Genomic DNA, 72089 nt, shown 5'->3' with positions numbered 1-72089 from the left:
CACAAGAAAATCACATTTGCAACTCAGTTTATATAAAATGAATAATCATTCACACCATAGAAGCCACATATTCTGCTCTACTCTGATCCTTGTCTCAGACGTAGTTGCACAGAAAGCAACATTACTGATATAGTGGCAAAAACTATCTGAATCACATCTCTACAACCTCTTCCAAGTCCTTCAAGCCAATAAGTTTTTGTATATGCCTTTTTCTTCAGCTAGTGTCATGTCAGTGTGGCTGCACTGGTCTTAGTAGTTTCTCAAAGTATATTTCTTTTGGATATGAGGATTGCCTTGTGATTTTTAAACTATTTGTGACAAGCAAGATATTTTTTTTGTTGAATAAATCTTCTAAGAATACAATTATTCTTACAAATAGTACAAAATCCTCTTTTACTTCTAATTTCAGTGTTGCTTACCTACATAACCCATGACCAGGAACTGAATTTTAAGCTCCTATAAAGAGAGAGGGATGATGAATTACAAAGTTAACTTCCTATTATTAAACATATTTAAATGCAGAGATGGAGTTTAAATTTACTAGCTAGGGAAATTACAGCACAGCTATAAGCTAATTCTCCTGTATACTACTTTATAGGTTTGGAAAATCGTACAAGATACCAAGGACATTAGTCACATCTGACATTCAGAACAGATGTCTTTTTTGAAAGCTTTATCATTCTGTATATATTGTTGTAGGTGTACAAGGTGTTTGAGAAGCAGCTTGCAGGCAACAGGCCATCCTCTCCTGAGATAACCTGGGAGAAACTGCTATCTAATTGGTGGATGAAACTATTTCTTATTTATTAGTGCCATCTTCTATTACATGTTCTTAAACCTGCATGTCACTGTGTCATAAAGCAAACTGAATTAGTCTGAAAATAAGAGGATTTGTTCACTTCTTCAATTTAATGTTATAATTTTAGATTAAAAGTAGTTTGTTGATGAATAGCTCAAACATCTTCCTAACTTGAATTTTATCAAAAGAAGAGTCTCTCAGGAATTTTTTTTTCTCAATTATAACTGTACCCTCAATTTAACTCTGTTATTTTAAAGTCATACCCCTTTTAAATGAGGGATGAGTCAAATAACAGCAAGGTTGCTTGTTACAGAGAAATCCACTTTAAAAAGATATTGACAAATCAAAGACTTTAAAGGATAAAAAAGTCTTACAAACCATTTAAAGAACATAAACGATGAGAAAATACATTTATTTTCTTAAGAGAAAAAAAAAAATGTTCTTCACAGTTTCCATGTCTGGAAAAAGAGGTTACAGAGGAAACAATGAAGGATTATTTTCCATGTCTCCTGCTGCTAGAAGAAAACAGGAATTGGTTGCATTTGCAGCAAAGACTTATGGTAAATATTAGTAAACTTACTTTTTTCCTTAGCTTTCCTGTGAAGACGTGGTAGAGCAGCTACCTAGAAAGGTGGCAGTACCTGTTTCACAGGATGTGTTTAGGTGACTAACTTAAATATGAATAACCCACAGCACAGTACTAAGACTGTGGGAAGATTTTTAAGAGCAAAAATGCAAGGTGAGTGCAGGGCTACGAGCAAGAGCCCCGTGGATTTTGCTGTGTGCAGAGGAAAACAGCAGATGAACTGACCAGCTGGACCCCATCCCACTGCAGTGCATTTGTGCCAGATGTACCTTAGGAGTGAATTTGGGATTGAGGTCAGGGAGGAAAAAGATTAGTGAGCAAAGCCAAAGTGAGCTGAACAGAGAACAAGATAGGGAGCATCCCAAAGTTGTTTGTCACCTTGAACAAGCCGTAGCAGAATTTACAAGCTAGTTAGGCAATGAACCAACAAATGGGGTCCTAGTGGGATTTTCAGAAGCACTTAGACACAAAGTGTCTAATTTTTCAGCCTAAATTAGAGTCTGAGGTGCTATAAAATCTTGCTTGGTCTATGTGTGTCTATAGTGACAACGATATCTTAAAAATATGATCTCTCAGTAGCCCACTTTTCTCTAAAAGGGAAATAATAGTAATAACAACAGTAGTTGCTCTCTTGCAGGGTGCTCCTGAACACAATTTTGTTAAAAATGGACTCTGGTATTCTCAGGTGCTGTGTTACAAAAGCTATGAAAGCAGCAAAAATGTCACACTCTTTGCTAGTGTTCAGGGTCAAATGTGGGCCCCAAAGCTCAGCGCCAATTCTAGCAAGTCATGGAAGCAGATTAAGTCAATCAAAATGAAAAGGATATTTCAGCAAGAAGACTCAATAGCCACAGCTACTCTTGACCCCAACATATTTAAAACTGAATCTAAAGTGCAGTTCTTGCTATGACCTCTGGTTTTTGCTCTGACCTAAAATCGGGATGGGATTTGGCTTCAGAATATATCTGATTTCAGGTATTTACATGTAGGTGCTTGCACATGAGCTACTGTTGAGTAGTCAGTGGACACCCAGCCAATATTGTCAGTGGAGCCTGAAAGTCTGTCCGGCTCATTCTAAATAGGAAAGCTGCCTAAATTTAGGCACCTACTGCCATCTGAGATGTCTCTGGGCTTCCCAAATGTCCACTACGGGTTGCGAGAAATGCACAATGCTTATGGGAGAGAGCATGCCCCGGACACCCTTGCAGTATCTGAAGAGATGCTGTTCAGATATGTTTAGGCAACTGAATCTCACCCTTATCTTTGGTCAGATGAATACATCTACAGACTGCAGTGACTGTGCTGGTGCCTGAACATCTCTTGACATGAGGAAATCCCCATGTAGACAATGATTTCAAACTCTTACTTTGACATGAAAATCCATCTATAGTCTAGTAGAAGATACAATATCCCACTGCAAAATGAGACTGTCTAACATAATTGTATTTTGGTTAGATTATTACATTATCGTTTCAGCTACAACACTTACTGATCCACAGCTCCGAGCACCATTTAATAAAAGTATACCCTTTCTTTTCAGAAAACAATTCTCAGGCCAGGGAAGAACATTGGTTTCAGTTTGTTTTGACTTCTTTCCCTGTCTGTCAGGAGATAAAATGTCTAGCAACCCTTCTCTAGACTACAACTCTCCAGTGTCCCTCTGGTCAATACAAGCTACTTCTTCTCCATTCCCTGCACATTACCCGCCAATCTCTAGCCTGAGATCACAGTACAAGATAGGCTGAAAAATTGAATGCATTTACTGGTTGTTAGGAATTTGCAAACCTGCAACCTTTATTGAAACTTCTGCCCCTCACAGAAGCAATTAAAATGCCAGATATTTCTGTACAGAAAAAAACAATATACAATTATGGCAAGTATGTATACTTTCCCTTTTGCTCTTCATTATTTTATTTGCTGGCATAATCTGATTGCCGGGGACAGGAAGGAGAAGAGACTTTAACTGAAATAACTGCCATAGAGCACTGGTTAGTGGGTAGCAGAGCACAGGCTTTGTATTCTTAATTTTCTCCTTCCTGACAGAAGTATCTGAAATATCCACTACGTGTGCTTTTTTAGCTCCATGCCTAGACATATATCAAAGGCAGTCTGTGCCATTTCATCCATTCCTGCAGAACTGCAGGAAAACATTTTGGTGCTTAGCAGACTCTTTTGCTCTGAACATCCCTTATTCCCACACTTTGGCCTCTTTTAGTTTCCATAAACATTCCTCTCAGGCAGCAGAAGCAGCAGTCAGCCAGCCTTGGATGTGTGTGCAACTTTTAGAGGCCCTTCCCAGAAAGGTGCTTGGGAAGATAGCCTCTTGTTTGATCCTTTAGTCCTGCTTTTATACTGCAGTGAGTGTTATAATTTGGGATACTTTATTAGTGATTCAGAAAGCACACATTTTTCTTCATTCCTTTTTCTCGATAGCTGTTTTTCTTAGCATTTTTCCAGGCCTGATGTAAAGTCATTCTCAAACAGCCACATTTGTTCCTGCTGGTAATGAAAGATGCACATGCCAAACTGACATACTTGGTGGCAGTTGCTGGTTGATTAACTTGTTTGCTGTAGAACAAGATATTTTTTTTTTGTGCTGAACTTTTGGAATTTCAGGTTTCCCAAAAGAAAGGAAGGAACAGGAAGAAAAGAAGTGGCAGAAAATGACATAGGGACATGTGCAGACTCATATCCTTGTTGCAATTGTCTTCCAACACTTGCTTCTGGTACAAGGAAGGCAGGGTGCCACAGGGGCCAGGAGACACGTGGAGTTTTCATTCCTAGAGTCTAGTGGTGAAAGTGATGGACAGGGGCAGGTACGCCGTGCCAAACACTTTGGTAACTCCAGCAAGAGACACAGGAATGGGGGGCTGTCGGCAGGCACAGCTTGCATACTGGGGGTTGTATGCATGGAGGGCTCTGAAGGTGTTTCTGCATGCGCTGCTTGACACATGACAGAAGCTTGGTCTTGACAAAACACACCTACATAGAGCAGAACTGTCACTCAGTGGCTTATTCCCATGCACACATCCTAGCTCCACAGAAAGGTCCAAATATCTTGCTGAAAATCTTGGCTGAAGATGAAGAGAAGACCAGGCTTGAGGAGTGGGAAGAAGGGACTATTTTGGAGTGTGTTTCAAGTACCTGTTAGCTGTCTGCTTAACAGAGTCTTTAATAAAGTCTTAATTAAGTACTGACTAATGCTTTACTTTTAGGACAACTGTTGTTTTTTGACTGACCCTGAGACAAACATTTGTGTCAGGGGCAGGGCCCAGTCATCAGCCCACAACTAATACTCCGTATGTTGAGATGATAAGAGGAAAGAAGAGTATGGTCAGAGATTTCAGAGTAAGCATCAACTTAAGAGTGGAAGTATTGCTGGATAGTTAGTGCCCCTGTGGAACAGGTAACATCATAGCCTTCTCAAAAGGTCTCAACAAAGAGACTCACTCTGTAAAATTACATTGCAGCCAGTTAGTGTGAACTCACTTGCATTCATCTCTGTCTTTTATTTAATTTAAGTTGCTGAGCCCCTGATTCAGCACTGCAATTGCAGAGCCCTTTTCCTCCTGTGCTCTATATGCAGGCCTTGCCAGAGATATCTCATTTTTCTTGTTGAAACTGCTTGATATGAAAGAGCAAAGCCCATTTAAATAAGAGGACTAGTGGATGATAAATGTGACTTTTAACACCTTCAATCACTTTTCACAAGTATCCGTGGGGACTATGTCAGCCTGCTCTGTTTGTTCAGTTCAATCCAAAGCTTGTACATACGTGAACACTAGTCCCACTTATTTTGGAGAGGACAGGCCTAAATAAATTCCAGTCAGATTACCTGATTTGAAATTTGTTTTAAAGGGAGAAAAAGAGTAGAAGAGATATTACTTTGAAATGTTTCTTTTGAGAATACTAACAGAAAAAAAGAAAATCCAGGTAGGTATGATGCTGTAATGCCAACTGCTATTGCTGATCTTACAGTGTGGAAGGCTTGAATTTTCATGGGCTCATCAGATATAATGACCAGGCCAATATTCTACCTTCTTGCAGGCTTCAGCATTTTGTTTTGGGTACACTCCATCTACTAGCTGATGAGATTGACTTTCAGTTAGTTACCCAAAGACATACAAACCAAAAAAGTATCCGTCAAGCCTGTAGAACCTGTTTGAGGGAAAGGCAATGGAAAATGAAGTACTGCAGGACAACATGCAAGTATCTTTATAGAACAGTCTCCTATATCACTAAATTTTTGGCCATAGAATTTGAAGTTCAGGAAGACACTCTCCAGTAGAGAAGTGATTCATCTCACATGAAACAATTGAGTTAAAGTTAGATGTTCAATCTAAGCTATGCCTGTATCTCCACAAGGTAACTCAGTACACCAGCGAGTACAAGTGCCCTGGGAAGCGGTAGATAATTCTCTGGGATTTCTGAGCACCATTTAGTAGCTTTAGAGGTAACCTGATGACTGTATTTGACCAGATGTTTAAATTCAGGTAGCTAAGTTAGGCAGAAGGAATCCCGTTTCAACAATCCCCATCTTGCTACAACAGTGGAGATCAACTGGCATTTTAATGGTGGCAATTTCTTTAGAACAAGTGCTAGGCTATAGACAGGGTCAAATGTTCAGCTGTTATCCTGTAGTTCTTAGCTTTAATTCCAAAGCCAGGGCATATTTCCAGGCTGTAGATAACACTGTGCGACAATCAATGATAAATTATGACAATTAAATAGCAACTGCCTTAAATAGACTACTAAACTAAAAATATTTGTTAATGTATCAAATGAAGAGCATCTGTCAAAAATATGAGTGGACCATCAATTACACTTCTGCTCCAGTTCCAGCACTACCAGCGAGCCTGTAAGAACCCCAAAGAAGGCAATGCAGTCGCTGATATTGTTCCAGAAATGATTGACCAGTCTTACTGAAAATGTACTCAACATGAGCCGGCAATGCGCCCTTGCGGCCCAGAAGGCCAACCGCATCCTGGGCTGCATCAAGAGGAGCGTGGCCAGCAGGTCAAAGGAGGTGATTCTCCCCCTCTACTCTGCCCTGGTGAGACCCCACCTGGAGTACTGTGTCCAGTTCTGGAGTCCCCAACATAAGAAGGACATGGACCAGATGGAGAAGGTCCAGAGGAGGGTCACAAAGATGATCAGAGGGCTGGAGCACCTTTCCTATGAGGACAGGCTGAGAGAGTTGGAGCTGTTCAGCCTGGAGAAGAGGAGGCTCCGGGGAGACCTGATAGCAGTCTTCCAATACCTCAAGGGGGCCTACAAGAAAGATGGGGAGAGGCTGTTCAGTAGGTCTGTTGTGATAGGACGAGGGGTAATGGTTTTAAAATAGAGGGAGGTAGATTTAGATTGGATATTAGGAAAACATTTTTACAATGCGAGTTGTAGAACACTGGAACAGATTGCCCAAAGAGGTGGTGGATGGCCCATCCCTGGAAATGTTCAAGGCCAGGCTGGACGAGGCTCTGAGCAACCTGATCTAGTTGGGGATGTCCCTGTTTCATGCAGGGGGGTTGGACTAGATGACCTTTGAAGGTCCCTTCCAACCCTAACCATTCTATGATTCTATGATTCTATGATTTTAAAAATAACTTCAGGATAGGAACAATAATCATATCCATTGCCTCAGCAATAACACTTAGGATAGTTGAGAAAGATCCAACATGACGATAAACTCTTAACATTGATTGGAAAGTTTAAATCACAAAGAATTTTCAGTGGAATAAATGAATAATTTTCTATTGAAGGTGGAAAACAAGTTTGCCAGCCTGATGTATATTACACAATTGTTGCCTGTGGAGTAACACCAGGTCGCTCACTATGCTAAGGTCTGTTTGGATGATATTTATTCTCCATACTGAAATTTGACAAAGATTTATTTTTAAGGCTAAGGCCAAGTTTCTAGTCTAATAATCTGTGCTTTCTCTGTCAATATTTATGAATATGATTTAATTCTCCCAACTCTCTTTTCACTAATTAAAACTCCCCAAACTATCCATCTCATACTCATCAAAACCCTTAAAAACTAAAAAGCACGCCTGCAATTATGATGTTGTCTCTTTAAAAATAACAAAGGAAGAGGCTAGGAGATTAATTTGGGGATAGGCCTGCTGTTTATGGTGCATGAATCACTCCTCCTAATGCAAAAATAAAACTTGAAAAAGTTTACCGTTTGACTAGTCCTTTGAAATGAGAAGAGCTGTGGGGAAAGAAAAGAATCATGTGGAACTGCAGTCTTAGTCTTCAAATTTTGTTTGCTTTGGTAACCCAGAGGGTAGTAAAACTGGAGTTGGATTTACTTTCCTGTGCTAAACATGTCTTGGTTAGTGATCTCTGCCACATCTCAGAAGCCTGAACAATAGTTTTCAGGTATCATGAGTCCCAGGAGATATGACAGCTTGTTCTACAGCAACTACTACTTTTAAATCTTGCGTGAGTTGGGATCCCGAAATGCATTATGTAGCGCATGTGCTTCAGGAAGCTTTACAAAGTATGAATCTTAGAAGGCAGAAAAATTGTATGGAAACAGCAGAGAATTCTGACCCATCATTAATTTCTATTAGATTTAGTAAGAGATTCATGGATGTTCAAAAGAAGACAAGATGTATGACACAGAGTAATGAGATGACACAGAATGTAGCATTTAGTCATAATGTTAATTTTACTGGTGAAGTGTTTCATAATCTGTGGTAAACAGGGTTTGTGAAGAAGAAACGGGACATCTAATGATGCTACCTTCAACAAAGTGAGTGAAATCGAAACCTAGGACATTCTTGTTCTTCAAGTATGTTTTAGAAGGTTGTACAGTAGCCTGCAGGGAAAGGGATACAGACAATGAAAAACATACCAGTGAAAAATCAGGAAATGGAAGATGCTCGAAAGTGGCAAATGAAGCACATATATTTAAAGTAATGAGTATTTTATGATTAGAGATTTCACCACAGTCAATTTAATGGCTTTAAAATATTGAAATGCAATGACACTAGGGAGACTAAAAGTATTTGAAATACAAATCTATTGATTATAAACCTAAATGCAGAGGTATTATGCAGTCACTTCAGAGGCAGACAAGGATAGGGAAGAAGTCTTTAAAATGATTGCTTCTTTTCTAAGCACTTAACCAAAATTACAGGAACTTAAGGGTTGTTTCAGTTGTTCAGGATGATTCCTTGATGTTAATTGAGGAAAAAAATGCAGAATCCCTTTTCTTCTGAACACAAGGTGAATGAAACAAGAGACAGCATCTTAGTAAAGTGAGTATACTGCTACAGGTCAAGGCTTGTCCCAAAATCCCCCCTCTCACTTTTCTCAGAGACAGTTTATAGGGCTTGTCCAGATCGTGATTTTATTTTCATTATTCCTCTTTGATATTTGCTGTATTAGATCAGGAAACATTTTACCTTGTATGGTTTCTGCTACACGTTAGTCCACAGGTTTGTGTGTAGAGACCTTTGCTGGTTTTGATTTAACCATACTAGCAAGCTGCAGCCTCCTCTGCACAGACTAAAGCAGAGGAGTACAACATTCACCAATTTGAAATAGGTTTTGCCACCCCATCATGCTACTATAAGCTTGGTACATGACTGACTTTATGTGTCTCATTCCTGCCACCTAGTTTTTTGTTGTTTGGTTTTGGTTTTGGTTTTGGTTTTTTTTCCTCTGTAGAAGTGCATAATTCTCAATCACTGAAAAAAAACGAAAGTGTGAAACTTTCTTGACTGATGGATGAATGATAGACTTCTCAATGGCAAAGGGAAGTTTTCTATTTCATTGTCAAATACCATGAATTTCCAGACTTGCAATATAGTAAATCCAGGATGTGGCAAGTAGAATTTAATTATGTGCTTAGAGGCAAGCACATGGCTTAATGCTTTGCCAAATACAAAGCTATTTGTAGAGTAAAACCTGTTGTGCTTAAGGGAAGGGAATAGACCATTTGTATTCCAAATGTTTGTACAGTTTGAAAAGTGTTATTGCATTAGCCTTGTCAGCATGACTGACTTTGCTGGCTGGTCCTCTCTGTATTGCTTTTGCTGCTGTTTCCAGTCTTTTCATGCCCTACAAGAACTTACTTACAAAGTAAATCTGGCAGTAATTTTATGCCATCATAAGGTTCTGTGCACTTGCTTTAATTCCAAGCAGTTTCTAGGTAACTGTTAAACTTCTCATTTTCTTAACTTACCTGATTAATGTCCATTTGGCCCATCCAGCATCCTATTGACTCTTAGTGCTAAAGTGACAAAAAATAAGCGTGGTTGACGATAACACATGAAAACTGTAATAATGAGGAGTGAATTTCACTTCTGTGTTGCAAACCTTTGTCCAGAAATTATAGTTCTTACTGTAACCAATGTCAAAAGCTCTTTGGCTGTGTCCATAAAGTTGAGCAGATATGCCTCACTGCATTTCCATTGGCTCTGGTCTTAGCTTTGCAACCTGGCACCATTCCAACTGTCTGTGAAGATAAGACCTGAGCGTGACCATGCACCAGCATGTACTAATTTGTCTGGAAGAAAATCTGGATGTATGGGCTGTGAAAAAAATATGGACTTTTCTAGTAAGTCTCTTGCTCTGTATAGCTAAGGTCCATGGCCTTCTTACAAAGTGCACTTCTCCAGTGGTGCAGATGTCCTGACTGAAACCAGTATGAGCCACACTGCTGTCTTCAGTGGGAATATTAGATAAAATTGTATAGACATTTGCCACCTCCACAGGAAAGTCTTAGCACATCAAAGGTATTATATTCATTGTTGCTCCTGCAAAGTGATCAGGAGTTGATAGCTATGAAAGTACAATAAGCTTCTGTGGAAGATCGATGAGCTAATGCCACCTGTGCTAACTTGGTGATGCAGGGTATGAGGAAAACAGAGAGGGCTTGCAGAGCGCTGGAGGTGCATCAATGCTGTGCCTGGGTGAGGGACACTGGTTACATGGGCACAGCATGGGCTGAAACAGCTGTTCTGCTCAGGGTTCTGAAGATGCTACTGTCTTCAGTGTTTCTGTGTGGGTTAGAGAACTCCGTAACTGAAGTGACTAGATCAGGCACAGGTAACAGCCCAGTTGTGAGTGTACTGAAACCTGATCAGGGTATAAAGTCCACCTTGTCTATGCTGAGCTCCTGCAATTGAACTAATGCCAAGTTGGCCCAAGCTGTTTCAGATAGACCTGGCTCTACAAGCTACAGTCATGGCATCATAGACCTGATAGTGTGCCTAGGCTTGAAGATACAGAATAATGTCCTAATACTATTACAATCAAAGAGATATTGCCATTGACTTCTTTGTGACTTCATGGTGGCAAAACTTCATTGTTTCATCCCTGTTGATGCTAATGTAAGTTTTTCCAGATTGCAGCAGAAACAAATACCTAAGAGAAGCTGCCTGTTTACAGCTCTAAGTTAAATTGTCTGGACTGTTTTTTCTTCAGTACTGATTTTCCTGGTGTTCTTTGAATTATGCCAGTCATTTGTAATGTCTTATTGGAATACAATTAGAACTTGTAAGGAAGTAACTTAGAAGTATTTATTTGTTTTCTTTCCCTTTAGAATTTTTTCCAATAAAAGAACCAGCTAACTGTGTTGGGGTTTTTTTGAGGGGGGGGGGGCTATGGTGGCAGCTTCTGCAAGAGGCTGCTAGACGTTTCCTCTTTGCCCAGTGAACTTGGCGTGGGGAGCAGCTGGGACCTCTGCTCCTGCGCGACCACTTGAACCAGCTGCGGTTGTGTCTCACTGAGAGCAGTTCTTCCCGAGACCAGTTTTCCCCACCGCTCCAAGACCTGGCATTGTTCCTCTGTCATGTTTAGGCTGTCCATAAGAACAAGGACACCACCCTCTGGCCTCCAGCCAGGTGGCCGTGTGGGCCTGACCCAGCCCAGCCCGGCCGTAAGAAGTGAAGAGAGGAGATGAGATGTGAAGAGAACCTGAGAGGTGTCTGCATGCCAATTGTGAAGGATTTCTTGTGAGAGGAACGGCTGCAGACGCCAAGGTCATTGAAGAAGGAGGGGGAAGAGTAATGCTGCTCCCGGCCAGAATTCCCCTGCAGCCTGTGGTGATGGACATTGTGAGGCAGGCTGTCCCCCTCAGGAGGTCCACGGAGGAGCAGAGATCCACCTGCAGCCCATGGAGGACCCCACGCCAGGCCGTGGCCTGTGGAGGGCTCCCGCTGGGACAGCCGTTCTGGAGGGACTGCACCCTGTGGAAAAATGACCCATGCAGAGCAGTTCATGAAGCCCATGGGAGGGACCCCACGATGGAGCAGGGGAGGAATGTGAGGAGTTCTTCCCCTGAGGAGGAAGGAGTGGTGTAAAGTGATGTGTGATGAACTGACCATCACCCCCATTCCCTCTTCCCCCCTGTGCCTCTCGGGGTGGGGAAGGAGGTAGAGATAACTGAAATTAAGTTAAGTCTGGGAAGAGGGAGGGATGGCGGGGGGGGGAAGATGTTTTGTTCTCTTTCTCATTATCCTGCTTTGGTTTTAATAATAAATAGTTTTCCCAAAGTGGAGTCTCTTTTGCCTGTAATGGTAACTTTATTGATCTCTCCCTGTCCTTATCTCAAACCTTGAGCCTTTGTTTTTTTCTTTTATTAACTCTCCCTATTCCCTGAAAGGTGGAGGGAGTGAGCAAGAGACTGGATAGCTTGGTCCCAAGTGGGGCTAAACTATGACACTAACCAAAACTTACTACCTGATTCTTCAATAACTAATGTAATCTTAGCGACAACAGGGAGAATTTTTTGATCAGAATTATAGTTTATAAGCATATAAATAGTTTAGTTATATTTTTGCAAAAAAATCCACAGACAACTATTTAATTCCTATGGAAAACAAATGTCTCAGGCACTAATCTTTTATAGACTGTTATATATCTGATATGTATACATATACTAAGACTAGAAAAAAAAAATGGGACTTGTTCACACAGCTTGCTGGTTAGATAACCTGTCCTTGCAAGACAATTTCTTTCAAAAGCTGGGTATTTTCCTTGAAATAAAAATCATGGGGTAATAATCCCTTCTGACTTTTTCAGGGAATACCAAATTACATTGGAAATGTAAATTATTTACATGCAGGGCCAACATTCTATTTGACTACAGGAAGGCTGGAAATGAATGAAATCTCTGTTTATGGTTTTCCTGGTGGTCTGATTTACTTACCTTCTTAACAGGGCTTTGTGTTTTGAAAGTGGAACAAAGAACTAAAAATTCTTGTTCCAAACACGGAGCAACAGAGACTTCATCATTCACATCACTCTGCAATGACTTACGCATGCAGCAGCAGTGTAAGTCAGCAGCTGCATGCGTAGACTCTAAGTCAAAGTGACTGGTAACCTGGGATCTATGAATCACAGCTCTTGACTTTTTCAACTTGAGCTTTAACAACTTGCACTTTCTCTTTTAAAGCACCTTCTGTGCGTGACTACTTTGTGAGATCAACTATTTCTCTTTGTCCTTTGAATAACCATTTTTTTCCTCATGAAAAATTTTCCATTTGAAAGAAGAATATATAATAGTATTCAGCCAAATAAATATTTTTTCCTTTTTTTTCTTTTTTTTAATCTTTTTTGATCAAACATCAGTTGAAGATAGTTACAATGCAAATACTCGGTCTTGTTTCCATCTTTGCAGTCAGAACATTTTTAAAAACAGTTCCAGTTTCAGGGAAACAAGCTCATTTCTGTTTATGTTTCATCTTGACTCTCAAATGAAATGTAAACAAAGTAATATCTTGCTTAGGAAGACATTGAAACCCATATATTAAGCAGTAATGTTCATATTCCACAAGATAATTTCCATTGTCATAGCTAAGATAAATATTTTCTCATGTCAACTTTGATAAGAATAGTAGATAAAATGCCAACAAGCTCAAAAGTATTTTATAATCAAATACCAAACTCAAGTAATTTAATAATCAGATTCCAAATGAACCCATGTTTGAAGCAGTTATTTCCCTCAAGGCTCTGCAGTTGTACTGGTATTTATGCATTATTCTAACATAAAAGAAAGGCTGTTGGGAATAAAGTTCTTGCTTTGTTTTATTGCCCGCACCAGAGTTTAGGCAGTCTGCTATGAATGGTGGTGTTTAGAGGCTTGCAGTTATGATACCTTTCTTGGAGGACTCTGCTAAAGAAGTTACTTCAGCTCTGTGATGGATAAGCTTACTCTTGTCAGATAGCGCTGGAGCTGTCAACATGGCTGTGTAACTAACATCCTGATCATGAAGCCGGAGAGTACAGGGGAAACCAGACTCCCCCAGTACACAGTAGGGTCCCATCACTGCTCCCCACTCTGGCTATTAGCTTTCTCCTACATAAATTCACAGTATCTTTTTCCAAAATATGTTGTTTTTTTTTTTTTTTCTGACAGCAAATCAACTTTTTTCAAGACAGATTCATCCTTCTTTTGGGCAAGTTTCCCCTTCCTTCCTTGGGAAGATTATGGAGCAGTTCATTTTGAGTGTGCTCACCAGGCATCTGCAGCATGGGTTCATGAAAGGCAGGTCCTGCTTGACCAATCTGATCTATAACCAGGTGACCTGCCTAGTGAATGAGGGAAAGGCTGTGGATGTTTGTCTACCTGGAGCTTAGTAAAGCCTTTCACACTGTCTCTCACAGCATTCTCCTAGAGAAGCTGGCAGCTCATGGCTTAGACAGGTGTACTCTTCGCTGGGTAAAAAACTGGCTGGATGGCCTAGTCCAGAGAGTTGCGGTGAATGGAGTTAAATCCAGTTGGTGGCCAGTCAAAAGCGATGTTCCCCAGGACTCACTGCTGAGGCCAGTTCTGTTTAATATCTTTATCAATGATCTGGATGAGGGGATTGAGTGCTCCCTCAGTCAGTTTGCAGATGACACCAAACTGGGCAGGAGTGTCTATCTGCTTGAGTGTAGGAAGGCTCTGCAGAGGGACCTGGACAGGCTTGACCGATGGGCTAAGGTGAACTGCATGAGTTTCAACAAGGCCAAGTGCTGAGTCCTGCTCATGAGTCATGACAACCCCATGCGACACTACAGGCTTGGGGAAGAGTGGCTGGAAAGCTGCCCAGTGGAAAAGAACCTGGGGGTGCTGGTTGACAGTTGGCTGAACATGAGCCAGCATTGTGCCCAGGTGGCCAAGAAGGCCAACAGCATCCTGGCTTGCATGAGGAACAGTGTGGCCAGCAGGAGTAGGGAAGTGATCGTGCCCCTGTGCTCAGCACTGGTGAGGCCACACCTTGAACACTGTGTGCAGTTTTGGGCCCCTCAGTAGAAGAAAGACATTGAGTTGCTGGAGCATGTCCAGAGAAGGGCAATGAGACTGGTGAAGTGTCTGGAGCACAAGTCTTATGAGGAGTGGCTGAGGAAACTGGAATTTTTTAGTCTGGAGGAAGGAAGCTGAAGGGAGATCTTATCGCTCTCTACAACTACCTGAAAGGAGGTTGTAGGAAGGTGAGTGTTGGTCTCTTTTCCCAAGTAACAATTGATAGGATGAGAGGAAATGGCCTCAAGTTGTGTCAGGGGAGGTTGAGATTTGATATTAGGAAGCACTTATTTGCTGAAAGAGTGGTCAGGCACTGGAACAGGCTGCCTGGGGAAGTTGTGGAGTCACCATCCCTAGAGGTGTTCAAAGAATGTGGCACTTCAGGACATGGTTTAGTGGACATGGTGGTGCTGGGTTGGTGGTTGGACTTGATTATCTTAGAGGTCTTTTCCAACCATAATGATTCTATGATTCTATGACTGTAAGTCAGAAATGGCCCTTCTCTACCTGTTGATCAGCACCTTCATTCAGACTGATGTTGTCTTTCTTTCCTTCAGTCCTGATGATGTGGAGGAAGGCTACTGTATTATACTAATGCAATTTGTAAGCAGCTATTTGCAGGACACCAAGATCTGTGCTCAAGGCAATAAGACAGCTGGCAGAAGAGGGGACACATTTTGCCTGCAGGTGGACAGCGTGCCACTGTCAGTGAGGTTATTGGGAATCGCCTGATCCCAGTACACTGAATCCATTTCCAGGACTGTACTGTGAACAAAATCAGCACTATCCTCTCACTGAAGAAAGTGCTTACTTTAGCTAGATTCCTGTCTCCAGTGTCTCCAGTGATCTGAACTATAGGTGTCTGTAGGCTCTGAAATGCAGTGTCTTTTTAACAGATTTCCTATGTGTCTAGCACAATTCCTCCAACAGTTTCCTAAGCTAATTCTGAAGTGAGGTGGTGGGAGGGATGTCTAAGATCTCATAGTCCCATATTGCTTTCTTTTTTTTCATTGCCAAGGTACTGATTCATAGCACTTTGCAGAGACCTGCAAGTGTCACAGCTCTCTATGTCATTGCCTCCAGAATGAGATTTACCCAATTTTGAGTTTCTCTTCTCCTGTATTTCACGCTCATTTGAGAAGAATAAGCCCAAGTTTGATTGAATAATGCCCACTGAATCACAGGATATTTCCTACTTCTAGAAGAATGTGCGTTATACATATTCCTCTTTTTTTGACAATCATCTTGAATTTTTTCTTTTTTTTCTTTTTTTTTTTGTGTTTTAATTGACTGGTAAATGTGAGTGCTGCAAGCCCACAGCAGGGGGTTAGTGTTCTCCCCGTGACAGTATATTTAAAAATAAAGTAACTGTGGCAAACTGGAGATAATCCAACAAAACTTTTGGCTAGTTATTCCTGTCCCTCAAGATGCACAGACTGAATTGTCAGTGAATCTTTGGTTGTATTCTAATAGCTTCCGGTAGATATAATATTTCTTTTTAGCATCACACAGCCTAAATATACATTTTAGGAGCAACTTTTTTTTTCTTTTTTAGTTGTATTTTATTCTGTGCATACCCTAAAATATGTACTTTTAGGATTCCTTTCCTCTAAAATTTTAAGTCCTAATTATTAGAATCTTAAAACCCCAAATAGTTCCTTTGAAGTAGAAAACATATATTGAAATTATCCATGTATTTCTAGATCAGAAAAATTTTAGATTTACTGAGCTGATCATTGTGCAGAAAGATTTACTGGATGTTAATTTAAAAACAGAAGTTGAGATCACAAAGCAAGACTTTCTAAATATTCATTATGGCCTTCTAAATTGCACTCCTTCCATCAAGGTTACACAGTTTATTAAATATTCATAAAACAGAGTACTGAAAAAAATTCTAATTGCAAATAAGTGCAATTGATGTCAATTGCATTATTTATGATTCCATTTGTTAAACTAAGACAATAGAAATTGATAAAAGACATTAAGTGGACCAAAATTTAAGGTAATTTTAGCACAGAATATTTTTCCTCTATGTTTTCTGATGGATAGAACCTCTTGATTCTTACAATAAGTGTCAAAAAGACTGATTATTTCTGTCTGTCTTCATCTTAATGAAATCATCAGAAGCGTATGATATACTGACATTATTATTAAGTTTTAGGTGTTACTAGAAAAAAAAAAAAAAACAACAGCCTTTCCGTCTTTAGGAAGAAGTTCTCAATATCAGACAACAAAGAGTTTATTAAATTGACAAGCAGTGCCTGAGCCCCTGAATTTAAAAATTATGCCACTTGTCTATGTGCTGGAAAGAGAGGGGATCTCCTCCTTGCTGAAGACCAGAGTTACAAAGAAACACGAGTGACCTCAAACTAATGGCAACTTAATGTAATCTGGTAATAACAATGCAGGGAAAAACTGCTCACTTAATTTGGTTAAATCAAATCATGAGCAAAATTGTATATTGATTTATTAACAACAATTAATCAGCAACCAGTGAACTATAGACTTAGGATTATTATTAACAACACAACAGAAAAACAACACTCACAAAGTGTTAATAAACACCTACAGATTTTGAAATTTTCTACTATAACTGATTTTTTAAAAAAGTTTTAATCACACACACACGTCCTCCCACAGGCTGTGTGGGTTTCATGTACATGCACCTCTCTAGGGGGTTCAGTCCCTACTGGCAGCCCGTCTCCTGTGGGAGATGCAGATGCTCCAGTGCTATGAGCGCCCGCGTTGCTCCCTGCCAACCCTGATGCTCACATGGAGGATGAAGCTTCTGTGAAATGGCAACTGTGGGTCCCCGGTCACCATCCCTGAGGTCACACACATGCACCTGTAGGTGCCTGCTCACTGGCCCCGCTGTCTGTTACTGCTGGGTGTGACTCTGTGCAATGTCCCAGAGGAGAATGCTCAGGGTGGCCTGGGCAGGGTGGTGTCACCATGGGATGGCTTCTGGCAGCACCAAAGTGGATGTTGGCTGTTGCTCTGTGCGTGCATTGCTCTCTATCCTGCTGTTACAGATTTTCATGCCTTGGTTGTCCTTTTAAAGTTGACTCCTTTGTTTCTAAAGTGTCTCTGTAGTTCCCCAGTTCCTATTCAATGGGCTTCCTATTTAACATGATCAATTTTGGGCAAATACCTCCTCAGGCAGTTTTGGGTGCTCTGTTCACACCTCCTGTGTACATTCACTCTTCTGTTCCAACAGTTGTGTTAAAAACTATTTTGGATTATGGAGAGGTTAGGCTATGTGACCCGCCCTGAAAAACCCAGAAAAAAAAAAAAAATCAGATGGCCACATGACACCTGAAGTTGATCTGTGATATGTACTTGCTTCTCCTTTCTTCAAGTTGTATATTCCCACACTTCCATTACTCAAAGTGTTGTAAAGCCAACCGTGCAGTGAGCTGTAACCATCTACATGATGAGTCCAGACAATATAAAGAGGCTTGGCTTCCTCTGCTGCCAAGAAAAAGACAGAGGTATCTTCAGAAAGCATAGCCTCTAATCTTGGACCCTTAATATTGATAGGATGAATTACACTATGAGGGTGTCTTTCTATGTCTTAAGATCACGGAGAAATTTCAGAGGAATTATTAAAATTTGAAAGTGTATAATTTTTAGATTAATTGAGTTAGATGTGATGGACCCTGACTTCAGCTAGCCTAAAGTAAGGAGGAATAAATACACATCTGATCAAGAGAATGTAACTGCAAAAATAACAAGTATAGCTGAAAAATCTATTTGTATTAATAATTTAGAATCATAGAATGGATTGGGTTGGAAGGGACCTTTCAGAGTCATCTAGTCCAACCCCCCTGCATGAAACAGGGACATCTCCAATCAGATCAGGTTGCTCAGAGCCCCATCCAACCTGGCCTTGAATGTTTCCAGGCATGGGGCATCCACCATCTCTCTGGGCAATCTGTTCCAGTGTTCTACCACCCTCACTGGAAATTATTTTTTCCTTCTTATGTTGAGAGTCCCAGAGCCGGGCACAGTACTCCAGGTGAAGTTTCATGAGAATGGAATAGAGGGGGAAAATCACCTTCCTCGACCTCCTGGCCATGCTTCTTTTGATGCAGCCCAGGATGTGCTTGGCTTTCTGGGCTGCAAGCACACATTGCTGGCTCATGTTGAGCTTCTCGTCCACCATCATGCCCAAGTCCTTCTCCTCAGGGCTGCTCTCGATCCATTCTCTGCCCAGCCTGTATTTGTGCCTGAGATTTCCCCAGCTCATATGCAGGACCTTGCACTTGGCCTTGTTGGACTTCATGAGATTTGCATGGGCCCACCTCTCCAGTCCTGAAACATATGCAGTATATCTGAGAGATGACTAGCTATCTAATGCTAGACTAAGACCATAGCTTCCACTTCCCTATTCCAGCCAAGAACATGTAAATCTGTAATTAAAATCAATTGCATAATATTTCTTCTTCTTTTGTTACCCTTGAATTCCCATGACTGAAAAGTTTAAGAGTTTCTAATTAAGAAAGATAATATACTCACTGAGACTAATAAGAAGTGCTGCTGAGGGCTGCTACAGAGATAGCACTTGAACTGAAACTCTGAACGAATATTAATTTATCGTACAATATGAAGATTGAACATTTATGTCATGTAGTTTTTTGTTGACTGGTGGAATTACTGAAGAAACTGTGGACATTGTCATGAGTCCTGAGCCTGCTGCAGTTTCTCACACTGAGTGGTAGGCTCTGGACAGAGTACTCCATTTAATACTAGATGTCCTAAGATATAAGGTGACATTTGCCTTTCACCTATGCTAATGAATACAGCCGTGACAAGACCAGACATTAATTACAATGAGGCTACTATATCCCCCTAAGTGAGAAGAGTTTCGTCTGCAAGGTTGAAAAGAGAAATGAATGGACAGTACCTTATAGAATCATAGAATGTTTAGAGTTGAAAGGGACCTTCAAAGGTCATCTAGTCCAACCCCCCTGCAAGGAGCAGGGACATCCCTGACTAGATCAGGTTGCTCAGAGCCTCATCCAACCTGGCCTTGAACGTTTCCAGGGATGGGGCATACACCACCTCTTTGGGCAACCTGTTCCAGTGTTCTACAACTCGCATTGTAAAAATTTTTTTCCTAATATTCAATCTAAATCTACCTCCCTCTATTTTAAAACCATTGCCCCTCGTCCTATCATAACAGGCCCTATGAAACAGCCTCTCCCCATCTTTCTTGTAGGCCCCCTTGAGGTACTGGAAGACCGCTATCAGGTCTCCCTGGAGCCTCCTCTTCTCCAGGCTGAACAGCTCCAACTCTCTCAGCCTGTCCTCATAGGAAAGGTGCTCCAGCCCTCTGATCATCTTTGTGGCCCTCCTCTGGACCTTCTCCATCTGGTCCATGTCCTTCTTGTGTTGGGGGCTCCAGAACTGGACACAGTACTCCAGGTGGGGTCTCACCAGGGCAGAGTAGAGGGGGAGAATCACCTCCCTTGACCTGCTGGCCATGCTCCTCTTGATGCAGCCCAGGATGCGGTTGGCTTTCTGGGCCACAAGAGCATGTTGCCGACTCATGTTGAGCTTCTCATCCACCAGCACTCCCAAGTCCTTCTCCTCAGTGCTGCTCTCAATCCATTCTCCGTCCAGCCTGTATTTGTGCCCGGGATTGCCACGACCCAGGTGCAGGACCTTGCACTTTGCCTGGTTGAACTTCATGAGGTTGACACGGGCCCACCTCTCCAGCCTGTCAAGGTCCCTCTGGATGGCATCCCTCCCTTCCAGCGTGTCGACGGCACCACACAGCTTGGTGTCATCGGCGAACTTACTGAGGGTGCACTCTATCCCACTGTCCATGTTGCCGACAAAGATCTTGAACAGGGCCGGGCCCAACATAGACCCCTGAGGGACGCCACTCGTGACTGGTCTCTGCTTGGATATTGAGCCGTTGACCACCACTGTCTGAGTGCGGCCTTCCAGCCAACTCCTTATCCACCGAGTGGTCCATCTATCAAAGCCATGTCTCTCCAGTTTAGAGAGAAGGATGTTGTGTGGGACAGTGTCAAAAACTTTGCACAGTCCTGGTAGATTATATCCGTTGCTCGTTCCTTGTCCACCGATGCTGTCACCCCGTCATAGAAGGCCACCAAATTGGTCAGGCATGATCTGCCCTTGGTGAAGCCATGTTGGCTGTCACCAACCACCTCCTTGCTCTCCATGTGCCTTAGCATGGTTTCCAGGAGAATCTGCTCCATGACCTTGCTGACCAGCCTGTAATTGCCTGGGTCCTCCTTGTTCCCCTTTTTAAAAATGGGGGTTATGTTCCCTCTCTTCTAGTCATCGGGGACCTCACCAGACCACCACAACTTTTCAAATACAATGGCCAGCGGCTTGGCAACTTCATCCGCCAGTTCTGTCAGGACCCACAGATGGATCTCATCAGGTCGCATGGACTTATGCACCTTCAAGTTCCTCAAATGTTCCCAAACCTGCTCTTCCAGTACAGTGGGTGGTTCTTCATCCTCGCAGTCCCCGCTTGTGCCTTCCACAGCTTGGGTGGTGAGACAAGAACCCTCATCGGTGAAGACTGAGGCAAAAAAGTCATTGAGTACCTCACCTTTCTCCATGTTCCAGGTAACCAGGACATCGGTTTCCTTCCGGAGGGGGCCTACATTCTCCTTGGACCTTCTTTTGTCCCCTACATACCTATAGAAGCCTTTCTTGTTGCTTTTTATATCCCTGGCCAGATTCAATTCCATCAGGGCTTTAGCCTTCCTCACCCGATCCCTGGCCACTCGCACAGCCTCTTTGTAGTCCTCCCAGGCTACCTGTTTCTGCTTCCACCCTCTATAGGCTTTCCTCTTCACTTTCAGTTGGTCCAGGAGCTCCTTGCTCATCCACCCAGGCCTCCTGGCCTTTTTGCCCAACTTGTTCTTCATCAGAATGCACCTCTGCTGAGCTTGGAGGAGGTGCTCCTTGAATGTGGACCAACTTTCCTGGGCCCCTCTTCCCTCCCATGGCACTTTGGGCCACCAAGCCCCTGAAGAGGCCGAAGTCCGCCTTCTTGAAGTCTAGGGCAGAGAGCTTGCCGTGTAGTTTCCTTGCTGCCCCATGGACCTTGGACTCCACCATGTCATGGTCGCTGCAGCCAAGGCTGTCCTTCAGTTTCACATCCCCCACCAGTCCCTCCCTGTTGGTGAGCACAAGGTCGAGCATGGCACCCCTCCTTGTCGGCTCCTCTGTCGCCTGCAGGAGGAAGCTATTGTCCACGCATTCCAGGAACCTCCTGGACTGTCTGTGCCCTGCCATGTTGTCTCTCCAACAGATGTCAGGGTGGTTGAGGTCCCCCACGAGGACCAGGGTCTGTGACCGTGAGGCTGCTTCTATCTGGCTATAGAGTGCCCCATCTGCTCTGTCCTCCTGGCTAGGCGGCCTGTAACAGACCCCCACCGTAACATCCCCTGTCCGTCCCTGTCCTCTGATCTTGACCCATAAGCTCTCTGTCAGCTCCTCCTCCATCCCCAGGCGGAGCTCCACACACTCCAACCGGTTGCTGATGTAGAGAGCGACACCCACTCTTCGTCTCCCCTTCCTGTCCTTTCTAAAAAGCCTATACCCCTCCATGTTGACGCTCCAGTTGTATGAGTCATCCCACCACATCTCCGTGATGCCAACAAGGTCATAGCCCTGCTCGTGCACACACATATCCAGCTCTTCCTGTTTATTTCCCATGCTGCGTGCATTGGTATAGAGACACTTCAGCTGGGCCCCCGACAAAGCCAACTTGCTGGCTGGAGTGACAGGAGTTCTTTTGGACCACAGTTTAAGTTCATTTGCACATAAAAGATCCTTCCTCAGCTTCTGGACCTTCGGTGCTGGCACTGGCGCCATGCTGACAACAGTGGGCTGAACTGTACATTGCTTGTCTAGGAGGGGCAGAACTGGAAAGATGGCAGGGTACGTAAGGGATGGGGAATATATTATCAGCAAAGTCCTGTTGCTGAAGTCCCATTATGGTTATGTAGATACTTTGAGAAACATGAACTGAGAATACTTCACTTAGATCTGCTGTTTAATAATCTCCTCTAGATTCTCTAACGTGGTTAGAAAAACCTGCTAGTGTGAGTCTGTTATCTGTGGAGGCCTGCCTCATCCCTCATGACAGCAAACCATCAAATTCAGAAGTTTCAGAGCTGAGAATGTTCTCTAATTAAATTCTGGATGATGGGACAGGACAAATTTGACACAAAATATATATACAGTATAAAAAAGGTATCCGGTAGAGAATCAATATTAAAAGATCCAGTATTAAAATACATATCCAGACCCATCTTCCAGGAAGGATTCTGAGTGAAAATTCTGGATTTCATTCTCTGAGTTTCACAATTGGCCAGTTTCAGCACTTGGGCTTCCAACTTACCATGATTACTTTACTAGTTCATGTTGCCTTTTTATACCATACTTAAATCCAGATGTTCCAGGTTGGAAGATACCTCCCTACCAAATTCCAAAGGAAATGTAGCACTTTAAATACATATAGACATCTCTGTGTGTCCTCATGTGGAAAAGTGTCAGTCAGGGTTTGGAAGAGCTACTGTAACACAAACAATAGTAATATTATCCTAGATGGGCTGTTCTTGGTTCAGTAAAACTTATAAGCTAGCACGTTATTATAGACCTATTAGTAACAGCAGCAAGTCTCATGGGTGGCTGCGGCACGATGTGAATTCCCTGTGGGTCCCAAGATCAACCTCTTTGTGCCAGGTTTTTTTCCCTTCTAGCAGACTCCAGGAAGGGTTATGTGATGTTGCTCTTTATTTAGTGTCTTTTTTTTTTTTCCTTTTCTTGCTGCTGTTCTTTTGCAAGGGTCAGTTTGTGAAGCCACTACAGAAATTCTGGGAAACTGCATTGTGGCTTAATCACACAGTCTTTAAAGGATCGTGGTGGCTGAAGTAATATTTTCTTTACTTTTTATCAATACATGAAATATGGCTTTGGAGAGGAATTAGGAAAGAGAGAAGAGCAGGTAAAGGGGGAAGCACTTGTAATTCTCTTTGTGTGTAAGCAAGAATAAATCTCTAGAATTTCTCCTGTTATCTGTCACATACCAATAAATCGTACTCTAATGTAGCTGCCAAAGCGAGATATGGCATGGGAATGTTCTGTCTCACCCCGATCAGGCAGCCATTGGGCTTTTCTACAGCAACAGCCACCAGACCTGGTTTGATTATTGTGATCGTTGTTATAAAGTTCAGTCAATCTTTTTATTGCTGGAAACATACCGGACTGAAACATAATGTGTTATTGAACTTGCAATAGAACAGAAACTAATGTTTCCAAAATGAGCTATTTGAACTGGAGTGGGCTCTTCTGCATCTTTCAGACAGCAGCCAGGAAGACAAATTCTGAAATCTATAAATGGCCAAAGAGTAGAATTGCCCAGCCCTTTCTGCCATATGTGGACTATATAGAGACCAGTTCTGCTGGCCACCTTATGGGAGCAGAAGATTGTTAGTCTACTAAATCTTTTAATAGGGGACAAATCCGTATATACATATATTTTTATATAGGAAGCAGTCTTGGGAGCAAGGTGTTATGGGAGGGGAAAAATCTTTTGTTATGGTCCATTTTTCTTTCTGTCCTGATAGGCAGAAATATTCCACAATCATGGAATATTTTTTAATGAACCTCTTCTCACTGGGCTTCTGAGTAGGCTTTAAGGAAAATTATATAAACATTCCATGTCAAGGAAAGTCTATTACTGTCATTTTGAGTCATCCTGTAGCTAAAAATATAACAATGGAGCTGGAAAAACATATTCAAATGGATTGTTTTGGTCAGAAAAAGTAGCTTGCCAAAATGTAAACTTATCATGAGACCATGTTCATTTTGTTCAAATGTTGAAGGAGAAAGTGTTTTAAATATATAAAGGAGACTATTTCTACTTTTAAAGAGTTTCCATGTAAATTTAAAACCACTGAAATGAGAACAGATTTTTTTTTCCCTGGATCTGAACAGTAATTCATTTTTTTAACTTGTAATGAATATTTAAATGTATATTGCCCTTTTAAATGGAATTTCAATATATATTAAACTTTTAATGCTTCTATTGTGATACAGAATAAAAATAACTGGAATTTTCTGTGGAGTCAGTTTGCTGAAGTCTGAGCCCTGCTGCACAGTGCACTGTGTCCTTGCTGGTGAGCGCGGGCTGTGCAGCATCCCTTCTCCCTGGAGGCTCTTCTGCGGGGATGACTGATGTGGGAAAATATTTACCGCGTGGATATGGGGTGCCCAGCCTCAGCCCTTCATGTATTCTCCACTCCAAGTCAATTGAATTAAAATGCAACTTCCAGGTCTTTACTACATGACAGAATTGCATAAGATATGTTTACATAAACAGTTTTCTGTGGGGATGATTGCTGCGATATAATTAGAAGAAAATCAGACGTGCGCTGGCGGCTCGCTGGGCCTGCCTAGGACTCCCCTGTGCCTCTCAGCCAGCTGGGCGCTCCCGTAGCCACTGGAGATGGATGCTCCTGGAGGGGAGGCGTTGTGGGCTAAGGCCACATGCCAGCTGCTGGGATTTTAAATGCACTGGGGTATTTTACATCTGTTTCCATTTTAAAATACAACTGAGATTCTTCAAAGGTGATCTGAAATGGTAAAGGAACAAATTCCAATAACTTTATTGTTGTCTTCTGAATGTGTCCAGGAATTAGAAAAATGTCCAGAAATCTATCAAAATACTGATTTTGTTTCTTTCAGTTGTTCCCTTCCCCCTCGTATATCCTCCTGTTTAGCAGCTTAGTTTAAATATTGCTGTTTTTTTAAAAATCAATGTATTGGTAAATAAATTTCAGGAGCCTTCTCTTCAAAGGAGTGGAAATGATGATGCTAAGCGTTTTTTTTGGTGAGTGGGCTGACAACTAATTTAATTAAATTGGTGTTAATGACCCAGTAGAAAGGAACACTGCACATCTCTAGACAGCCCTTTAGACTGGCCAAAGACATGTAACATGCAAACTGATCTGACTCATCACATGCTCACAGGATTGCTAAATCTGACACAATGAAAGGAAAAAGAATGGGTGGCAATGGCTGGAGTCATGTTACATTGACCCCATCAGCAGCAACCTGCAGAAAATCTGATTAAGTGTGTTGCAGGGCCAGGTCTACAAGTCCTACAGCTGGGCCACAGACATTGCTTACTGTGGTAGATGTTTCTGAATGTCCCACAGATTTACTTAAACATTTATGTTATTGTCATCTCTAAAATATAATTTATTTGACAGATGTACCAAGAAAAACTTTTCTAGTTGATACTAAAGATGGCCAAATTTCAGTATTAGTCACCCTAAATGAAAAAAAACTACAGGCTCAGATAGGAAAAAAACCTACAAATAATCGAACTTTTTTACTTGCTGAGGATTGATTTTTGCTGCTAAGATTTGATTTATTCTACGAATCCACATGCAGGGATGGTCTGTGCTCAAGTAGGCAGGGAGCGTCACTGCAAGTGATGATGCTGCACCACATTCATAAAACCCTGCGGCATTTTTTTAAAGTCCTTTTCATTCCCTGCAGTGTGTGTGCCATGTCTTTCAACTGCTCGCTATAAAACACTGCTGCCACCTAATGAGGCACTTGAGGGAGTCTGAAAAGAGGATGATTGTTTTACCCAAACTGATGTTTTAAAAGCTGAGAAGCCAAATTGCACCTGCAACGGCGTATTGCGAGTCAAAGCCAGCATTTGGTCCAGCGTTCTGCAATGAAATTTTAGTGTTCTCTCTTTGGCCTTCCAAAGAATCCTCTCCATCTCATAAGGCAGAAAGGACAGAAGGCCATACAAATCTGGCTTGAATGAAATATTTTAATAACCAGGAACAGAAGCAGCACGACTGCATTTAATAGTGCACATGGTTTATTTGCAGTGCATAGACATCAGTTTTCTGTGTTTGAAAAAACACCCATAGAACTGAAGCTTCCCAGACATGCAGTCCCAGAGATGATGAACATTAAAATGATGTAAGCTGATATGTTAGCTCAGCTAAACAGAAAAACAACATAATTCTCCCGTTCAGTTGTTGATCTTAATAAAAGCAGTGGAGACACAGGAAGGCGTAAACCTGTAAGAGGGGGAGCTGGTTACAAAGGGAGCTGTTAGGACTGACATACTGCTTCTGAATTTCAAGGGCCATTAACTTACTATCAAATATAGTGTGGCACCTGCCTTGACATCTGGCTTTTCAAATCTATCTCTAATGACCAGAGAAATTGAATGTAAATTCTGCAGCTACTGACAGGTGCTTTTGTTAAGGGGTATGCCTCAAGGATATTTATCATAGGAGTTAAAAAAAAAAAAATAAATCTGCATTTCCTTGACCTACTACTCCATCCACTAAGAGCTTTACTGTTAAAGAGCTGATTTCACAAAACCCTGTGTAATTTGCCATACTAGTTAGCTTGTTTTTACAGCCTGAAATCAAAAGACCATTTCTACGGACATGGGCAAGTCCTAACAGAGAGTAAAATTGAGATCCTCTTGCATGATGTAGTACTGGAACCTTTACTCATCTCCTCCTAGTTTTGCTAAAATATTAAAGTTTGAAAATAATTTCTTCTATAAAGTGTAATAATCTAGTTAATAAATTTTCTTTTACTAATTATAAAGGGGAGGGATGGATCGACAGTCCTGGTAACTGTCAACAGAGATTACTGGAAGTCATATATGCAAAATGAGATGTGGAAAATGCCATAACAGCTGGCCTTATCTTCTATGAACTGTGTAACTAAAATTTCTAAACAATAACGTAATACGGGGTTTAATTTGGGCATTTAACATGAGTATAATAAAGGGAGAAGAGTACTTGCCTTTGAATGCTTCAGAGGAGATCCTGTCTTTCTACCTTAAATTTAATGAGACAACCTGATTTAATCTTTAATCTTTCTTCAGTGCAATCTTGGCCTTTGAAGTCAATACCCAGTGAAAACTATGCATACAGCATCTGATTAGCTGGTTAGCTGGGCAATTGTATCAAGAGTTTCATGCTTGATTATTAGATGCTATCACAACCTAGAAAAGCTTCACCCTGGTCTTCTGGACTTAGGAAAGTTTGCTGAAGGCAACAATAAGCATGAATTCAAGAGGAGGATATATCTGAACCTGAAAAAAACTAGAATATTGTTAGACCATGATACATTTCTCTCAGCTGGTAGTTTCTGAAAAGTACTTGGTAAGCACAGCGTATGCATGTTTATAGTTTTGTCAGTAGTCATTTTGTAGTTAATGCTGGAGACAGTTGAATCGTTTTAGAAGGGAATTATATTTTTACATTCTTGTTAATAGGTACTGTTGGATCATAATATTATATTACTGGTATAGCACTTTGTTGTGTTCTTTTTTTTTTTTTTCTTATTTATCTGCTAGTGATAGATTTTGCAGTGGAGCATAACTAGTGCACACTGTTTTGTTATTCTATGTAAAATTTCATACCTAAATTGTGTAAGTTACCATTGCTCTGGCATTCTAATTGCACGGTCCACGCAACTTCAATATCCTGCAGCATAATGCATTAGACAGCATGGCAAAAGATAAATATGTTCAGCTGCACAATATAAAACTAAGAATGCAGTCAATAATGTATATTAAATGCTTTCCCTGCAAACGCACAAATGGGAGATTTTACTGTGGACTGTTTCTTTGAGCTTTGTATCATAAAACATGTCTTTTTACATGGAAGATGCTTTCTGTGGTTTAATGTATTTTATAATATTTTATAATGCCTTTTTAATGCAATTGCAACATCTTTTATTCTTTTGATTGATCTAGGCCCTTCACATGAATATCTCACTAAAGACAAGCATGCACTATTGCATCCTTCATGTCTTGGTTATGGCAAAGTAACTACCTTCAGTAGAATGTAGATTGCCCTACATCTGACAGTTTGCAAGCTTCAATTGCATCTCTGCAATGTATTTTTCCATAAATTCAATTTCTAGCTTAATACCTCTGCCACAGGATTAATGATATGTCTCCAACTGATTTTCCAGGAAAGTAAGTTGGACCAAGGTTGATAGCTTATCCAAAATTCACCTTAAAGATGGGATACATCTATCCAACTTTAGATGATACATATCTATGCCTGTGCTTATCAGCCAAGCTTCTTTATATATTGTAGACTTTATCTTTTTATACATTTCAAGCACTAAAATACAGAGATAATGAATTCTTCCTCAAGCAACTGCAAGGTATAGAGGGAAAGAGGGACAACAACTTGCTCAAAACTAACATCCTTAGGCTGAAATTGTGCAGGACTGCAACCTGTAAAACAATTGGATGCACTAATTGCTACAGATGGGTTCTAACACTTCACCAACATCTCCTAATTTGCTAAAATTATGGATTTAGGCAGTGATTTGTCAGAAGTTCTCTTAGCTTATACGTAAAGGTGTGTGTAGTGGTATGCTTGATGCATGAAAACCATCATGAAACTGGAAATGAAGTAATATTTTCACCCATCAGGTAGGGAACAGCTCCGTATGTACTTATACTGCTTCTGGATTTGATTGTTCTCTCCTCATCTGTTTGGATTTATTGGTTTGAGTCTGTTTCTTTGGGATTTCTGCATCGTCAGACTCAAACAGTCTTTAATAACTTGCTTGATTGACTGGAGGGGACTCCAGGTTAAGGGTTTTGGGATAACACAGACATACAAGATTTACTCTATCCCCACCCTCTGCCAAATTTTCCACATGGTAGACATTTTCCTAGATAACTGTCTAGATGATACTTAGCTCCATTTACAATTATATTTCTTTTATCCATATTCTGAAATAGCTAATTCAAGGCTATGTAGATACTCTCAGGGAAGGATATATAAGAAGAAGGAAGCTATGAAAGTATGAGGAGAGATATGGAAGAATTATCTTGTGAATATCACCTTCAAGAAGTGTTGAATTTGGCATAAGTACAGAAAATGCAATATCTTTTAATGGTATTACCACAGCTAATAACTAGATATTATTAGGTTCATAGTAGATGACAAAATGATTGAGTCTCATTTACATTCAGTCTCCGTTTAAGTATAGAAGATGGTATCTAGACCCAGTGCTTGTCCACTTAGTGAGGTTCAAGAGATGATATTACCAGTGAAAGGTTGATCCAGACTAAACCAGGGAAACAGTTAAGACCGTTTCACTTATTTGCTCTAGGCTCAGCAAGAAAGTTCTGGTTGTTACAGTATTAAGGCTGTGTTATCAAGGTTTTATTTGTTATCCACCAGGTTAGAAATTTTGTTTATATTCCAAGAGTTTTCTTTGTACCTTCTCTGTTACTTCAGGTTGTACAAGAGCACTGTTGTGAAGAGGCAAACTTGGAAAAAAGTAAGAAACTAACAAAAAAAAAAAACCACCCAAAACCAAACAAACCCACTCAGTCCAAACAAGTCTGGATTATTTCCCCACTTTGGTTTACTAAGAGGCCATGAAAATACTTGAACTGACAAAAGGAGAGGCCAGTGAGGTGGCCAGGCAGCCTCTCTTGGTGATGTTAGCTCCTGCTGGTTTGAAGGGATCACAATTATGGGCTTGGATTTAGCTGAGTATAGAAACGAGCACTCTATATAAATATTGAATTCACAAGAACTTTCCTTTCCAGAACAGCAGTTCCTTAAATTTTAGGATGTTCATAGATTTCTCCAAAATGACTTATGCTTTTAATGGGATATCTACTGCTAAGTCAGTAGGGTGTTCTTGAAAATTTCCCTTTCTGATATAATTTACATTTAAATAAACATCCATTTAAGCATTCTTCTGAAAAAAAAAAAAAAGGATGCAACAATTTGCTGAAGATTTTCCTGTGGTTAGAGTCCCAGGACTTCCAAAGTATTTTTTTTCTGAAGGAACTGATTTCCATTGTCATCTGTTCTCATAATGATCTGTGAGAAATGAGAGATGCAATTAGCTAAGCATGGGAAAATCAAATTGCCATAATCAGAAACCAATCCTGAATGTTGCAAACGTTCCAGACAGCAATCAAAATGCACATGAAGGGCAGAGACAAAGGAAGCTCCAGTGTCAAAAAGGAGAAGCAGTGTGGGTGAAGTTGTCAGTTACCAGCAGCAATCATGCCAACTAGAAATGTGTTCTTTTTACCTCTGATTTTTTTTTCTGATATTCTGCTTGTTACTGATTGTATTGGTTTTGTTTAGTGGTGAGTGACTTTGTGAAAACAAGTTGCACATTTCAATCAGGAAATTGGAAGATGAAAGTAAGTTTTACTCAGGCAAAATATCAAGGCTGAAGTCCATCTTGAGGGGAAGTTAAGTCCAAAACTAAAGAGGTCATACCACAGTTCCTTAGCTTCCAAAGAAGGCAAGAGATTTCCTGGTGGAAAATAATTCCACCAATAAATGTGCGACATAGTCTTTGGTATGACATATCAACATCCTTGGATGTGGAAACCAATAGCTGTCACGTTCAAATTTGCATTTTGGCATTTGGAGGATATTGTCAAAACCACCTCCATCTAGCGATTAGCCATAAGCCTTTCCCAGAGCATAGCTGATGATAGCCAAGAAATGCCTGTTTCTAGCTGAGTGCTAGAAATCTCAACATTTCTTTGTAGACATGAAGCCCCACAGCAGCAGTTCCATAATTCTCTTGGTTTGATACCATATGCATCCTGAAAACAAATGCAACCTGCAAAACCAGCATGTCCAGCCTACTGGTACTTGCCAGTGCCCTCCTGGTAGCTGGAAATCTTGACTTAAATTCATTGCTGTGGACAGCTGAAGCAGAGTTTCAGCCAAGCTTTCACATTTCCTTATTTATGTGAAGTGTCTGTGGAGGGTATTACTTCTGAGATTTTTCTCTAGCAGTTTCTGCTTTTCTCGTTTCATTAAGTACTTTGCTAGGGTATCATCTCAGAAGGCACCATTTAACCCTAAGGCTCTGTAATCCTTCTGTCCTATCCCAGCAATATCTGTACTACTGGGAAGGGAAGGTCATACTGACAGAGGTACAGTGGTTTAGCGGCTCAGGTGATCTGTTTGGACATGGGAGGCCTGGGATCAAATAGCTTCAGTACACAGAACATGATTCAGTTTGAAATGAAGTGAGCCTTTAAACCAATCTGGCTGATGATTTCTGCAAAGTACAGCTTGCTTACTTAAACCATATATACTGAACAGAAAGAGCTTTAAAAGTGTATTTTATTTCTCTGATATTAGTTCTGTCTTCTTTTTTTCTTTCTTTTTGAGCAGATCCCCCTCTCCACTCCAGAAGATGAGAGTAGGATTGTTCGTAGATTTAGACACATACGGGAAATATGCTGATCATCGTCTCTCACATTCTCCATAATGCTTTTGTTTAGAATCAAATAGCTGTGATTGAAATGGAACATATTTAGAAAATCACATCCAATTTTAACTTACTTTTTATTAAAATAAATCCTCCATGTCTCCTAATAACTTGGTTAAATAGCATCACTACTAAAATATCATGCCTGAATTTACCCAGCTTGAGCCAAGCACCTTCACCAGGTTTCACAAGGTACTTTCTGGAAGGGTGACTGCTAAGTAATCATATTTCTGTTTCCTCTCTTTGAACCTTTGCATGTCAGTGATGCTAAATTTCTCGTTAATTGTGTACACGAATCGCTCTTTCTTGAACCTTCTCAAATTTATCAACTTCCTGCTTGAATTGCAGATATAAGATGTAAAGCAAGTACTTCAATCATAGCTGTGTCAGACTCTAAAACAGAGCTGTACTTGCTACTTCCACTTCATATTTCCTGCTTATACTTGCAAGACTTAGCTCTTTGGGTCCCATCATTGGCAGGTGGTTAAGACTCACCCAAGCTTTAGCAAGAGAAAGAAATCTATGCTGTTGACAAAGTCTAAATTATAAGTGCCTTAATGTATGACCTTATACTTGGCTCTTCTGAAAATGGACTATGAAACAGTAATTCTGTCTTTTACATTATTTACATCTCTTGTTATCTCACAGACCTCATCAGTAATGATTTTTTTATTTGTTCCAGGCTAATGATGAAAAAATATAATCAGCTTAGATCAAGATCCAGTCTTCACTGGACAGCACTATAAATTAATCTACTTATAGATAATTTGATATAAAATTACACAGTGAAAAGCACCTGCTAACTAAATTACAATATGCATTATATAGATTTTTTTATAGCTTTATTTTTAAATTCTAAACAGCATGTGGTAACAGAGTCTTGTTTGCTGGTAAGCAACAATTAATTTTTTTTCTTTTTTGAACCTTTGTTTAAGAAATTTACAACTCTAAGCAAGTCATTGCCATACAGCTTGCTGCCAAAAGGCCCTAGAGGGACTTTTCTATTCTCCTATCAGTATTAGTGAAAGACTATTTTAAGGATATTAATAACCCTGTCAGTGTGAACTGCTGACTACATATATAATATCTGTCTAAAGATGGTTTATAGCTGCCTGTTTGCTAAGGTTTAAATACCCAAGCCAGAAAGGACCTGAATTGTATCTTGCCAAGTAACCAGCTTTTAGGTAACCAACTCTCAGCATGGAGTTCACCAGTCTGAGTTTTCTGTGTGTTGCCCAGAGAGCCTGGGGCAGCTTTAAGTTCCCAGGTATCCAGGAGGACAACGAAAGCAGCCAGCAGGAAACAGATAGTGATTGAATCTGAAATGCTTCTTGTCTTCGAGACTTTGGTACTGTTCACAGACTTGAGTTAGGTACCTTATGAAATCTGGAATGACCTCAAGCTGGGATAAGATGGGGAAGGGATATGCTTCTCCTCTCCAGAAGCTGTGTAACTGCAGATTTCACAGGCCTGGAGGGAGAAAACGCAAGGAGCAGGATGACTGCAGCTCACACTAAGTTGTGCACTAGCGAAGGAGAGAATGTTATCTAGTCTCCAGGGTCTGCTTGTGTGCTTGACACTAAATAGCCCTTCAAGAACAAAGAGTTCCCCAAATTCACAGCCTTTATTCTGCCCTGGGAGAGGCAGACGCAGATTGTGTGAGCTGAATTGTCTGTTTTATCTCCTTCTGAACAGGAATTTGATGCTGGCCCTGCAAAGGGCACCCAACAGGCCCTTCAATGTTCTCCACATCAGAGAACAGTGAGGTTGGAGATAGGGAAACTTGTGCTGTAGGCAACTACATGATCATTTCTTCATGTTCTTCTTTGCCATTTGGCACTTTGCTGTCTCAGATTACTGGTGCTGCTGCATTCTGCTTAGACCAAAAATCAAGAAATCTTTGATTTTAGGAGAGGTCTTCAGTTGTTACTTTTAAATAAGAAAAAGAGAACACTAATATAATCAGACTGAATGTGTGGGCTCCACATAAACTTCCTTCTTGTAAAATATATGATGTGAAAAGACCAAATCCAGAAGCTCTGTGCAAACAGCACAAAAGACAGCTTAGTGATAAGCTTCACTGATGGTTTTCTGAGACTTCTATGTCATGAATGACAGATCATAAAAATCCCACAAACACATGACTTTACCTTTCATCCCCTATTATTTCTAGTACTGTGTGATCAGTAAAAACATATGATTTCATGACACAAATATGATTACAGAAAAATATGCTGTTGTTCCCTAAAATTTGTTAGTGTACAATATGCATTACCTCTGTCTTGAAAAAGCTGTAGGCCACTTTCTTTTCATTTTGGTTGGTTTCATGTCTGTTTTGCTGGGTTTTGGGTTTTTTTTTTGGTTTGGTTTGTTGGTTTGGGCTTTTTTTGCCTCCTCTGTGATGTTCCCATGGGAATCCCTTCACTTGGATCTTCTGAGGTAAAGGAAAAGTCAATATCTTACACTACAAGTAAAGGGAGCCATTGATTTAGTTATATAATTTGTAAACTGAATCAGCAACTAAACAGAAACATCATGGCACAGATGAGTGTATAATTCATCAAGGCAGAGAATATGTTGATTGAACAAAGCCCTGGTGATCCCCAAAAGTCACATAGCTCAGAATAGTTTTGGTTTTTTTTTCACTCCTGATTTGCTTTCTATTACAGAAGGCTGAGGGCAGTCTATCTAATCTCCAGTTGAATAAATAAACTTATTTCAGTTAGTAATTTTACCTCTCAGAGAAGATAGCTTTTTGTGGGCTTTCTAGGTTTAACATAAAAAGATCAATAAATCCATCCCATATTTGAGGCTAGTCTAATGCAAGTATAGTACAATACTTGTGGTCCTACACAATGGCTTCTCTGATCAGTATAGAGAGAGGGATTCATCTCACTTACTTTGACTATGTAAAATTTAGTTAACTGAATAAGTCTTTTGAGCTCCATCTACCATTAATAATGAGAGACATGTATTCCCAGGGCAATTCCTCTGACCTATCAGTGATCTGTTTCAGGATATATTAAATCATTATCTGAATGTACATATTTCTCTCTGTTGACTAGAGAGGGACTGCAGATGATCAAATTAAAGTCTTAGCTTTATGTGCTAAAGTTAGGTTAGAGTAAAAGCCAGCACAAATCAGTTTTTTATTCCCTCTTGTGTAACTGTTCCTAAATTTTTAACCTTTTATTAATTCTGGTAAAATACTGGACAATTTCTTATTGCCAGGGATAGTAAGATTCTATATTATAAAAATTTTAAAAGCTTATAATTACTACCATCTGATTTTCTTTTAATTAATTGTTAGTAGCTTGCTTGAAAAATTCAAATAGTTTAGAGAGGCCTGGGTTTCCTTTACAGAAAGCAATGGAAGGTTGTCAGCATCACACCTTTATCTGTGTACTCTCAAACATGATTTCCATTTCCCCTTCAATTTGCCCAATGCTGAAGTAAAACTTACTAGTTTGTCATTCTGAATTATTGCCAATACAGCTCTTAAGGACAATCACAGCTCTTCCCATTTTCCAATACTCCCTAATAATAGCAGATTTAAGCAAGGTTTTGGTTTTATTACCTTGGAACTTTCAGAAGTCTATCATCTGGCTTTCGAACCTTGCAGCTGTTAATCAATTTGTTTTAACATTTCTCTGTTAACCTGTTCTCTGACATTGCTTGTATATTACTTGTACAGGTCTGAGGAATATATCTTACTAATACATCCTCAGACTAAATCTAGCATAAAGAAATTACTTTCCTTCTTTATAATCACCTCTGTTGAGCAGCCATCATAAGAGAGGCAAAATGGGGGTAAGTTCAATGGAAAAGTTAGTAATCTTTAAAAAACTAAGGTTTTTTTTCTTTTTTTTTTAACATACACAATCATAGAATCATAGAATCATAGAATGGTTAGGGTTGGAAGGGACCTTCAAAGGTCATCTAGTCCAACCCCCCTGCAAGGAGCAGGGACATCCCCAACTAGATCAGGTTGCTCAGAGCCTCATCCAGCCTGGCCTTGAACATTTCCAGGGATGGGGCATCCACCACCTCTATGGGCAACCTGTTCCAGTGTTGTACAACTCGCATTGTAAAAATTTTTTTCCTAATATCCAATCTAAATCTACCTCCCTCTATTTTAAAACCATTACCCCATCCTATCACAACAGGCCCCACTGAACAGCCTCTCCCCATCTTTCTTGTAGGCCCCCTTGAGGTACTGGAAGACTGCTATCAGGTCTCCTCGGAGCCGCCTCTTCTCCAGGCTGAACAGCTCCAACTCTCTCAGCCTGTCCTCATAGGAAAGGTGCTCCAGCCCTCTGATCATCTGACCCTCCTCTGGACCTTCTCCATCTGGTCCATGTCCTTCTTATGTTGGGAGCTCCAGAACTGGATGCAGTACTCCAGGTGGGGTCTCACCAGGGCAGAGTAGAGGGGGAGAATCACCTCCCTTGACCTGCTGGCCACGTTCCTCTTGATGCAGCCCAGGATGCGGTTGGCCTTCTGGGCCACAAGAGCACATTGCCTGCTCGTGTTGAACTTCTTGTCCACCAGCACTCCCAAGTCCTTCTCCTCAGGGCTGCTCTCAATCCATTCTCTGCCCAGCCTGTATTTGTGCCCGGGATTGCCATGACCCAGGCGCACGACCTTGCACTTGGCCTGGTTGAACTAGAGCCAATGGTGGTCTCTAAGCTTGGTCTCAGCTGAATATTGGCACTAAGGGACAAGATCTAAATTTATAATAATTTTGTGAAAACCTCAGCTTAACACTTATTAAGATTAAACAAAGAAAATGAATTAAAAGGTATTTCAGAAAAGGAACAGAGAAGAAAACAGCAACTTATTCCACTGTAGAAACACATAATGTGGTCATATCTTAAATACTACACACAATCTGGTTTTCCTGTCTCAGGAAGTCCATATAATAAAACTGTGAAAAAAGCACAGAGAATCATGAAGATAACTAAAACCATAGACTGAGACTGGGAATAAGTTGTCTGGGTGAGGCAGGGATACTGATAGGCTATAATAAAAGACTTTTCAGATTTTATAGATCCTGAGTGTCATGCAGAAAATCAAGAAAAGCTTAGTGAATTCATCTGATTCCAGCAGGTGACAGGTTAAAAACCAACAGAAGACACTGCTCTGTATGGTGTATAGTCTAGGTGCTAATTCCTTCTCATGGGATATGGTCCCTTTCCTCTTCACAGTCCTCCAGCCACTCAGCTCCGAGCCTATAGCGCTGCATGGGGTTATTGTGGCCAAAGTACAGGACCCGACACTTGGCCTTGTTGAACCTCATCCCATTCAGCTCAGCCCAGCGATCCAGCCTATCCAGATCCCTCTGAAGGGCCTCCCTACCCTCAGGCAGATCAACATCACCACCCAACTTGGTGTCATCTGCAAACTTACTGAGGGTACACTCAATGCCTTCATCTAGGTCATCAATAAAGATATTGAACAAGATGGGCCCAAGTACTGACCCCTGGGGGACACCACTTGTAACAGGCTGCCAGCTGGACTTGACTCCATTAACTACTACCCGCTCGGCACAGCTCCCTAGCCAGTTCTTTATCCAAAGAAGGGTATACCTACCCAGTCCACGGGCAGCCAGTTTCCCTAGGAGAATACTGTGAGAGACCGTGTCAAAAGGCTTTGCTGAAGTCCAGGTAGACCACATCAACAGCCTTTCCCTCATCCACCAGTCTGGTCACCCAGTCGTAAAAGGAAATGAGGTTGGTCAAGCACGACCTGCCTTTTGTGAACCCGTGCTGGCTGGGCCTGATCCCCTGGATGCCACTCATATGCCGAGTGATCTCACCCAAGATGATTTGCTCCATAACTTTCCCGGGTACTGAGGTCAGGCTGACAGGCCTGTAGTTCCCCGGATCCTCCTTACGGCCCTTCTTGTAGATGGGAGTCACATCGGCAAGCCTCCAATCCTCCGGGACCTCCCCAGATAACCAGGACCGCTGGTAGATGGCTGAGAGCAGCTCGGCAATCATCCCCACCAACTCCCTTAGCACCCTAGGATGGAGCCCGTCCGGTCCCATGGACTTGTGGCAGTCCAGATGGAGGAGGAGCTCTCTAACTGTCTCCACCTGTACCACAGGGGGTGTATTCAGCCTGGCATCCCAGACTTCCAGATTAGGGCATAAAGTGCCCTGAGGATAACTGATCTGCCTATTAAAGGCACAAGTAAAGAAGGCGTTGAGGACCTCAGCCTTCTCCTTATGCTCAGTGGTCACATTCCCCGCTGCATCAAGTAAAGGGTGTAAATTCTCCTTGTTTCTTCTCTTACCACTGATATATTTGTAAAAGGATTTCTTGTTCTCTTTTACTGCAGTGGCCAATCTGAGTTCATGCTGAGCTTTTGCCTTCCTAACTTCCTCCCTGCATACCTTAGAAACTTCTTTGTAATCTCCCCAAGTAGCCTGGCCCTTCTTCCAGAGGACATAGACTCTCTTTTTCTTCCGGAGCCTCAACAATAGTTCCTGGTTCATCCACACCGGTCTTCTTCCCCTACGGCTCACCTTACGGCATTCAGGAACAGCCTGTTCTTGTGCCTTTAAGATCTCCATCTTGAGGAGCGTCCAGGCTTCCTGGACCCCTTTACCCTTAAGGAGCGACTCCCAAGGGACCCTCGCAACAAGTGTCCTGAACAAGTCAAAGTCCGCCCTCTAGAAGTTCAGGATAGCCGTTCTGCTAGTCATCCTTCTGACATCTCAAAGAATAGAGAATTCTACAATTTCATGGTCGCTCTGCCCAAGACAGTGCCCAACCTTCACGTCTCCCACCAGTCCTTCTCTGTTAGTAAAGAGTAGGTCAATCAGGGCACCACCCCTGGTAGGCTCTCATACCAGCTGCATAAGGAAACTATCTTCCACACCCTCTAGGAACCTTTTGGACTGTTTCCTCTGCGCTGTATGATATTCCCAGCATATATCAGGGAAGTTGAAGTCTCCCACGAGAACGAGTGCTGGCAATTGCGCGACTCGCTCAAGCTGCTCATAGAACGCCTCGTCCTTCTCTTCATCCTGATTAGGCGGTCTATAACAGACCCCCACCACGATGTCACCCCTACAGGCCTTTCCTCTGATCCTTATCCATAGCCACTCAACTGTATCATTCCAACCCCAAGCTCTTCAACGTTAAAATAGTCTTTAATATAAAGGGCCACACCACTACCCTTCCTTCCTTGTCTATCCCTTCTGAAGAGCTCGTAGCCTTCCATCACAGCACTCCAGTCGTGGGAGTGGTCCCACCACGTTTCAGTAATAGCAACCAGGTCATAGTTATCCTGCTGCACAATTGCTTCCAGCTCCTCCTGCTTGTTGCTCATGCTGCGTGCATTGGTGTAGATGCACTTCAGCCGAGACAGTTGCCTCAGCCCCAGATCGAGCACCGTTCCCCTGGGCTCTTCCCTTGAGTGCCTTGTTTTGTCCCCTTCCCCCGTCGTAGCTAGTTTAAAGATCTGTCGATAAGCCCCGCCAGCTCCTGTGCTAGGATTCGTTGCCCCCTGTAAGATATGTGGGTTCCACAAACAGAAGACAGGCCAGGGGCTGAGTAAATTGCCCCATGATCAAAGAACCCAAAGTTTCTCTCTCAACACCAACCTCTAAGCCAATTATTCATTAATGGAACTTTCCAAGCCCACTCCGTGCCGCTCGCTGACCCTGAAGGTATAGAACAGAAGATCACTTGAGCTCCTGCTCCTTGAACCAAATGCCCTAAACCCCTGAAATCTCTTTTCATAGTTCATAGGCTTCTCTGTGCAGTTTCATCACTGCCCACTTGAACTATGAGGAGTGGAAAATAATCAGTGGGCCTAACCAGCTGTGGGAGTTTCCAGGCGCCAGCAAGGCAGCACACCTCCCTACGGGTAGGGTCAGGCCGGCATATTGGGCCCTCTGTCCCTCTCAGAAGGGAGTCACCTACAACTATAACCCTTCTTTCTTTTTTGGAGGAGGCAGTCTTCAAGCGTGGATCTGACTGCCTCACCTTACGCAAGCTAGGAGGCGGCGTTCCCACGTCATCCTCACTCGCCTCTCCCTCCGGTTTCAGGGCTTCAAACCTGTTACACAGAGGGACCTGGGGAACCAAGGTAGGTCGGGATGGGGGTTGCCTGCGACGCCAACCTGGGACCTGCTGCCATCCCTCCTCTCCTCTCAAGCGGTCCCTCTCCGCTTGACTATGGCAAGGGAGAGGGTCCACTACTCCCTCGGTCCGGGGCGTGCAATCTCTGCATCTTTCTCACAGAGAGTCACTCCACCAGTCAATCTCCCGCTCGCACTCTCTGATACTCCGTAACCTCTCTACCTCCTCCCTAAGCTCCACCACCAGACTGAGCAGCTCGTCCAGCTGCTCACACCTCGCACAGGCGGCATCCTTCCCGTCCTCTCCTGGCAGCAGCAGGCTCAGACACTCCCTGCAGCCAGAGACCTGAACTGCCGCATTTTTGGGCAGACCTTCTGTCTGGGTTGCCACAGTCTTCTTGGGGGAAGCCCACTTCCTGGTGAGGACCATCTTTAAAGCTGTGACGTCAGGGCCTGTCAATAGGAGAGCAGGTCGCCCGAGAAAAGACTAGACCCAACTCCCACTCCCGCTGCTACTGTATTGAATGGGGAGTGCGGGCTGCTCACACTCTGATCACCTCCTCCGTAGGTGGTCAGTAACACCTTTACTCACTTACTGGGACACGTGAGAACTAGTTCTCACCCTCCCCAAATTACTTTTAACCACACAGACAATGGGTCAAGGTCACACTCAGAGATTAAGAGTGGTCAGCTGTGAGTTGTCAGCTCCGCCCCTGGTGAGTCAGGAGCCTGCCCCCAAGCTGCCAGCAGCCAGCCCAGGCACAGGCACTGTAGCTGGCTGTTGGTGGCTCCAAAAAAAGTCTAAAAGAGCTTTTCTGGTTGCCTGTTTCACTTCAGATCCCCTGCCCAGTGCAGTTTTACCTGCTCTGAAGCTTGTCTCCGTGGCAAAAATGTCTTGTATTTACGCATTTGCATTTTCTTATTATCCAGCTACAAGCTACACAGTTTTTCTACTTCTGTATCACAAAGGTGCAATAAAAAATATTTAATTTTTTTTTTGCCTCATTCCTCATATTTCTTTTGATTTTCATCTTATATTTGTAATTTGTTTATCATTTACCTGTGTTGCTGCATCATTATTTTTTTCTAGTAAGAACATCCATTTGGTTTGAGGCTTCTGTTATGCTTGGATCCTAATAATCCTTTCTCCCACCTCAATCTGTTTTTTTTTTTACTTTCTTCTGTCAAAAATTCTTTCTGTCTGTGTTATTATGGAAGGAAAACAAAGCAGTTACTGGTTCATTTGCTCTGTTTGTGCAGCAGAACTTAAAAGTTCTCCCCAGCTTTCTATAAATTAAAGATTACATGATTCGATAGGAATCATTCTATCCTAAACCTGTTCAAAGCTTTTGTTTTAATGCTTCATAAAAGAACACTCATTTACAACAAACAGAAGCCCGGCCTGTCAGCACCCACACTGACCCCAGCTGCAGGGTTGGGTTGTTCAGGATATTCTTGCATTCATTTTACTAAATCTCTTCTCCTGAAAATTCCCTTCCACGTTGGAGAATTAAGGATTTTCTTAAGGTGTGGTGTAGTAAAGTGCTAAGCAATGGAAAGCATATCCACACTCTCTGTGGATGTATCGTGAAGTTTTCAGGATGCTCTCAGAGGGACATATTCAACTGCTGAGATATTACTGGGGAAAAAAGAAAGTAAGGCATTCCTGGTGGAAAGATATTTAGAATTTTAATTTTTCAAATATTGTGAGCTTATGAATGATAAGAATATTAAAAAAAATTCTTAAATTCTTTTTTTTTTTTGCTTATAATACACTTTTCTGAAAATTGATATTAAAGATCATAGGAACATAAGATAATTCAGGTTGAGAGGGACCTCAGGAGGTCTCTAGTCCAGCCTTCTGCTTAAAGCAGTCAGCTATAAGATCAGACTAGAGTCTTCAGATATTTACCCAGTTGGGTCTTGAAAACCTCCAAAGATGCAGTCTTTTTAGTACCCATGCTTGACTGTCCTTGTGGGAATTTTTTTTGTTTTTTTTGTATCCAATCTAAACCTCTTCTGGTTCAACTCATGAGAAGCTGTTTCTTGATCTCTTGCCATACACCACTGTAAATAATCTGGATCCATAACCTCATCAAAGTTACTAATAATCTGATTTTATATATCGCAAAGCCATTTCTTCTTCAGATTGAATACAGCCTGTTCCCTCAGCCTCCCCTCATAGGCTGAATGCTCAACCACCTGACCAACTTGGTTGCTCTATGTTTTTCAATAAAGGTTTGATAAAACATTAAATATCCCCAAAGTTCACAAATGCTTTTAGAATGCTTCAAACTTATTTAGATGCATATTAATAAGATACTTGAAAAATTTAAGTTATCTACAGCAGTAGCCAGCAGATAAAAATTGCAGCACATAGCTATGAAAACAGTATTTTACAAATAATTCAAACTAGCAAGATAGCCTATGGTCACCTTTGCATTTCATTTTTTTTCTCTGAACAAATCCCATATCCCTCTCAAACTCTGCCTTAGCACCCACTTTTCCCATAGTACCTTTCTGTACTGATGTCAATCTCAAATATACACTATACATCTCATTACTGCATTGCTTTCCATTTGTTACAAACGTCTGAGTCCCACCCTAAGCTTGATGTGTTGAGGAGGTTCAATTTGGGTCATATCATTGTACTACCAAAAATAATGGGATGTCTAGACTGGTGTCAGTGGTGTGACTGTGTTCATAGAGACAGCTGTCGATTAATCAGCTCAGGTATGAAGAACAACAACTTTTGTGCACTGCAAAAACTCAAGTGAAATCCTGAGAACCTGCTATGGCGCTTGCATATCCACCTTGCCCTGATGTGCTACTATCAAAGCCTAAGCAGGCTGGATGTTCTGGATATGGCCACATGTGTTGAAGTTACACTTATAACTTCAGGGGAAAAAAATGCTTGAGAGACACCATGACTTGTTTTCATACACAACTTCTGTGGAAGGCAATCTATGTTTATTGCACTTCCTACCAAATCCTAAGTCATAGGCTGTATCTGTGAATCCATTATAATTGTAAAGACAATTACTCCTGCAGTAATATTTGGCTAAACTTTGAAATTCAAGTTGTTTTGGATGAGAACAAGAACAACTGTTTGTACCTTCAGACTCACAAAACTGGTTGTATAATATATTATTGATTTTTTCATCCATTTTTATGTTGTTGATTTTTGGTTTTTGTTTTGTTTTTCTTTTTTTTTTTAAAGACAGCATATTTCCAGACCCAACTACAATAATAACAAAATATAAGGATATTAAAATATACAAAATGAACAGTGTACATTTTCTCACCACTCAATGTCCCAATGACCGATACAGCCCGTCCCAAGCAGCGATCATGGAAACGAAACCAAGCAGCAAGCAAGGGAGTGAAAGGGAGCCAAGAAGGTAGAGGGAATGATGCCAGCAAGCGAGAGGGATGGATGCCAGGAAGGCCGATACCCACTCCTTGGCCAACTCCCACTTATATACTGAGCATGACGTTTATGGCATGGAATACTCTCTTTGGCCGGTTTGGGTGAATTATTCTGTCTGTCTCCCAGCTTTCTGCATTTGCACATTAGTGAGACTTGGAAAGCCAGACAGTGTCCTTGGTCTCATTAACAACAACTCATAACATCAGGGTGTTTATCAACATTCTTCAGATACGAAATCCAAAACACATCAACTACTGAACAGAAAATTAACTCCACCCCTGCTGAAATCAGGACACCCAGCTTGCAACATAATGTCGTATAAGTCACAGCACTGCAATATTAGCACTGCAATGTTAATTTGAACTTGCAGAAGTACATAAATGATGTTTTTATCAATAATATATCTTTTGCTAGTTATGCCTTACAAGCCTGAGTCACAGCTTCCCCATTTATCAGGGAAATGGTCACAATACCAAAGAATAATAAAATTAATCTATTACTAGGGATGTTCAGAAATTTCAGGACAATAGATTTGATTAGAAAATATTAATTTGCTGAAAGCACAAGTAAAACCAAGAAAGAATCAATTTTTCATTTTTTAACATTTTGGTTCTCCTTTTCTATATGTAGTCTGTGGGTTGATCTCCAGTCAAGAGCCTTAGGTTGATGCAGTGCAATCCATTGTACTAAACTGTTACTATGGTATTGGCAGCTCTGTGGTTCATGTGACCTAGTAGTCTCCCAAATAATCATAAGCTCATAGAACAGTTTAGATTGGAAGGTGCCACTGGAGGTTATCTGGTCTAATTCACTTGTCAAAGCAGGTTGCTCAGTGTCTTGTCCATGGTTAATTCTCCAGCATGGTCTGGGGGTCAGGGTGATCTAGCGGTAAGGCAATCAGTTCAACCACCCTATTGGGAAGGTAAGAAAGTTTAGTGATATAGGTACAAACCTTCCCCATCAGGTTGCCTCAGAGCCAAAGGCAGTCCCTTGAAAATTTAATTTAAGAATTCTATTTCTGCAGTTAGCTATGTTTTCTTTATCTTCAGTAAAGAAAGATGTACACATTCAGAAAGTAACTAATCTTGCCTGCCTTAGGCATATATCTTAGAACATTTTCTGCCACAGCTTGCCTTGCTTTCCCACTATGGTATCAAACTAGTTTGATGTGAATGTCAGGAAAGGATAAACTCAGTGGTGAAGCTGCCTTTTCAGGACAGATCACTTTTCCTGTTATCCATGTTTAGGTTTCCATCGAGCACTGGTATTTTGTTATAGAATCATAGAATTATTATTAGAAATAGCAGTCTAGGAAATAAGTATGCTCCTCCTAAAGAGCATAAGTTCTGGAGAGGTCTCTGTTAAGCTCTGTTTAACCTGGACATTGAGAGGAAAATTCACTAGCCAAAATGTCGCAAACTTCCATACAACATTTTAGAAAGCACATTTTGTAACCTTGAGTGTCCAGGAACATCCTTTTGATCTGGAGACTGTTCTAGGAGCTGATTTTCGCAATGGGACCTTTTCTATTGTAGCAGATCAACAGAAAAAAAAAAAAAGTTACTTTCTATTACAACTACAATTTTTGTTTTTATTTTTTTCTTTTACAGTCTATTTCTTTCAGCAAGAAGTCACTACATCAAAAATATGAGAAAGGAAAAAAGCTTACAAATCAGCAAATTGTCCAAAGATAAAATTCTCTCTTTGTGTAACTGATCAAGAAATGTATCATTAATCCGTTGTTCTGTTCTTGCAGGATTACAAAAGAAATCATATTTCTTTCAACATTGGAAAACATACCATAAAAAAATAAATCAAATGCATGCCACACATTCCCCAAAGAGAAATTCTTCAGGAGAGTATCATCAAAAGTTTCCATGAACAAATGGAACAACATGATAACATTAAAATTATCAATATAGATAGTATATTCTCCTGGCATGTTGAAAGTACTGATATCATTATAGATATATAGTAAAGATAAAAAAAAAGAAAAAGACTATTATATCCTCAAACCTAGGTATTCAGAGCATAAAGGGGTCTAACAGCTGTAAATGTCAAGCTGTAGAGTTCAAAAGTTTTAATAATCCATTTATTTTTAAAATACTAGCACTGACAAACGTTCACGAAATGCTGAAAATGGATGTGTTATTTCTTTCCCAATCCTTGTTTGTAACCTAGTCATTCATCCCTTACGCACTTTTCACACAATGCAGGATTGAATTGTGTGGGATTGCCATGGGATTTTACAGAAGTTGGAAGTATAACAGATTGTAGATATACTTTGAACCAACTCCTAGAGCACAAATTAATAAAAAAACAGTTTGAGGGTCATCTCCAACTCAGGAAATCCCTAAATTGTCTGTTACTGTAAGCCAAAAAGTAAATGCTAAGGGAAAAAATACTCAATACTCTTATTCTATATACTTTCTCCAGGCATTCCTAAATTGCTGATGTGCATAAATTCCTTGCTGAATATATCTTCAATGTTGTCCTCTATATTTTATGTACTTATATTCCAATGTCCAGATAAAATTCTCTCATTCTGTGTTGTTGTGAATTTATCCTATGAAAGAAATAATAAAATCATACTAGTCAAATTCATGTTGGTTTGGTGTTTTGTTCCTGTCAGGCTAAAAGTACATTGGTAGTGAGCTGGTACCTCAAGAAGTTATCTAGAAGTAGTGTTGTCCAGAAGAAGTGGAAGTCTCAGAATTATCTTCAGATAAGTTAATTGTTACTACAAAGTCTGAAGCTACTGAAGAAGTTTGGCCCATTCTAACCCATATCTTCAGGTTTCTAAGTTAGGCTCATGCTGTTTAAAGGAGTGACCTTGCTCCTGAAAGCACAAGCTTTGTATGGATGTATTGCAGCTTAATCTATACTGACCAGTACACCAAACAGCGTCAGGACTAGCTTTGTGGCGTGATCTGGCCACATTTAGGCTACAAAACAGGGCTGCTGAATACAGACTCGCTGTGAGAATTATTCCTGGCCCGTGACAACCCTGATTCGTTCCCAGGCATTTCTTGGGGAAAAATAGGTGTTCCTGGCTAGAGGGACATCAAGGCCATTCCAACAATGGTTGTGCTGGCAGCTAGTCCGGTGTCTGCAACCACATTCTGTTACTGTTTGAGGTAATACTGCAGACTTCTTTGTGGACATCTGCATGTCTGCCATGTTTGGTAGGGACTGAAGTATATGGACTTGTTGTAAGGCAATGCATTATGAACAGTTTCAAAACCAAAGTTGCTTTGAAAAATATGGATTACATATTGACCTTTTAATATGACCTATGGGTAGGAATGATCACATGCCAATCTTTTAATTTTCCTCTCTTTTTTTTTTTTTTTTTTTTTAATGGAGAGCTCCAGTTAAGCAGTTCCTGACTATCAATTATAATAAAGACAGAAGCAAATGAGTTAGATAATTGAATATACATTATTACAGAGATTGAACTATACTGTGGTTGCTACAGTGGGCTGATTCTGTAGGTTAATTGCTTGATAGCATTTTACAACCAATGATTAGCGATAGTAGCCTTTTACAGGATTTCATTTGTGGAAGCATTAGAGGCTGTTATGTATTAGCAATACTTGAAGTTGTTCCTGCAATGCAGCAGCTGAGAATTCTTACAGGAAATATCTGAATGGTTTCATTTTTTCAGTACAACTAGTGCACAGTAATTGTTCTGTGAGTGGTTCCAAATAATCTGCAAACGTTAATTTATCATTTTGCTCTTGTACAAATTGATACTAAGCTATAATTTATTTAACTACATATTCATTTAATGATTTTTTTTTTAAAATAATTTAACAAGCATTTTATATTTTCTGATTTGTTTCTTACCTGCAAAAGAGAACACCAACAAAGGGGCAGGGGAACAACCAGGGTTCATCTTTGTGCATTGGCAATGCAGCTGTGGGTAAGTAGATTTTCTGCTAGGCAGCCCCACTAAGGAGAAGACCGATAACTCCCAGCTTGTGTGGAAACTGTTCTGAAAGGTCAAGGGAAGCAGAGGACGATTGACATTAAAGCATCCTCATGGTTATGACTGCCTCAGACTCAGGAATAAATCATCAACATCAATCTTACACACATTTTTCAAATGCAGTAACTTAAAAGGTTATATTACAAAGCTTCAAAGTGATGTTTTGGCAACATTCTTGGAATGACATAAAGGACAAATATCCCTCCTAATGTACATAACTGAAGAAATTTGAAAATGCAGCATCGTATAAAACATTTAAGAACATACCTCCAAAGTGACTGCAGACTCTGTAGTGACTGACAGTAAACTGTACCAAAAGAAATTAAAAGGCACCTCCAAGAAACATATTACTGAAATAATTAAATATTAAAATACTAAAGGGAAATATTAAAGAAATTGTTTCTATGCAAGCTAAGGTTACTTCTGGACCAAACACTTGATTCACTCACATCAAAGAACAGGTTATGTTGTGGCAACAGCTTTTTGAGGGGCATACAATTTTAACAAAGATCACATTTGAGCTGTGAGATGGTTTTTAGTTAATTTGATCAGTTACACTCAAGACTGATCCATCTTGTTGGATAGGATCACATGATTATGGAGCAGAATGGCTGGACAATAAGCATGAACAGACTGTGGTTGTTTCTTGTTTACTACAAGGAGATGTGGTTATCTTGGCATCGGCAAGAGTTCCCTATTTACCCTTTATGTGTGATGAAATAGCATATGTTTGCAGATACTAATAACACTGCAGTCTAGAAGCATTCCCCACTGCAATGAGCAGGATCGGCTGCCATGTCAGGTACAAAGCTCTACAGGTGGGTGTCATGATACATTGCTTGGGATGGGTCTGTACTGCAGTCAGTGCTGTGGCTGTACCAAGCGTAGGCATATCTGAACTAGTTCTACTCTGGTTAGTGCTGGTAATAATTACAATAAAAATGAAGTCATGTGAGTTTTAAGGTAGCTTAAAAACCTGAGTTAATACTCAGGGTCTCCTGTACTCAGGGTCTCTTATGCTGCTGAGTGCTTCCGTTAGGCTGGTTAGGGTTATTACCACAGTAACCATGTTCTTTTGTAGATAAAGTTATCTAAGGCATGAGTATCTCTCTCAGAGGTTTATATTTCAGGGTACATGAGGGAAGACAAGCTGCCAAAAATGTTATGTTGAAGCATTCGATTTGAACATAGCAAAGGTACTATGCTAAGGCAACTGGCAATATTTGAATGGTCATCAAAATGTGTTCATTATTAACAGCTGCAAAGCACTTGCTAAACCAAACTCCCTAAGTCTGTAAATACTCCCCAGACTGCTTCCTAAGAGCTGACTTAACATTTTCTCTAATATCCAGTTGTATAGCCCTACAGGATGTTTGCTGAGCAGTAGCAAAAATCTAAAGTACATTCACGCTCTGCATAATAAATCTGCCTATTCACTGCAGAATAGTACTATTCTGGTTGTGCACCAGAATTTTGTAGAAGAGGAAGCAATGAACTGGAAGTCTGGTAATCACAAGGAACTGAAGCTTGTAGTTCTGCATTCATCTGCTGCCAGTGGCACAGTGATTATAATTAGAATGGGTTATCTCTGCTGTGGTAGCAACCACAGCCTGTAGTCAAAACTGGGAGTTTTATGATTACATATTGAACAAATATAGATGCATATGCTTTTTTTTTTTTTCATTAAAGTATAACATTCTCACTTGGTAAATAGAACACCTTATTGACTAGAGCTACACTTGAAGTGGTTTGGTCATCTTTAGTAAAAAACGGGTGTTAAAGTCATAATTAGATTGTGACCCACTGTTAAAAACTGTCTCCAGTCCTCTCGCGCCTTGGCATTGCTGTCTCCCCTGCATATGAACTACATTGCCAGTGGATAGCTTTGCGGAGAGCTTCTCTTCTTGTTCAGAAATCCCTGTCCCTGACTGGGACTGTGCAGCAAACCTGGCCCAGGTCTCCAGGCAAATATTTTTGGCAGTACAGCTGTGACCTGACCTTGAGCAAAGCCAGGTATTTTGTTTGTATAATGAGATGGGGAACTTACCTTCCAGTGTCCTCAGGTGTTTGAAATGCAGAAACTGTATTAGACAAAGAGAGAAAAATACTGTTTCTGAAATTCTAAATGAACTGGAGACTACTGAAAGTTGCCATTGATTCCCACACGGTTAAGAGCACACTCTGGCTACTATTTATGTGTTCAACATCAAAAATGTACTTTGCTCTGTAAGGTAAAACAGCTCTTGGAAATGTGCAGACAGTCATTTTTTTCTTTGACTTCAGTGGATATTGGTTTTTGATAGCGAGGACTGGATAAGTACCCTGGGGAGGGAAGTTCAGAAAAATAAACAGCAGTAGTGGTTTGAGTTTGAATACAGGATAACAGAATTTTAAATGAAGAATAAAAGGTTTAGAAGGAAGACAAGGATGGCATGATAAGTACAGCAGACCACAAAAAAAAAAAAAAAAAAGAAAAAGGAGAAAAATATTCATTGTCTGATGGGGGAGATCAAAGGTATAAGAACACAGAAGATGGTTCTTAGTACAAAAGACCATCATCATCATTAAGGGAAAAACTACTACCGCTATTAGTGACATCAAATGAAGAACACAAAACTAAAAACTATAGAGTTCGAGATCTTCTATTCTATTATTCATAGTTAATTTGCAAAATGCTTATTTTGTAGCTTCTTATGACTCACAAACACTGACTTGTACATTCTGAAAACAAGAAATGATACCTGAACAATAATTATTGTAGTCTAGCCAAGTCTTGGTGACAGAACGACAGAAATACAATATGTGAAATGCCATAAAGCCAGATTATTATTCCAGGAAAATACGATGCAAGAATCAAACACAAATGTTTGCACTAGATGATTTTTACAGTAACTTGCAAAACATGTAGTAATCATTTGGAGTATGTGCACTTCATTAGTAAGTCTATTTGAAATGAAATTGAAGTGGTTTCATTTTCAGCTTTGATCCCATCTCTGTGTACGTTTTTAGAAGCTGGATTTTTAATGAAAGTTTGTTTGTTTAATTGAGCTTCAGTTCACATTGATTTTTCTAGCTCCTGTACTATTATTATTATTTAGTACAGGTTTTCTTAATGTGCTAAGTATTGTACTCTTACAAAACATTATGCAAATAGACAGACATGCACAATTATTACTACAAAAGCTTCTTTCCTCTGGATCCTTCTAGGAAAACTGCTGCTTTAACATTTAAACCTGACCTACTGCAAAATGAGAATCAGTGTCATCATCATCAGTGTTGGATAAATCTGTGCAAGAATTCTGTTACACTGAAAGATATGTACAAAATAGGTATGACATCCTCTTTTAACATGGAAATAAATACATATTTATTATATATATTAATCTATTCAGTGAAGTACAGTGGTGCTGATTCCCCAGTAAGCCTTCTTTTGCTCTGCACCTTTAAAGCACTGATCTTCTGTTTATCACATTGTCATTTATATCTTTATAAAATAAGCACAAGTGGAAGAGCCTCACAAATGAATTGAAGTCATCAGCCTTTTTGCACATGTGTAAATAAAGTTTGAAGCAATGGGCACTGCCATCAAAATTTATGCAATATAAATTCATTCTAGGATAATGGTACCAATATATCAAGTAGATGTGCAAAATGAGGAAATCAACATTTCTCAGTGCCTGCTGCTGAGTTATATGCAGAAGAAGGAGTACGGTGACCTAACAGGCTTAGGGAGACCTTGGCACAGGATTTGAATATGCAGCTGACATGCACATGAAAGAAATGAGGAACAAAAACTGCAGCTTTAAGTCATTTGCTCTGTGCAACCAGGATTGCTCTACAGGTGAGCTCAGCCTGTCAGGTACAGGTGGACCAACGTGAAGTGATTTACTATTGTGTCAGCAACTTTGCTGAGCCAGAACAGGAATTGGGACCCTGCTGTGCTAGGTAGAAGCTCGTAACTAAAGGATTGCCCTCATTGCAGAGTCAGCAACCTGAGCCTTGGGAGGTGTAGGAAGCCATCACTGGGACAAAAGGCAACGATAACATGAAGTATAGCATGAGAAGGGCCAGTCACCACCCACCAGGCAAACAATTTTTAATGGGGTTGAGAATAAAAAGGAATTTTCAGGAAGGATCTGAAGAAACAGCAATAGTTGCAGAAGGCGGCAGCTCTCCTTTGGAGTTCACCCTGCTATTTCACTGCAATTTATAGTGTAGATCTCTGTGGGCAGCAATATCTCCATACTGGGGGAAAGTCACTTACCATTCCCAGCAGCAAAGGGCTGCAGTTATTGACCGTTTTAGAAAATGTATATGTGCTACCTATTCTGTGTGCCTATTGCATCTGCCATGTTTTCAAAGGAACAGCAACCCCCAAGGCAAGATGAGAATTGTCGCACAGTGCAGAATAGAGCCAGACATAAAACCGTTACTTTGAAAGACTGTTTTTGCTTATAGTAGCCTTGAAATATAACCTATGTCTCAATAGCAAAGAGTGTTGTAACACCCATGGTGCAGGAAAGGTCTCGATGTGTGTTTTTATAGATTTGAGTACAGTAGGTTCAGAATCTTGAGCGAGACTTTGCACGTCAGTATAAGAGCAAGAATTTGTACTTGGAATCTAACCACAAAAACACTACCAAGCTTTTCCTTGGTTGATGTTTAAAGCAGATCTTGACTGCTGAAACTCCAGAGACAATGCATTACAAGCTGAAAATGGACTGCCAGATTTATGCAAGTTCCTACTCTTTTGTAAGCTTTAATCTTGGTGTTAGGTATTGTCCAGCTACTAAAACAACACCCCTTCATCTCTCCTCTCAAAAATCTGGAATAATCCTCTTTTTTTTCTTTTTTTTTTCCTAATAGCCCAAAGGTCATAACACTTGTTTATACAGACCTTCCACTGTTTGAGGGTGTTTGAAGCTGTATTATAACTTAGAACAACAGCAGTATGTTTTGCGTGAATTTACATGTTCTCATTTTCCCAGGGGCAATGTTTTACATGCCATAAATCAGAAAGTGCTCCCTGGAGCCAGGCCGTGCTCTTGTGTTCTTCCCACAGTAGAGTTTTCACTACAAAACTCTCTCATGTACTGCCACTTACATATTTTGCAAAGTGTGGAAACAAACATCCTAGAGGAATTCTGTGTGCAGAAAGCAGCTCTAGTGCAACTTTGGTGAATCTTCTATGTCATTATTTGACCAAGAAATGTCCATTTAAAGATAAAAGTACTGTCTCTGACTGATGAAATTACCGAGCCACAACTTGCAGGAAGGTAGGAGGGCATACTGGTGAAGTTTCAACATCTAATTGCTGTTTTTTATGTGACTTCTTAAGCATCCTTGGTCATGCTCAGAGACATAGTCTTCAGCTTGATAAACCTTAGTTTTCATGAATTATTTCATTTTGTGTCACACAGAATAGTTTGTGTTGGAATAAATATTATTCAAGCCTGTATTTGAAAATTCACTCCATATTTGAGTAACAGCATTAATCAATATGTTCTAAAATGGCTATAAGCCAATTGTTTTTGAGCAAAACAATATAGCTAATGAATCTGTACATGCATGGAATTACCAACCCTGTCCTTTCCGCTGTATAACACAAGTGGACTGTGCATGTGCAAATCATGTCTAAGGCACTGTATTCAGTGAGTCCAGTGTACTCTGGACATGTTAGACTCATTATATTTAATGTTGTGTAAATTTGCACATGTGGAGTAACATACTGCTTCCTGGCCACATCAAGTGAATTTGCAGGCAAAGTAGGTCTAAGATGTCAGACGCACCTGAGATAATGCAATTGGACATCTACAACAAGCTTTGAAGTATAAAGATATAGTTATTAATCTGCATGAATGATGAAGGTGGCACGAAAGTGCTGAAGTAGTAATACATTGGCCACGGGTTAGTGTTGTGGAACTAACGTGAAGGACGTATTTGCTCAGGTTCATTCTAGGCAGTAATCAGAAGAGTGAAGTTAATACAAGCTAAGGTAATTAGACACTTATGATTAACTTCACCTATGTTTACCTCTCTTACAGTTAGGCACCTAGTCTAAGCTCTATAGTCAGTTGAGAAGTCAGATACCACTGGAGAGAAATGTACTCTTTCATAAGGGAAGGGTATTATGCAGCTAAAGTGAAGAACACTTTGGGATTTCTATTTCTGTCCACTGGGTAGAGAAAAAAGCTAAACAAGTCCCTAGATTAGATACATACATTTTCAGATACTAATGCTGAGTGAGATGAATTAATTCTAAGTGGAAAATAGTTTTGGTTAGCAATTTCAGAGGAGGTTCATATTTTCCACAATTGTATATTCTGCACAGCATGAATATGAACTATAGACTAATAAAATTCTATTCAGAATGGAACTTCCTGCCCACAATGCTTTGACATGAATTAATTCTGTCAAAGTACAAAAGGAATATTTTCTGTTTTGAAAATTTGCTCTGACACTTCACTGGGAATTTGCAACTAAACTATGACAGTTTGCATTCTGTGATACATTCTATAGGTTTTATGTGAACTGCGATAGCACTTGAGCTAATTAAAATTTTTTTCCATTAACATTTAGTAAAAATGAATGTTTCATTGATTTTACTGGCATTTTTCTTTGACAAATCTGTGGTATAAAAAAAGGTAAGGCATTTTTCCAACAAAGTGCTGAAAAAATAAAGACATTTATATTGAGTCTTTTTTTTTTCAGATTATTCATAGTTAAATTTTATGAGAACCATGAGTAAATATGAATACACATTTATACAATGTTTTTCAAATTAAGTTGTATGAAGGCTAAATCACATCTGGCATTGATGTGATTTAGTCTACTTTTGCTATGGGGGTTTCAAAGGTTTGGTAAACTGTAATGGATCATTGCATATTGCATATAGCTCACATAGAATCATAGAATCATAGAATCATAGAATCACATGGTTGGATGGGACCTATAAGATCATCTAGTCCAACCGTCTTCCTGCTACCATTGCTGCCACAGCTACTAAACCATATCCTGTAGCTTCTTATCAAGCCGCCTCTTGAACACTGCCAGGGACGGAGACTCCACCACCTCCCTGGGCAGGCCATTCCAGTGCCTTACCACTCTTTGAGAGAAAAAGTTTTTCCTCAAGTCCAATCTAAACCTCCTCTGGTACAACTTGTGGCCATTTCCTCGGGTCCTGCTTGTTGCCTGGAAGAAGAGGCCAAACCCCTGTTCATCACAACCTGCCTTCAGGAAGCTATAGAGTGCAATGAGGTCTCCCCTGAGCCTCCTCTTCTCCAGACTAAACAATCCCAACTCTCTCAGCCGCTCCTCATAAGACTTGTGCTCCAGACCCCTCACCAGCTTTGTTGCCCTTCTCTGGACACGTTCCAGGGCTTCATCACATACATCACAATACTTCCACCTCTTCTGTGAGTTACAGCATATCTCAAAGGGCAAGGCTGGCTGATAGTGCATTAATATATTCTATGCCAAAATAGGCAGATGGGCTCTGAGGAAGGTAGCCAGCTGCCTGAAGTCCTTATAGCTCTTGTATGTCAACACATTACTGCAATGAAAAAGTGCAGAATAGAAAGTGTTCAGGTTAGCTCAGGAAAGCAGATGCACATTATTCTGGTGCTTGATGGCCTTCCTCTGGATAACTGTGCTTTGGTGTATGTGCAAACTGGCTCTTCATAGCTGGGTAAAATAGTTAAAATCAGTTGAGGAAAAAAAAAATGCCCAGTCTTGCATTGTTTTTGTAACTAAGGTAGTTTTTGGTAAAGAAGAATGGATGTGACTTTGACATACTGGTTATGAATTAAACATATGAGCATTTTCTTAGCAGATAGTGAGAACAAATGCAGTCATTGTTTATTTGCACTTCGTGCTGTTCTTATTTTTATTTATCCAGGAGTTGCTTTTTCTTCAGTTTTATTTTTCTTCCAAGAATTACTTTTTCAGTTTTATTTTTTCTGGAACAACAGTGAATACAAAATAAGCACCTTCTATTTAATGGTTTCACTGTGCTACGTAGTTTATTATTGTCTAATATCACCTTTATAATAAGAAATACAGTATATATACACATTAAATTGCTGACAACAAATTTGGGACAGAACACAGTAATTTATTCGGTTAGTTTTCTTAGCTGTGCCTGTTCATCTTTCACTGTCCCACTCTGGTATGGGTTACTCCGAAAAGGGACTCCATTTGGGCTCTTCAAGGGGACCAATGACTTTATCCTTGCTTGGAAGACTGGAAGGGTCACCCTTCCTCTTTCCCTTGCCATAACACTACCGACAATGTTATTGCTTCTTAGAAACAGAGTATGTTTGCATTCAGTTTTTTTTCTTGAAACAGAGTATGTTTGCATTCAGTTTTTTTCTTCGTCAGCACAGAGAAACCAAAACATCTTTCACTGCTTCTGTACCATATCCCCTTGTCCCCACCTCGTGCTTGAAAATACTTTGGCATAAAAAGGTGTGCTTATTCAAGGGAGTCCAGCTTTCAGAGTCCTTAACCATCCCATAGTAAACGTGACTAAAATCAGTGACCACACTGCTAGCTCCAGGTGTTTCTTCAGATACAACAGAAATAAATCCTAATTTCACAAAGTACACCTTCACTGTAGTAAGACAGCTTAGGCATCAATGGTGTTTCCACTTGAGTTCATGCCTTCGTGGGTCCCTAACACAATTGAAAAGAACTGCTGTGGATGAAAATTTGACAGAAGCATCTTCACTTGTGTTTACTGCATGGAATTAGATCTCCAGTGGCACATACTAGTACAAATCCAGCACTTGGATGGAATTGCACCAAATGGCCTAAGTTGAGAATGTGAGCCCTTTCATTTTCCTTGTTTTTTACATAACATACTTTTAGAAAAATCATAGCATGCTATTTACCAATGGGACAGCAGCTAAGACTAATATACTCTGTGATCTAAAAAGGATAAAAACTATCTGCACTGACTGCTTGGTAGCTGTGCTTTTTATCTGGATATTTTGGCTGTTTAGTTCTACTTTAAAAAATCTTGAAAGGCTTAGCCCATATTAGTGACAATTTATCTGCAACATTTCAGTTTCAGAGGCAAAGGCAAGTTTTAGTTCAAAAAAGAAAAAAATGTCATAAATTACCAAAAAAACCCCCCAACCAATGTGTCTCTTCCATCATGGGGATAAGAAGTGAATTAAGAGTCTTTGAAAACTTGTATATCAAGTTTCGTGCTGATGCAGTCTTAAATGGTTGAGTTATTGACTTCTGAAAAATGGACTTTGTAATGGAAATACTGACAGATTGTAAACTATAGCTATACTGCTGGGGAGGGAAGGAGAATACTGTAATTACTAGTACATAAATATTGTTCTACTATTGCCTTGACAGATCAAACCCAAATAAATCAAATACAAACATCATTTCAAAAGCCCAAAGCTACAGCCAAGCTGGTGGATGTCATACGAGGTGTCTTTATCCTTGCCTTGTTCCCTTTCTTGTCACACCCTTGTGTCTTCCCTTAAATGCTTAAGTGGAGTGCCCAAGACTGCCAATGTCTAAAGTGACTAAGCTTCTTAGAAAGTTATATTTGGCCTGCCTGAATTTGGATGGCACTAACTAGAGGGGAGAGAGGAAAAAGCGAAATTGCAGCGCCAGGGAAGGAAAAATATGATAGGGAGGAATGCACAAAAGAAGCAATTGAAAGAGGACAAGAAAAGGACAAGGAACAAGGTTCTGGAGAAGAAAATTGAGTGATTGAGAAATTGAGAACAGTGCAGTGATGGAGGTGAATTACAGGAATTTGGGCTCATTTGTAGAGAACAAAAGATGAAACAGAGTTGAAAGTGACAGAATGGAAATGCTGTTTCCCACCATGTTCTATGAATTAAAAAAAAGGACACTAAAAGAAGCTAGGAAATATTTCTACCCAGAATTGCTACCATAAGGAAAATTTGGCTTCTTAAAATTGAGAAGAATATTGCTTTCCCCTTGAAATCCATAACCCAAACTTATCCAAGTAGAGAAAAAAGCTGCTATGTTTGGTGAATGCTAAAACCACTAAGATTATGTATCCACATCATAAAGTGGCTCCTTATTTGGGGTGGGATGCATCTTAAAATTAGTCATGCAAACATGGTGTAAAGTAATTAAAAGTTATTCCATTGAAAAATCATTTTTCGTTACGAGAAGATCTTTTGTAAATAATTGTTCATTATTTACTGATGGGTCTTGATCCAAGACTTAAGAATAACTGAGAAATTCCAAACTCAGAGTTAAATAACATGTCATTTGACTTGTAATGGATTTAAAAAAAAAATTATGACAATTTAATGTGCTTTAAAGTATAAAGTAATTTTCCCAAGAAAAAACAACGAAGTAGTTTCCAATTGAAAAATTATTTTGAATCCCAACATGGATTATTAAATTTATTTTTTTTAAAGATTCTTTGAGTTCTGTATTTTTAGATAAATAATAAAACCTGAAGTGAAGTGCTACAAAATAATAAAATACAAAATCATTAATTACTTCAACAGTATTAAATCCATGTATTTTGCAATGAAGTTCTGGTCAGTTGATTTCAAAAAACTCTGGTTGCAGTAACTCTATAAACTTCCAATGTCTAAAACAACAACATCATCCCTGCCTGAGGAAGTCTTTAACATGCAACTAGTGGAGAGTGAAACATATTCTCTGAGGAACCAGTAGATATTTGTTCTGTTATTGCACATTCTTTTAAGCTTCCATTGCTGGGTGAGGTGGTCTTAGTCTGAGCAAGCACAGCCATCTTCATTTTACTATACTAATTGACTTCAGAGAGGCTGCTCTGCTTTTTTACTCTTGCCTACAGTTAGCATATTGTCTTCTCTATTGCACTATTACAGATTTTTTTTTTTAGGAAAAAATGCTTAGTTAAAATCAACATAACAAGAAGCAATCATAATAGCTATTGCAAGTGGCAAAAGAGGAGGCTGACATGAGTAGATTCACAAGTAATTTCTAACAAACACTGATCATCTGCTGTAGGTAAGCTTCTATTCACCCAATATTCAGCTGTAAGCTCTCCAGGGAAAAAAAGTCACAAAGGAGAAGGGGAAATTATGTAGAGGAGGAAGAGACAGACCAGATGACAAGACTTACACTGCATATAGTTAAAAAGGTGAAAAAAGCAGGCGGCCTGAAGAATGTTTCTGCAGGACAAAATGTAAACTAAAAGAATAATGAGCCTGAGGTCAAAACATTTTGTTCTACAAGACTTAAGGTTAATGCAAGAGTTGACAGGATAAATATCCATGTTGTAAGAGGACAGTGTTGACAGGAGGGAGTATAGCTTTTAGTATGAAGAGTCCTTGAATGCAAGGCAGAGATCTAGACCGGACAGACCTCTGCTGGCGGTCTTCTTTTCTCATAACTGCCTGCATGTTTTACATACCTGGTTCATCAGTCTTAAAATTGTCTAATGTACCTAAAATTATATACTATGTATGTCTTGACTAGAGAGAAATATCCTGTCTAAATTCCGCTACAGTCTAGAGTCTGGAGGAGAGAGATCTGCACTCAACCTGTGTCTACAGAGATACTTGTTCTGGTAATCATGCGTGTAGTGCAAGCAAAAAATGCCAACGTCATTGATTTGATTCCAAAATGCTGGTACAATAGCAGAATAACCTAGTAGTTAAACCATATTTTAACTCCACAGGTGACACCTCTTCAGCCAGAACCCAGATCTCCCACATCTAGTAAGGCACATGAAAACAGGACAATTCTAAAGGTAGTGCCAAGTTTCTGAAAGAATAAAGGCATTGCTAAATACTGAACTGGAAGTGATTTCAGTGACTTGCTTGACATTCATTGTTCCTATTGGGAAGTTTCAGTTTCTTGCCCACTGTGCAAATCTGCACTGAGTCACTAAATCTTAGAAAGCTTTAGAAACAGTTTACTGTCATCCCCATTTTAGACCTAACCTAAGGTTAATTTAGGAGCCTGAATGCTTAAGGATCTCTGTACTCAGAGTGAAGATAGCTAAGTATGTATCAGGCCATTTAAAATCTGCACCAAACTGTAGTAGTACCTCTTTGTCTTTTACTGAGGGTGACAGACCTATTGTCAATATGTCAAAATGCCAATGTAGGCATGTCTTTGAACTATCTAGTGTTACTGGCAATGAGTTTGATCACTTGATTTCCTATACAGTTAAAATCTGGAGACCTTCTTAATGTATCAACATACAACAACATACATCTCAGCAGTCATCTGGAAGTCTTCACATGTATTCAGGCTTATGTCAATTGACTGTTAGAAAGTCAGGAAACATTACCTAAGGTTGGATGGCAATGAAAAGGACTTAAAGGAAATTTGAGTTAGATGAAACTAAGAGTCTGGTGATAGATTGCTCCTCTTTGGCAAAGTTTCTGCTGAATACTTGTATCAATAAGAAGCTAATACAAATGAGTGCACTGTAAATGCCTGCAGCTTCCCAAAATGTAAATATCAGTCTTTCTGGCAAGTGGACTTTTGTTTTCTTTCATAAAGCCAAAGATGTGTTATATATGACAGAAAGTCAAAGTCAGGAGTAGAGTAATAAGTCTTGGAAAGAGAGCAATTACATTAGACCTGACAATATGATGAGAGTCATAGACTTTGTCTGGGAGATATAAATGTGCTATTTCTTACTCTGGATACTTCTCTTCCAAAGGTAATACTTAGTTGGATGTTAGGTGAATCCCAAATGATAAAGTGCTTTAAAAGGACAAATATCTTAAATTTTAAAAGAAGAATACTGTCTCTTGACCATCAAAGAATGTATGCTTAAATATTAGCCCAAATATTAGAAATTAAAATGATCTATTTATCTGTAATGATCTATTTATCTGTATTCAACACAGCAACATCAATGTACCACCAGTGCCAAGTCATAAAACCCAAAAGACAGGAAATCTGAGCTATGCATTGTGAAAACTGATGTTGAAACACACTTTTGCTTCACAAGTATACATCTATACTTTTGGTTTAGTTCTAATGTAGAATTAAACAATTATTTAGACCTTGAAAGTTGTTGCAAATAAAAACGTCCTCTGACAGCTGTTGTCAGCATCCACAAAGCATCTCAACATCTAATTAGGCAGCCGTAGAAAAGACAGATGTTCAAAAAATGGTCAGCATCTGTTTATTTTATTGTTTCATAGGAAGGATTCTGTGTTTTGAATTCCTTCTGTTGTTTGAATATTCATTTCAAGAAGTTCATTTAGCCATGAAAAATCAACAAAGTTTATATTAGGTTAGAGAAGAGAAGAAAATTATAGTTAAAGTACATTTATTTTGGAAAAGAGATGATTTAAACTACATTTATTCTTACCCAGTTACCTCAAATTTGACAAAAGTTCTGATAGACAAACAGGAAAATACTAAAAAAAAATCCAATTGCATCAAACATTCAGAAATGCTAAATTGCATTTCGAATCTTTATAATTCAGCCTTCCTTATTAATTGAACATCATTTAATGTTGTGTCAGTGGTACCCAGGAACAACATTAGTGAGAAGGCAACGAAGAAATAGTGAAAATGATGGACTGGATGAAGGAAATTGAATGGTGTATTTGTTGCTCAGAAGGATGGGCACAGGGTAAAATAAATGCTTTAGGGATGTGGTGAGTGTTAAAATTTTTTAAATGTGTTCAAAATAAGAAGAAAATTAAAATAATAAGCTAAATTTGGTGGCATGAAAACATCTATTTAGTGTATTTAGTGTTAAATAAAGAGAATACAAATTTCTATTTTCTGAAAATAGAGTGTTTTGCATATGAAAACAATAGTCTTAACTGAATTTTCCCATATAACATGGCAAAGAAATACTTCATTTCAGTAAGTTCATAACATTTGGGTTTTGTTACATGATTCCATGTGATTTCTTTTCATGTTTTAAAATGAATATCAATGTTCATAATATGTATGACTTGTAAAAGTAGTGTTTTAATATATAAAAATGAAATACAGAAAACCAGCAGAACGAAAATATCTTAAAATCTTTCAACTTTGCCATTCAAATTATAATTTAAAAAATCAACACAATTAAGCTTTCCTTCTAAAACATAACGTGTTTCTTATGAAACATAGCAACTTTGAGAAGAAATACATATTTTGGTGAAATATGTTCTGAAATAAAAATGCCCTTATGTGGTCTCTGGTTGATTTCAGCAGAGGAAACAGTGCTCTGTGAATGACAGGAGGGATGAGGGATGAAGTTGTCCTGCTGAGCTTTCTGCTACCAGTGTTTGTGTGGTAATTCCAGTGGCAAAAGAAATGCAAATCTCCTTCTGCCCTTAGGCAATTTTCCACCTAGACCATGCATCAGGAGCTTGATGTACTCATTCAAAGAAGGAGCAAGAACACTTATTTCTGCCCCAAAACTAGCTTATTTCATTTGGTGCACTCTGTGCTGATATGGCTTTAATCAACAGAAGAGCCATAGAAGTCCTAGGGCGAGACTTCTCTGTCTGTTACACCCACACACTCCTTCAGCAGCAAAGGCAGAAAGGAAAAGAATTTTTTTCCCTGTTAGGGGCTTCCACAAAGCAGTCACTGTTGATTATGAGACAGGGTATGTGTCACAAGCAAGGCTGTACTGCTGACAAAAGAAGGTTTGAGATGTTCCTGTGCTTGGCAATGTTAGTTTGAACTTTCTGGCTTCTAGGGGCCTATTATAGGTTGGAGTTGTTCAGAGCAGCCTCGAGACAGGAATTATCTGAGGCTACATGCAGGCTTGGGGAAGAGTGGCTGGAAAGCTGCCTGGCAGAAAAGGATCTGGGGGTTTTGGTTGACAGCTGGCTGAACATGAGCCAGCAGTGTGCCTAGGTGGCCAAGAAGGCCAACAGCATCCTGGCTTGTATCAGGAACAGTGTGGCCAGCAGAAGCAGGGAAGTGACCGTGCCCCTATACACAGCACCTCAAATACTGTGTGCAGTTTTGGAAAGGACTACGCTACAAGAAGGATGTTGAGTTGCTGGAGCATGTCCAGAGAAGGGCAATGAAGCTGATGAGGGTCTAGAGAACAAGTCTTATGAGGAGCGGCTCAGGGAACAGGGATTGTTCAGTCTGGAGAAAAGGAGGCTGAGGGGAGACCTCATTGCTCTCTACACCTACCCGGAAGGAAGTCAGAGTGAGGTTTCTTCTCCCAAGTAACATGGGCTAGGAAAAGTGAAGACAGCATCAAGTTACGGCAGGGGAGGTTTAGATTGGATATTCAGAAAAAAAATCGTTTACTGAAAGGGTTATCAAGCACTGGAACAGGCTGCCCAGGGAAGGGGTGGAGTCTCCATCCCTAGAGGTGTTCAAAAGATGTGAAGATTGGTGCTTATGGGCATGGTGTAGTGGTGGACTTGGCAGTACTAGGTTTGCAGTTGAGCTCAATGATCTTAAGGTTTTTTTCCAACCTAATCAATTGTGCGATTCTAGATTGGTTGATATCTGGCTTCTTCTTTTGTCTGCTTCTTTTAGGGGCCTCAGTTGAGGTTTTAAAGTATTTTAGTTTGGTCAAAGCAACTGCTTGTGCAACTGTGTGTTTGGGAGCCTTCAATAATCATTACTGTGAATAGTGCAGATGGAAAATTCTGAGTGAATAACGGCCAGTTATCATCATACAACAGGAGTTTGGCTTTCAAGTGAAAATCCTTGTAAGATTTGCTGCTGGTAATCTATGATACTTTGAGCAAAAAACCCTAGCCCATCCATGGTTTTAGTTCTCTATATTTGCTTTGATTTTTTAAAGATCTCTGAAAGGGCCTGTAATTCCATGCTTCCACAAGAAAATACAATTATACTCAAAGTGAAGGAATTTCAGGTAATCCATCACAAACCTCATTCCCTTCCTTCCCCCACCCAACAGCAATGCTTTACTATAATGATTACAATTCTCTCTAGTGCCTTCAAAACGTTCCTCAGTGGAAATACCTGATGAAAAAAAATGTTTCTTTTTTTTTAGCATGTCTTGAAGAATATCTCATTCACAATACTTTATTTCATAGATAGCAGCAGATTCTAAGGTTGTGGCATTCCTGAGAGGAAATTTCTGTGCTACACAACAGAGCTGTTGCACAAGTCCTTTTGCTGTCATCAGTTCTCATATGCTTCAATTTACCAAGTATCCAGCAGGAAGTTACCATAAGAAAGCACATTTTTGTCTGTGCTATGGATGAAGAATTACCCTGTCACTGAATTCATTTTTTTCCCAGCTTACTTGTGGAATTCTAATCATCATGCCACCTAGGATGTGGTTATGAGTCAATTTGCTTTGATGTCCACTATAAAAATAAGTATTTTCAACCCTTAACATTACAAAAAATGCATGAAAGTTTAAAAGACATGTTGAATGATGAGAAGTTATTTCTTAATGGTAATGACTATATCTGAACCTGAAAAATATAATTTATTTTACTTTTGAAATGGATCCGATAAACATTTTATATTTGCGCTCAATTTTATTTTCAATCTTCTATATATTACACCTAGTTATCAGAAGGGTACTTCTTCATGTACATCCTGTGTGAGACGAAGAAGAACTAATCAATCGAGTGTAATAACAAAGGAGACAGATTTATCAGTTCACTTTACTCAGCTGGGATGATTTGTGGCCAGGACAGAAAAGTTTAAAATGTAAAAAAGTTTATTATTGCTATGTTCTGAACTTGACTGAAGACAAAAAAGCGTCTGCCAATATATTGACCTGTGAAGGGAGGCATCCAATTCATTGTGTGCATATTTAGACCTTGATTTATTATAAATATATAATTAGGGCTTACTTTCTCCTACCAGAGTCAGCAGCAGAAGTATTTCCCCCGGAGAATTCCTTGAGCCTCACACCTTTCTGTGCTGTCTGGGACATGACTTCCCTCTTACAAAATCTGTGAGAATCTTTCTATTGATGTCAGCAAGAGCTACGTCAGCTCCTTAAGTGAGTGCAATAGCCTGCTTCTGAGCCTCGGAGTGAATTCAGCGTGTACAAAGCCGGCAGATCATTGTGCAGTCACTCTCAGACCCTGTTGCAACTTTGGCAGGACAAAGAAGTCTTCTGAATGTGACTGCTTAAGACTTATAATTCATGGGTGAGTGGTATCAGGAGTGAAATTTCTTCTTCTAACCTGAAACACTGCTAGAATATGCTTTCTGGTTCTGTGATCAGAGATGGCATGGTCCAATTGTTTATTACTAGACTGTCCTTGGTCCTAAGACAGGGTGACTCCTTGCAAATTGCCTTTAGGAATGGTCTTTGGTCTGCGTCAGTTCCCAAATTGTACCTAGGAGTCATTTGAGAGACTGCCCCGATCAAAACAGTGCAGGAACTGCTTTGTCAGTGTAAAAATGCAATGGCCAAATTGCTGCTCTCACACCTTTGCCCAGTCTCTGTTTAACTTATTGACAGAGGTGCACCAAAAGAGCCTTGGGACCTGTCTGGACAGGCAGCTGTATGCAGGATTTCTGCCCTCATTTTAGGGTCCAAAAGCCCCCATGGAAAGCAGCGTGCCACAACAGGGTGACAGTGTGCCACTGTCCGTAGCAGCTTGGATGCAGACCTGAACTAGTGCGGCCAGACTGCTTCTGGACCTGGCTCATTTTTGCCTAGTCTGGAGCACAGGCAATGCAAGTCCAACAAACCTCATCTTTGCTCACTATAGGCTTGTCCCTAGAGTGAGAAGAACCAGGTGGAAGATGTTTGTGCCTGTGATATTATTAGGTGTGGAGATATTTATGCTGGAAGGAATAGCACACATAGCTAGCTGAGTTGATGTTTACAGTCGTTTTATGTCACCCAGCTCTGTTCAGTGGAATTATTTCTGTTTGACACTGATGTAGCTGAGATCAGACATGAGCTTAGCACAGAGCTGAGAGCTAGGAGAAAAGTGTAGAACTCTGGCAGAGACTAATGGTCACCCTAAATTCTAATGGGGTGTTACCAAACCAGTAACAGGATGATTATCATCAAAAGCAGAGTTCACTTTTGAACAATAGTACTTTATTTAAATTCTGTTAAAGACCAAGAAGCTCCAAATTTAATCCTCATTCTCCTTAAGTTTCTATGACTATTAAAAAGGCATTCTTATTCATTTAAATTATAATCCTCTACTTACCTTATTCAACAGACTTGTTTCAAGATTGTTTGTGGATATGGGTTTATTTCCTTGGAAAGGAGTAAATTAAAATAAAAAAAAAAACATACATAAAAGAAGAGGTAATATTTAATCTTAAGGTAGAAATACATGGAAAGAATCAAAGATTGGTAATATACTTCTTCCACTCAACTTTTGTCAGAGTTAAGAAATAAAATAATATCTATAGATATATATGTGCACAAGTAACTATATTATGACTATGCTGTGTGATGCATTGGTCTGCTCTAGGAAGTGTTCTCTATGGAAATCTGTGCTTTGAATTTGAGAGCATGATACGCAATAAGTTCCAAAGAGTGCCCTCCGCTGAGGATTGTTTCTCAGGCTGGGCACCAGAATCCCCTTAAGAGATGCTACTCTTCCAAGTACATATAAGCATGAAAGATAAAGTGAAAGCACACTTACAGATTTCCTGTGTTTTCTTAATAATTTTTATTTAAGATTCCAGACAAAACAGTCTGCAATCCTCAGATCATATGTACTGCGGGCAGTTCTGCTTTTGCTGAGCCCAAGTGAAATGAATCAACAGGGAAAGGGAATATTCTCTCTGTCCAAGTGAAACCCTCATTAAGAAGGGAAGAATTACAGTGGTCTAAAAACCAAGTTAGATTCTTACTCAGAGTTAATGGAAGCTCTAAATGGAAGTCAGTAATGCTCAGTTGATTGGAAACATAACTGATTCACTATTTAATGTGGAAGAGAGGAAGAATGACATTGGATTACTAGAAGAGTTTATGTAGTATAGGATTTATCTTTCCTGAAATACAGGGAATCAGTTAGCAAATCTGGATAACTACTCAGTGTCATGCTGCCTGCTAATGGCTTGACATACCTTTAAACACCTAAACAACACTTGAGTGTTATTTAGAATCATAGAATCATAGAATGGTTAGGGTTGGAAGGGACCTTTAAAGGTCATCTAGTCCAACCTCCTGCAAGAAGCAGGGACATCTCCAACCAGATCAGGTTGCTCGTAGCCCCATCCAACCAGGCCTCGAAGGTTTCCAGGGATGGGGCATCTACCACCTCTCTGGGCAACCTGTTCCAGTGTTTGACCACCCTCAGAGTAAAAAATTTTTTCCTAATGTCCAATCTGAATCTACCTCCCTCTGTTTAGAGAAGGAACAATTGAAGTCAGGCTGGTGGCCCAGAAATGCTTTTCAACCATTCTTCCATTTGACATTCTAAGTCACTAAACAGACGCTCCTGTCTTCTCCCTGTGTGTTAAGTTTTGATTTTCTAAACAGAGCAACTTTTGTTTAGCAAAAACTTTAACACTGCTAGGTTTTACTCTGTTACACATAAGCATCCGTGGCAGTATGGTCAACTGCATTCAAGACAGAGCTTTGTTATAGGTGCAGAAGAAGGAACTAAGGACCCATGAAACTACACCTTGATTCTGCTGCTGTCCTGAAGACAATTTCCCAAGTGTTCTTGAGGGAGTAGTTAACTTTAGTAGGTGGTTAGAAAGAATTACAAGTGCAGAGATTTAAGAATGACATGCAGGATCAAAGTATTTGAATGTCCCATAAAATAAAGAATAAAACTCATCTGGGCATAAAAATAACCCTAACCTAAAGATTTTATTGTTAACTCTATCACATTGTTCCATTGTTATGGTGATAAAACTTGATAAAAAAAAATTGTATGTATTATATAAAATTTAAATACAAAATATAACTTCTTAAAATATAGTAGTTGGATTGAGAAATGGTGTGATATATACCTTTATCTGTCTTTTTTCCTTCTGCAAATATATAGCAGCCAACATAACCAATTAAAAGTAATCTCCTTTTGAAATTCATTAAGAGTCAATGTTCTGCAATACTTTAAGCAGTTATTTAAACCAATTAATGGACTGATATTCACCATGTGTTTGTGTTCATTTATCCTTTGTGCTATTTTAAGCTTGAAAACCATAATAAAAGAAATACTATGCCAGAGTGAAACATAAGATTAAGACTATATTTAGAATTTATTAATGTAACAAAAAGCTCAAATTAAAATGCTAGACAGTTTTAGAAGGAAATTCTACAAGATATTAAAGTCAATTTTAAGCAAGTCCATTAAATTATCCAAAAAATTATTCTTTGATGTCCTCTGTGCCCAGTGCAGAAACCGTGCCAACACTCTAAGTGGTAATTTAGGATCTAACCAGGGAATTATACGTTCTGAACCATACTTAAAAGACTGCTTATGCATACTATATGGGGAAAAACATATAGTAGCCCTTATGACAAAAGCTAGGATCCAGGTCTTACCATTTGTTATCTCCAGGTGCTTCTACTCCCAGTCTCAGTTTCTTTTTGCAAAGCAGAATTCCTGGAGCAGGTGGTACTCATATTGCAAAACAGCCAGGTATATTCTCCAGGTAGGTAGAAAATACAGATTTTCATCATCTTCAGGCTGACGAACCAAGTCATACAAGTATGAAACTCATCCTGAAGAATAAAAATTCATCCTGAGTGGATGGGTTAGCCAGTGATTTACTGAATAAAAGGGAGAACCATTGCCAAAGTAGAGTAGTTCTGATCTCTCTTTTGAAAGGCAAAAATTAGAAATCTAAATGCAAGAAAAGGGTGTGAATCCCAGACTCTTGTTGGCACACGCTTTTCTATAAAGCAAAGTTAGGTCTTGTGTTCATCCCATGGTTCATAATGAACCCTCTTATGAAATTCAGTAAACACAATAGATTCAGCAGCTTTTTCCATCTAAGTATTAAAGTTACATAGCAATGTCATCACATAGTTTCACTTTGGCATCTATTTTATTTACCTAGCAGAGCCTGAACCTGTCTTACTTTACAAAGGTAAGTATATTTTGGGTGGAATTTAGGTGCTTAACTGGTGCCCTAGAATATCCTTCCTGTTCTCCAGGTAACTTTCCAGAGGGCTGGAGTCTACCCAAGGGTCTCTGGCATTTCTGCTGAGAGCTCTGCTCCAAGGATCTTAATTATTCTAGGATGCCTTAAATAGCACCACACATTTTTTAGGGACCTAATTCATTCCTTTTACTTCTTAGCATCAAAATTTTTGATGAGATGGTAATATCTAGTAAATTCATGCACAGGACATGATAAATTTGCTAGGATTGAGTGTCATTTAAGGCCATGAAGAAAATCACAAAACTGGCTTAAGAACATATTTTTTGTCTTTTCTTCTCTTCATGACAGATGAGAAGGAAAATCGCAGAACCAAGGTGGAAGATTTTTCTTGTCTTATTCAGTGAAAAAAAAACACAAACAGGCTTTGCTAGCTAGTGAAAAAAATTTAAAAATTCACATTCAGTTCATTAATCAAGATTAAAGCTGAAGATGACATGTAAAACACCTGAACCACTTCTCTGCTGAGAGGTTTTTATCAGGCTATCTACTCTCCATACAGCTTAATACCTTCAGCTCTGTGCAGTCTCCTTCTCCTAGTAATTCATTTTTAAGAGGGCACTCACTCTTTTGTTGTTGAGTTCTTACGTAGTTTTTTTTTGTAAGAAACAATACATCACTAAATTCAAGTAGGGTGAAGTCTTTGTTGCTGCAGTAAAACTCACACAAGAGAGAACATTTCACCACCACTACCTTCAGAATTTTTTTTTTCTCAAAGCATAGCCTTAGTTTCTCTACAAAGGGATTCCTGGAAGAGCCGACCATGCAGAACGCGGTGGTTCGCTCTGCTCTGGCAGGAGGGACGCAGCCCCGTGTTTGTGCTCTGGCTCTACTCTAAGTGCCTTCCTGGCGTCCGTCCCAGCAGCGCTGCACCAGCTGGGCTCCCGGGAGCTGCCCTTGCAGAACAGCCTTGTTAAACCTCTGGGGAACCAGTCAAACAAACATTTTCTTCTCTTTTTAACCTCTTACAACTGAAAGGACACAATGTTTTTCCTAGATTGTTTTTCTACAGTCCACGCCTAGTCCATTAGGTTTGCCGTTCCCTGTTTAATACTTTGGTCTGTGACTGGGTAAACGATCTCTATGGACTCAGCAAAAAGAGCAAAGTCATGAGCCTTGTAGTTCTGTATTTGTAGACGAAAGCTAAGCTTGAACAGGAAGGAAACTTCCTTCACCATCCAACAGAATATCTAAAGCCTTTTTGAAAACCCAGATCAAGCAAGATTTTACTTCCTCTGTCCATCCAAATATGCATATGTGTATGCATAAGATACCTATCTGTAAATATTTTATGATTACATGAATCTGTATGCAAACTGTATGTGTACCAAAATAACAGAAACTTTTACCGAGACATTTTTATCTTTGTATCCTGAAGAACAAATAACCTATGGCTCCTTGTGTATAAATCTACCAATGAGAGGTAATCAATTATTTGTTTTGGGGAAAAATAAACATCTATTTTTTTTTTTTGACAATGCCACCAACTGTAACTAAGCTATAAACCAAAGTATTGCTCCAGCACACAGGTATGACTGCTGAGTGCAATACTTCAGAGCTCTCTGATGGCTGCTGTGCCTATTCCGTTGTGATGTACTGAAACAAAAAGTAACCTGTCCCTCACCTCCATCTGCTGGCAAGTAAGGTGAGGAGTGGAAGCACTCTGAAAAGTGTATTTAATCTTGCAATGTTATGTGCTACTTTTCTATCAGTGCTTAAATTCTAGTTACTGTCTGTACATGCTCTTCTGGTACACGCACACTTAACCTGTGGTTTTTATGCCTGTTATTAATTGAATGAGAGCACCATGTTAAGAGAAAAATATGTTGTTTCCACATTTGCAGTGAGGACAAAGTATGTTCCCAGCCCACATACTCATGATGAAGTACACCCTTCAAACCTCTGTCCTTACTGTGTCTTTAACAAAGACCTCCAAAGATATGCCAGGAGGTTCAGAATCACTTTCTGAATCTTTCAGGCTTTATATTACTGGCAACCTCAACTGTCTCCACTGAAAAGATTGGAGGGCAATGGGAAACTTGATTTTGACTTGATATTTAGTAGTTTGAGATTTCTTTCCATCGTCTCCCTTATATTATGTAAAGGTTCATATATTAATTTAGATTCCATTCTAGTTAAAATCCTCATAATTTAAGAAAGATGTGAAGGTCTTTGAATGCATCCAGAGGAGAGCAACAATGCTGGTGAAGGGGCTGGAAGGCATGTACTGTGAGGAGTGGCTAACGACTTTGGGCTTGTGTAGTTTGAAGAAAAGGAGGCTGAGGTGCGACCTCTTTGCTCTCTACAGCTTCCTGAGGAGCGGATGTGGAGAAGGAGGTGCTCATCTCTTCTCCCTGGGCTCCAGTGATAAGGGGCATGGGAATTGTTCAAAGCTTCATCAGGTGAGGTTTAGGCTGGACATTAGGAAGCATTTCTTTCCCAGGAGGATGGTCAAACACTGGAACAGGCTTCCTAGAGAGGTATTTGATGCCCCAAGGCTGTCAGTGTTTAAAAGGTATTTGGACAAAGCCCTTAACAACATGCTTTAATTTTTGCTCAGCCCTGAATTGGTCAGGCAATTGGAGTAGATGATTGTTGAAGGTCCTTTCCACCTGAAATAGGCTATTCTGTTTTTTGTTTCTGAAAAGAAATGTAACAAATACAGTGAACCATAGTTTGGACATCAGCAAAGATCTTACACTGACAAACAATAAATATAATTCCAAATGAGAAAAAATGAGTGGTTGGTTTGTACACAGAGTTGAGTCTGAATCAATTAATATAGACCAAGCATTTATCTCAAGGCAAGATAGTGTAGGAATATTAAACATAGTAATTTGCTAAAAGCAAAATTTATGAGTGTTACTGCTTATGGCTATTGGCTGAAAATAGATATGGAGAGTTAGATTTATCTCCTGCAACTTTGTTTCCCTGAAGTTAGAGGTCTGGTCAAAGTTAGTAATTTCCACTACGTCTGTTGTCAGATTGTCAGAAAATAAATAATGCAGGGCATCGGAATGCACCTCTCATGACCTGATATGTCGCATATGTCCCTGAGTACGTATGTGAGACAGAAGTCTTCTACAGATGTCTTCTCTTTAACCATATAGAGAGTAGGTGACTATAACCTACTTAACCTCAAGTGTAGTAAAAAATTAAGCTGAATTAAGCTAAAATTACTCTGAAGCACTGCCTTGATAAACTGTATGAAATAGTGTCTTATTCTTCAGATCTGTTTCAGAAAGCTGTGAAAGCATGTGGAAATGGCAGAAAATTTACTGAAGTAATGGCATCTTTCAAGTGGCAAAAAATGTACTCTCTTAGTTTGCCAGAAGCATCTTACTGTAGTATAGATTGATTTTGAGTAGGTCGGAACAGCCAAGCTGCAGTGCTGAGCACACCGAGGTCTTAGCTTATTTTCCTTTAGGTTTGATGAGGAGAAGAAAACTAGCTTTAATCAAAAACATTGATATTTGAACAGAACGCTCTAAATGGAGCTCACATTTCTGCACCCTGCTTAAACTTTACTATCCTGCTTTCATGTAGCTCTGGCATTATAATTCTTTTAGACTTCGGAAACATCAGCAGAACT

Source organism: Chlamydotis macqueenii, chromosome 3 (genome assembly GCF_036417535.1).
Source record: "Chlamydotis macqueenii isolate bChlMac1 chromosome 3, bChlMac1.mat, whole genome shotgun sequence".
In the NCBI taxonomy this organism is placed as follows: Eukaryota; Metazoa; Chordata; class Aves; order Otidiformes; family Otididae; genus Chlamydotis; species Chlamydotis macqueenii.
This window is presented reverse-complemented; position numbering follows the sequence as displayed.